General features: G+C 44.3%; 2 protein-coding genes across 2 annotated transcripts; one reads left to right on the top strand and one right to left on the bottom strand.

Annotated features, from left to right (window-relative positions):
* Window positions 1-1,698: 1,698 nt before the first annotated feature.
* AIFM1 (apoptosis inducing factor mitochondria associated 1) lies at window positions 1,699-33,250 on the bottom strand. The gene is made up of 16 exons (XM_045793824.2): window positions 32,996-33,250; window positions 26,459-26,601; window positions 19,893-19,992; window positions 18,677-18,801; window positions 18,419-18,549; window positions 16,869-16,959; window positions 12,368-12,452; window positions 11,650-11,726; window positions 10,631-10,739; window positions 9,252-9,359; window positions 8,818-8,906; window positions 8,224-8,364; window positions 6,096-6,238; window positions 4,001-4,125; window positions 2,300-2,496; window positions 1,699-1,963 (listed from the first exon to the last, which is right to left on the bottom strand). Exons 1-16 carry the CDS (start codon window positions 33,099-33,101, stop codon window positions 1,892-1,894), a joined length of 1,842 nt encoding a protein of 613 aa, XP_045649780.1. The 5' UTR covers window positions 33,102-33,250; the 3' UTR covers window positions 1,699-1,891.
* A 4,153-nt stretch (window positions 33,251-37,403) lies between these two features.
* On the top strand, window positions 37,404-47,186 carry RAB33A (RAB33A, member RAS oncogene family). The gene is made up of 2 exons (XM_045793843.2): window positions 37,404-37,987; window positions 46,600-47,186. Exons 1-2 carry the CDS (start codon window positions 37,730-37,732, stop codon window positions 47,053-47,055), a joined length of 714 nt encoding a protein of 237 aa, XP_045649799.1. The 5' UTR covers window positions 37,404-37,729; the 3' UTR covers window positions 47,056-47,186.
* The last annotated feature ends 4,687 nt before the right edge of the window (window positions 47,187-51,873 follow it).

Below are 51,873 nucleotides of genomic sequence, written 5' to 3'. Positions count from 1 at the left end.
ATGGGGCACATTGTCCTCATTCTGAGAAAAAAAAGTCTCTGTTCTGGGACAGCTTACTATCAATTCAGGGAGTGAATGTTAATAAGGCAGAGAATGACTTAATGAACAATCAAGTTCAAAGGTAGGTGCAATTGGAGTTCAGAGATGAAATCATGCACGGGCACTGATCCAACTGGTACCACCTTACTAAGGTGCAATTTCATTTGGGCCTTGAGAGGTGAGCAGGAGGGGATAGGTAAAAGGGAATAGGGATGACATTCCAGATGTGGAGAACACGAACAAAAGTTTAAAGGTGTTAATTTAAACCAGACGTGTATGTGTGCATGTGCACGTGGGTCTGTTGTGGGAAAGGAGGCTGAATGGGGGCAGATGGGCCTGAGGTCAGGAGCTCTGTGGAAGACTTTGTATCCTGGTATGGTTGATGACAAGGAATCCTGTACATTCTTCAGCTGGGGGTGTGGTTGGGAGGACGTGGACTGAGCGACGCTTTAGGAAGCGATCTAGCAGCAGTGGTCGACTGAGGACGGTCGCTCTGGCTGAGCTCCATTCTTGACGTGTCCACAGTACTTTGTGTCTTTCTATGGACACATCTCACTGAATGATACTCCTGCATTCACGTGTATGCCTTCCTCACCGACGCCAGGATTTCCTGAAGTGGCCATGTTTCTTCCATCTTCCTATTCTGACATCCCCGACTCACAGTGGGCATTCAACGAACACTGACTAGATGAGTATATCATTTCATTTTACTTAACTGAATTACAGTGACACTCTATACAAGGATAACAACTGTCAAAAAAATTAGGCTACCTTGCACATACCACTAAAAAAAGACAAATCACAATTTCATCTTTTAAAACATGATTTGTGAAACGCTTCAGGGTCTTAGAACTACCGCCATCTTTGTAAGCAGCAATGAGTACTGCAGAATCGGTCTTATTTCATTGGATGCTAGGTGAGTTTTCTACGTATGGATTTGGATGTGCCATGCATCAGATCATATTTCACTAAACCTGTATACATATAGTAAGAATCTGTCCTAGTGCAGCTAATTCTTTTTTTTAAGTATTTTATTTTTAAGTAATCTCTACACCCAACACGGGGCTCGAACTCATGACCATGAGATCAAGAGTTGCGCCCCAAGATTTGATTTTTAAAAGTTAATTTGAAATATAAAAAATGAGTTGATTTATGAAACTCTGATTTCTGTTCTCGGGGAAATCATCTGTAAAGTGAGGTGTATCTATAAGCCTATTTTAGGTGAAGGGGGTGAGGGGAGAGCAGATTTCTAGTTTGGGGGACAGTGCATGGAGAAGTGGAGATCGGAGTTGAGCGATCACAATCCCTCAAGGAGTCAGTCTCCAGGTTTAGCCATGAAGCACCAGGTCCCTGAACCCTTGTTTCTTTTGCAGTAAGTTACCTTTCTGGCCCCTTGTGGGTCCAAGCCAGTTCTGAGCAGGACAACAAGAATTGTTCCGAGGAGAGCAGAGTCTGTTCCATGTGTTTCTGTGTTCGCTCACTTAACAGTGGATGGGGCCAGAGAGACATTCAGGGAGCTGAAAGCAGCTGAGAGTGTGGAGCAGGGAATATAAGGCTGAAAAAAATCATGCACTTGGGTAGGAGCTCCAGTGTGCTTGCTTGCTGATATGCACAACTTTCCTCCCTTCGCCCACCCATTCCCTTTCAAAGAGAACAGAATTTAATTTAGAAGAATCAGGTTTTATTTAGTGGTGAACATTAAGAATCTGCCTACATGGCTGAAATATTCACAAAGGACTTTACCATTCACACTCATATGCACAGAGGAAGTCTGCTGAATAAAAAATGCTCCTTTACTCATCCAAGCTGCTGTCAGGGACAGCAAAGTGCTTGCCTGTTCCACTGGTGGGCTTCAGTCTTCATGAATGTTGAATAGTTTGGCTACTTCATTGAGATCTTCATGTTGCTCACCGTCCTTAATGATCTGAGGGAGAGAGTAACAATGGGTCACTGACTCGCTTCGTATGCACCAGGCTGGCCTGCACAATGGGGCGGCCTGGGCCAGTCCCCATATTGCCCTGGGAGGGAGCTATTGGAACAGCCTTCTGTTAACCCCAAATGAGCGTGTGCCAACTCCCCAGCCACCCAGCCAAATCCTAAGTGAAAAAGAAATGCTCCCGAGCCAAGGCTATACCTCTGTTCTGCTCAGGCACAGTTTGACCCAGGTGGACAGCACAGAGCATGGCACCCGATGGCATCCCGGGCACGTTTTCTGGCCCACACGTCCCCTCTTCCTTGAGGAGCTCTGACAGGTACCCACCTTCCTTGCTATTGGCATTCGGTTGAAGATGTTCCACAGCACAATCCCCACGACCACCTTGTCCCTGAGGTAGAAGATGACACCTTTGCCGTAGTCCTCCCCTTGGGCAGGGGCCTGGGGGACTGCAGGATTGCTGGGAGGAACGGCGATTTCTGAGGCCTCAGACTCTGTCTCACTCTCTGAGCGGATACCAGTACCTGTGGCCAACCCCCAGAAAAAACAAAATCAAAACAAAACAGAGTTAGGAAATTCTAGAAGGCAAGTATCTTTTGACACCTGCTTCAAGCTGCTCCTGGAGGATTTGTTTTTTTACCCCCTTAGCAAACACTGGCCTTCTCCAGCTCCTCTCCATTGGCAAAGCCGACAAAAGCTCTTCCTTGCCGGCTCTGGGGCACTGCATCAGTCTGACCCAGAACTTCCCTCCCTAACCAGTTCATTTTAAATGTATGCTATGGATTATTTCCTGGTATCTGGATTTCTTTAAACTGCAGACTTGCTCTTGTCCTCTGAGAAACATTCGAGAGCTGCACGGTCCAGTACAGTAGCCACTAGCCACAAACAGCTATTCTAATTAAAAATTCGTTAAAAGTTAATGAAAATTTAATCTATTTTAACCAAAACTAAATCAAATGTAAAATTCAGTTCCTCATTTGCACTATCCACATTTCAAGTGCTAAACAGCCACATGCCGCTAGGGACTAATGTAGCGGACAGAGTAGAAATAGAACACTGCCATGGGAGCAGAAAGGTCCATTGGACCGTGCTGCTAGACAGGCCCTCTGGCCAAAGCAGGAGAGGGCACTTCCATATGGAAAAACCATAGTGGAGGGGTTTCCTCCTGGGGAGGGGGGATGCTGTCCTCTGAGAACAGTCAGGCTCCGAACAATACTGCCCAGGGTACAGAGTAGTGCTCCGGAGTTTCTAAATCCCCGGGTCCCTCTCCTGGATCCACTTCTCCGGAGGGGGCCAGATGAAGGAGCGGGTGTATGTCATCCACTTGGATTACACAGGAAAAGGACCTACATGTCCATATGACGTCTTGTTCTCTCCTTCTTAAAGAGCAATCTGTTCTTGAAACGCCTCTGACAAGAGGACACGGAGGTTAAATAACTTCAGCTAGGGTCACGGAAGGGAGAGAGAACAGGTCTAAGAGTTAATGAAAGAGCCCTGTGTGGGAGAGAAGTTCATTCTGTGAGAGGTGCCTCCCGTCTAAAGAAAACCTGGCAGTAAGATGTGACAAATGGAATTACAGGCAGCTCAAGAATTACTCGGCCCAGTTCTTCACCGCCCAGGGTCCGTGGAGGATAGCAGGTCCTACACTAAGGTTCTTGGGATTAGTAGGAGGCTAATAATAATAATGATAAAAAAAATAAAAATCTTAAAAGTTCAGGTTTTCTTCAGCGCTCAGGGCTTCCCAGTCCCTAGAGGCAAACTCAACCAGAGTCACGAGCCAGCCACTGCCCAGAGGCTAGGACGAACACCCACAACATCTGAGTCTACGCTCTGACCAGGATACCACATTTTGCCAGCTCTCAGATCACTGAAGAGTGAGGACATCGGGTTGGGTTTATTTTAAAGCACAACATGAAGAAAGGCTTTCACTGACAGTTCCCTCTGGCCAATATAGAAACCCCTTGTTCAGGAGAATTTGGACCACTGCTTCTCAACACTCCTCCAAGAGAAGTAGTTGGGCTTCCTTACCTGACTGCTCTGTGGCAGATTTTGGGTTGTCTTGTGCAGTTGCTTTTGCAAACACACCGACTGTGGGCAAACTACTGTCCACAAGACCAATAGCTTCATAGCCAACATCGGGGCCCAAATCACTCCTAAGGAAGGAGAGAGAAGAGGGTGTTCTGTCAAGGGACTGCAAAGAATGACACGGTGGCATATTTTTTATTTTTTTTTAAGACACCACACTTTAGTTCATGCCAACCAAAGAACCTGGTATGTGCAACAAGGGAAATGCCAAACTGATCAGTCTGCTTGCCAGGGCAACTGGGGACAATCGTGAGAAAGCATTATTATCTCAAAGCAACTTTTATTTTCCTTAAGAAGCCATTATACATATCATATATCCATACAATGATCTACACCTTCTGAAATTAATCCATGCTTTTATCCCTTGGGGAGTGATGGGTTCTTCAACTTTACTACTCACTACCTTCCTTTAACTCAACCTAAAACTGCCTTTCTGATGCTTTAAAGGATACTCCATATTTACAGAATTCAGAATCTGAGATCTTTTACAGCTTCATTAATGGACAGTATTTTCTCTGAGCCTTCATTTTTCAAGGCTGGAATACCCCCATTTACTTGCTCATTTTAATTGTTTTTCTTGGAAACTTTTCTTTTTTTTTTTTTAAAGATTTTATTTATTTATTTGACAGAGATAGAGACAGCCAGCGAGAGAGGGAACACAAGCAGGGGGAGTGGGAGAGGAAGAAGCAGGCTCATAGCGGAGGAGCCTGATGTGGGGCTCGATCCCATAACGCTGGGATCACGCCCTGAGCCGAAGGCAGACGCTTAACCGCTGTGCCACCCAGGCGCCCCTCTTGGAAACTTTTCCTATCACCATCACACTGTTTTTAGTATGGCAGGAACTTCAAAGAGTATTTGTGGCACAGACACATGATGGTTTTGTAATCACGTGAGGCTACTACTCATAGTTTTGTTTCTGGTGCTCTACCTTTTGCCACCGTTTAATTAATCAAGTAAGTAAGTAAAATTTGAGGATAGATCACACATCATGTTACACTCATTTCAAGTGTACAACTTAGTGATTTGATGAGTTTACACGTTGTGCTGTCCTCACCACAAGCATAGCTACCATCTGCCCTCTTATGATGCTATTTGAACATCATGGACTAAATTCTTTCTGCTCTGCTTCTTATTCCTGTGTTGTCATTTCTTGACCACGGAAGCTCACTGGACTGGTGTCTTCAGGGAACGGTCTACAATGACTTCTTGGATCCTGGTCCTGAGACCTAACTGATAATTATCTAGCTATGGACTCTTTTATTCGTAACCACATTATCTTACAGGTGTTGACCCCGAAACCCATCTGTTATGTTTCTGCTGCCCACTCACAAAACTGTGTGATTGTCCAAAAATGTATTCTCACCAGCTGAGCATTTTCCCAACAGCAACTCTTTAGAGGCTTCTGAAACCTTGGAAATTTTGCATGTCTCCCATCTTTCAAAGCAACAAGAGGAGAGTGTGCCAAATAAGGCCAATCTCAGTACTCAGGAATGTCCCTTGCTAACTTTTTGCTATCCAGAGAACTGCCTACAGATGCCTGACTTTGAACTGCTAATCTTAAGGGTTACATATGAGTGGGCTGCCTTTTTTTTCTTAAAGTAATCTCTACACCCAACATGGGGCTAAAACTCATGACCCTGAGATCAAGAGCTGCATGTTCCACTGACTGAGCCAGCCAGGTGCCCCTGGGCTGCCTTTCTGTCAGTACGTTGGGCTCGTTAGGGTTACCACCAAAGAACAAATGAAAATTGACTGCCGTCTATAGGTAAGAGTACACGTTTGTACCACCTACTGTAGCTCAAATTCTGAGCTATTTCACCATAAGTGCTGATGCCATCTCCACTCATTCACCTAGTCCAACTTATGCCAGGTGGGGCCTTTTACCAGAAGGCTGCCTGGGTACAGAATGCATGGAAACAAGATGGAATTTCCCTCCGCACTCTGAAGCTAACTGGCCCACATGGAAACCAAACTGTAACTCTGGTTCCATTAACTCTGTGTTCTAACCATTTGAGCCCGCAAGGTACAAAACTATTACCAGAACATTGACTGATGCCAGTATGGCTTAGCAGCTCCAGTCATATTTTCTCCAGCCAATCTTCCACTCACGACAGCGTGATCATGGTGCTCTACGCGCCTTCTGCCCAACTTTATATCATAGAAGCATGCAGCATCTCCTGCCTTTGGAAACAAACACATCAAATGAGCACATGATAAACAAACAAACAAAGACAGAACATACATTCTGAAGGCTCAAAAATACCCTCGTGCTGTTAACTAGTGTTTTCCATTTATAGGCCAGAATTGCACCTACACGTACCAAAAAAAGTTGAGATTCCATTTTTAAAAAACTATTCTATGCTAACCCCCCGAACAGAAAACTATGCTATGCTTCCACAAAGCGAACCTAAATCTTCTATGGTGCAGCTCACACCTATTTCTTCTCTCATTCTGTCCTTAGCAGAGACCGAATATTTAATAACCATGATTTGTAGAATATTCTTTCCTATGCATGGAAACCAGTTTTTAGGTGTGAGACCGCCTCTCACCTAGAAATCTTTTCCAAGGTAAGATTTTCTTTTGGTCATTCAGTATCTATTCGTTCATTCACCAAATATTTATGGAAAACTTATTTCTGTACAAAGCATTATACTGTCTGGGTGGCTGAGACAAACCTGACCCCCCACTTTGCCCACAAAGAGCATATAACCTAGTTGAGGAAAATGTAGCATTGTTCCTCCCTATAGTACAATGCAAACCAGCAGGGTGCCATGTGACAGGTACAGATTAAGTGAGCTCAGTGTTTCAAGCAGAGAGCAAGCCTCCAGCTGGATGTGAACAAGGCCAGCTTCACTAAGGATGTGGCACATGAGTGCTCTAACCCTTTGTGGCTATTCAGACTCCCCTAAGGCAACCTAAACATCCAACATGTGAACAATGGTGAAATAAACTATGAAATCCACTTGGTGGACTATTATAGAGTCTTTAACGTGGAAAATACATTAGAATGGAAGTAAAAAAGAGAAGAACACAAATGTTTATTGTAGTACACTCACCATGACCATCTACAACAAAGGGAAAAAAACCTATGCAGAAGAAAATGAAGGGAAGGAAATACACCAAAATATCGGTGGTTGCTGTAGGTGATTTCCCCCTTTCTTTTTTTTTTCTTCACCCTTTCTCATTCTTGTCTGTCTTCCATATCGAATGCATAGTTTTTTTAAAAGATTTATTTATTTTAGAGAGGTGGGGAGGGGCAGAGGGAGAGAGAGAATCCCAAGCAGACTCCCCACTGAGCATGAAGCCCCATGTGGGGCTTGATCTCACAACCCTGAGATCATGACCTGAGCCAAAATCAAGAGTTGGACGCCCAGCTGACTGAGCCACCCAGGTGCCTCGACATACTGCTTTTATAACAAGTTTTTAAAAATCCAGTACACTTTAGGTACACCTCTGCACTCAGCAGCAGGGATTCTGCTTGGGGCAGACTCTCTCCCTCTCCTTCTGCCCCTCCCCCTGCTCATGCTCTAAAATAAATAAATAAATCTTTTAAAAAATCCAGTACACTTTATCTTTAAAAAAAAAAAAAAAAGCTTTAAGGGAAAAACACCCTACAAAGTTTCTATGTCCTTAGTTGCAGAGTCCATAATCAAACACAATACACTTGTAATGATCTAACAATGGGGAAATTACCTCATGGTTCCTACATACTATAGTCTTGTTTGTGTCATAATAGATTTTTTAAAACAGCTAAAAATAGTGCTCAAGGATAAGGAAAACAGAGTAATTTTCCCTTCTAGAGAATGTTATAAAAGTGCCTCATCCTCCATTCCCTGGGCTCACTTTCGGGCAAAGGGAACAGCAGATCCATCTGAAAGCTGGGCACATACCCATCAGGGGAATGCCGATGGCAGCTGCCAACCGTAGAACGGGAAGAACTCTATTTCTGTAGGCACGTACACTGTTCATTTCCTTTCCACTAGCTTGTGGCATGAGGCCATACCTGATCTTGTAAATCAAATAGTTAAGCGTCTGTTCTTCACCCTCGGCCTCCAAACATTCTGACTCTATGGGCAAGGTGCTGACAAGCTTTCGCACACTGCAGGCAGGATTGCTCATGGGCTGGGGACAAGGAACCATGCCTGCTCGTGCTGTAGCACACTTACCACCCAGATGTTGGAGCGCGCCTGGAGCTCTGCATTTACCCGGAAACCACCAAAATCAGAGTCTATCTCTAATCCACCCGTCTTGGCCAACTCAACATTGGGCTCCAGGCCCACAGCTGCCACTATGTGGTCAGTTTCTACCTGAGGAAAAAAAAAGAAATAATTCAGCCAATTACCACAGTTTCCATGCATGTCTATGGACATAGCAACTGCACATTATTTTACTAAGAACTGGAGCTTTACAAAAAAAAAAATCACTGATTAACTTACATAACTCCGGTAAACAGATTTAAAGGTCTACTTTGTAAACTTCCTCCAAACACAAGTATACCCCACATTGTCGGAACAGAAATCTGCCACCCTTGTAAGGTCTCAAAAATCTGTGATACAGACAGGAGCAGGTAAGTGGTTCACATGTCTACTCTGGCTCTCATCGTTCTTATTTTAATGGAGGGAACAGTTCATTAAGAAAATTATGACCGTGTTAATGGTGGCTGTTATGAAAACTAGCCACTGTTATCAAATGAAGGAGTAAGAATGAGGAAAGGGGAGGGGAGAGCTGGAAGGTCTGGCAGCCCATCTTCCCCTCCTTACCTTCCGGCCGTCTTTCAACTTGATGAGTAACTTGCCACCGCTGACTCCAACTGATTGCACAATAGCATTGGGAAGCACCTTAACTCCCTCTGTGAAGGCAAACAAGACCTGAGGCAGAGCCTGTGAGCGTGCCACTTTCATGACAGGAAGGGAAGATGACTAAAGGCACCCCCCGTCATAAAACCAGTAATCATCAGCATGCAGGCAGCCTTGGGGAACTGCAAGAACCCACACCCACAGTTCATTTTCAGTACTTCCAGGAATTTGGTGCATCAGATTGAGAACACCTACAGGCACTTGGCTGAGCGGAGAATGGTGGAAATATTTCATCTGCCAGGTGACAGGGCATATGTCAAAGGGGTTCCCAAAGCAGCCAACTTTGCATTACGCCTAATTCAAAGAAAAAAGCGGCAGCATATGGAAAGTCTCTCTACCTCGTCTGACTTTTTCCATGGTCCAGTTGCTGAGGTATTCAGGAAGGATCTTTCCCATATTTCCTTTTTCGGGGAAGAGTTGAATCACTTCTGTGCCCAAAGCTCGAGCTCGAAAGAAGAAACAGAGTAGGTAGAGCAGAAGGCAAAAGACAATCCCGGGAAGACAGGAAAAGAAATAAAGGAGCAGCAGACAGCCATTCGTGACACACAGGGCAATGCTGCGACCTAGGCCAGAGCCTAGGAGCCTGTGGGGCACTGGGTTATGAGGGCACGGACAAGGCAAACACAACAGGCATCAGAAGTGCCGTCCCTGGACCCAACTACGCACCATGACTAAGTGCACTACACCCAGGCATCCGCTCAGGCTCACACGTGTGCCTTGTGGCCTCTGAACAAGAAGCACCCTCCTGAGAAGATGCCCTGATTTCACACAGCCCAAAACTAACATTAAGGAAAACAGATGCCGGGAAACATTCAAACTGGAACACACAGATCTGCTGAACTGGCAACCACCGTGTGTCTGAAGAAAGTCTGATTTTTACAGGGAATGGCAGTTCAAATATACATACAACTCTGTAGTCTACATTGCCCTTATCATCTTAATAACTCATTTTCCTTAATGTTTTATTTATTTTTTTGAAGATTTTTAAAAAAAGATTTATCAGGGGTGCCTGGGTGGCTCAGGTGGTGAAGCGTCTGCCTTTGGCTTGGGTCATGATGCCAGGGTCCTGGGTTTGAGCCCCGTGTCAGACCCTTTGCTCAGCGGGGAATCTGCTTCTCCCTCTCCTCTGTCTGTGTGCACACATGTGCTCTCTCTCTCAAATAAATGAAATTAAAAAAAAAAAACGATTTATCAGATGCTTAACGAACTGAGCCACCCAGGTGCCCCTAAAGGTTTTATTTTTAAGCAATCTCTATACCCAACGTGGGCCTCAAACTCACAACCCTGAGATCAAGAGTCACATGCTCTACCAACTGAGCCAGCCAGGCATCCCCTTAATAGTTTATTTCTGAGGAGTCCTGGCCTAGAAGCTAGAGAAAGGGAAAGAAAGCATTTCTGCTCAGTTGCTCAGATGACAGCTTTTTGGTCACTAAGGGATTCCTCATGAGAACTAAGCTCAGTACTTAGTTTTTCACCATATAAATCTTTTTTTTTAAAGTAAACTCTACCCCCAATGTGGGGCCTGAACTCACATCCCTGAGATCAAGGGTTGCATGCTCTACCGACTAAGGCAGCCAGGCGCCCCTTACCACATAAATCTTAATCAAACTCTTTCTACTGATCTTGGCAAATGCATCCCTTGAATTTGTGAGAGCCCAAAAAAGCATGGGATATAAAACCAGAGAAAGAAAAATCAAGGTCACTGCCCAGTACTCACCCTTTCTGCCAAGAGCGCAGGCCAGTTCACTCCCAAGGAAGCCCCCACCGATTATCGTAATTGATTTGACTTCTCGGGAAATCTTCTCCAAGGTTCTAAAGTCTCCAATCTGCAGGATCACACCAGTTTAGTACACTGATTTCCCAAGGGGCATAGGATAATACCAAGAAATATTTTCTGCTAAACCTTTGACATGTAATTTGCATATAAAATCTTCTCCTTGGATGAAGTGGCTCAATTATAGCCTCTGTTACTGATGTGAATTTCTCTCTGCAGTGCAACATTCCTTCTAGCATCAGTGGTTCTCAACTGGGGGCAGTCTCGCCCCCTCCCCCTCAGGGGACATTTGGCAGTTTCTGGAGACATTTTTGGTTGCCACAACTGGGGTGAGGAAGTGCTCCTTGCAGCTATTGGGTAGAGGCCAGGAGTGCTGCTAAATATCCTATATGCACAGGGCAGCTTCTCACAACAAACAATCGTCCAGCCCAAAATGTCAATGGTGGCAAAGGTTGATAAACCTTATTTGATCAAGAATTTAAAGGATGATACCAATCTTTTCAAATACCCGCAAGACTGGCTGGAAAATTTCAGCAGGTGTCACGAGTAAGGCACAGAGTTACGAAGCAAAGCCCCCGCTTCCCTTTTCACTTAGGTTCTCGAGTTTTCTCCTCAAAATCTCCACAGTATCATTTGCAATGCAAAATGCCAAGAAGCTATAAGGAGTTCTAATGACTCAAATGCATCAGGAAGAAAACAACTATGGAAGGGCAATCGGAAGGAACTATAGCAAGCAATAAAAAACACTACATGTGTTTTTCGCCTAGGAGCTGAAAACCCTCGAGTGGGGTATCTGAGGTGCAGAGAGAGGAAGTGACTTGCTCAAGGCCAGAAAACAAGTCTGTAGAAGAGCCATAAATAGAGCTCCCATCTCCCAGTTCCTGGGTGGTTACTTGGGGACCACATGATTATGCTACCTCTTCAAACACCGAAACAATGAAAGCACTAAAGCAGACAATTACCTTTCTGAAAAGCGTTGTTCTACTCTTCACCTCTGCTCCAGCCCTATCAATGGCAGACAGACTTCTTGGAGTGCCTCCTGGAAATAGGAGGGGGAAAGCCTTTAGCCCAACAAGTGGGGAGCTAGCCCAAACGACCCCCAAAAAGGTGGCTCTGCGGCGAGTGCAGTTCTGCTGCTGCCACCTCAGCTTCCACAGGGCCCAGAGGCTTTGTTTCCCTTCACCTGGCTTCCCAGCGGGCTTCTGTCAATTTCCTTTGAGAAGCCATTTGTGAGTCTCTCTACAAAGGGCCCGCCCTCACCAGAGATGGCCACAAGACCTTGGGGTTTTTGCTTCCCCACCCCCTTCTAAGGGCATCGCCAGAAAGCATGCTATGTTTGTTTAAGCGGCTGCTTCAGTTTCCTCTCTTGATTTCTGATTGGAACTGGCAATGAAGCTGTGAGGCTATATCACTTCCAGGGCGCAGGGCAGAGAGGAGAGGGGAAGGGCTAAATGGGGAGAGAAAAAAAAAAAGGCCATCCTCTTCGATACCCACCCGTGCCCTTACCCAAAGGAGCATCAAGGATACTCCAGAAGGGCTGCTGACCGGATGCCTGTAGTTAGCTGGGCTTTGCACTTCAGAGAGACTGGGCTTTGGTTTTCTCAAGATTAAGTAATGCCCTCTACATTAAAACTCGAATGAGCTGTACCAGGGAAGAAATCTGTCGCGAGAAATACTCACCTGTTGCAATCAAGCACTTTTCATAGGTTATCTGAGAGCCATCGTTAAGTTTCACCATGTTGCCTCTCACGTCGAGCTGCACTACCTGGGACACACAGAAAGACAGAGATGAGTTAGCTTAAAACGCTCTGTTATCGAGACATAATTCACATAACATTACATTTACCATGTTAAAGTGTACAATTCAGTCGTTTTTAGTATATTCACAAGGTTGTGCAACCACCACCACTATATTATAGATCATTTCCGTTACCCCAAAAAGGAACCCCATACCTTTCAGCCATCAGCCTAGTGAGAAGAACTCATTTTTTTTTTTAAGATTTTATTTATTTGACAGAGATAGAGACAGCCAGCGAGAGAGGGAACACAAGCAGGGGGAGTGGGAAAGGAAGAAGCAGGCTCCCAGCGGAGGAGCCTGATGTGGGGCTCGATCCCATAACGCCGGGATCACGCCCTGAGCCGAAGGCAGACGCCCAACCGCTGTGCCACCCAGGCGCCCCGAGAAGAATTCATTCTTGACCTAGGGTGATCCTTAAGAAACCATCTCGAAGTAATCACTGGCACCACAGTTTCTGGTACCCAGCCTCTTCAAGTGCTTGTAGTTTCTTAAGCAGCCAACATTAAAACCAATCCCTGCAGTCCCCAAAGTCCCTGCCCAGTTTGTGGAAATGGAGAATGGAGACAGACTTTTCTGCTTGGCTTTTCTGGAAACCTTACTTCTTTGTTAACAATGCTCCTACACCCTCAACATTTTTACAAGATGTTTTGTCTACCTTCTACCCTTCACTAGAACTCAGCTCTCCTGTCAAGGACAGCTCACATGTAGAGACAGCTCATTCACCCACATTCCTCCCCCATCACACCCAGGGGTGGGGGAGCTGGGTGCTGCTGCTCCCAGATTCATGTGCCCTCCTGCCCCTCCGAGAAGCACCCACCTACATCCCACCAGTCACGGTTATGCAGCCACCTCCCGGTCACTCCTCGTTCACTGAACATGTTAGAAGCCGGCTCATCCTTTCCTTCCGAGCCACATCCAGAATCCTATCTCTTAAAAGCTCTACTCTTACCTTGAATATCCCACTTTTTGGTCACAATTTTCCATTCTTCCAGCTTGTTTTCCAGTCCTGCTGTCACCTATACTTGCTTTTGATTTTCTCTGCTTACCCCGTGGGCTGTTACATTCCAACTAATCTGGGCCCATGCTAGATCACCCAAACTGTTCTGCAACCACCTCTAATATCCTCGCACCCTCCTCTTACGGTGAAGAGCCTGAGATCTGCAGTCAGAGAAACTAGAGATCCAGTCTCTGCTCGCCTCCCTGCTAGCTGCGAGGCCATTCATTCAAGACATACTTATCAAGCACCTATTATGTCAGAGACTGTGCTAAGTGTTGGGGACATGATGGTGAGAAAAACAGATACCTTCTCTGTCTCCAGAGTCTAGGAGCAAGGCAGACAATTTAACAAATACAACGAAGAGTGAGAAATGCTCTGATAAGGGCAGGACAGGTAGCTCTAGGAACATGTAACAGAGGTCCTCCGTCAAGCTTTCTGGAGGCAATGACATAAACTGTGATTGGATGGTGAGTAGCTTCTTTAGCCACCTTTGGTTTGTCCTTGGGTAAGCTCTCTCTTCAATCCAACCACACTAACTCAACCATCACACTGCTCACTCTCAGATAACCAACCACCCGGTATCCTAGTTTATTGCAAGAACGAGTGAAGCCATTAGATGTGATGCTCCTCGGCTTCCTACCTTCCAACCTCCGAAGAAAAGCTTCACTTCCTTCCTTCCAGCTTCTGGAATGAGGTGTCCTTTCTGTGCTGTTTCTGTGCCTGAGCCCCATTCCATTCCTTTCTCACCCAGAACCATCTCCTGATAGTTACCACTCATTCTCCTCTTCTCTGCTGACATCTGAGGCCTTCAGCCCGTTAACACAATTCAGTCTGTCCCGTCCTCAGAGCCCCACCTCTGACTCTACATCCTCCTCAAGCGCCTACCAATTGCGGTCTCCCTTTTCTCATTTAAACTTTTTGAAGGAGTACTTTATCCTTTTCTGACTTCACAATGACATCTGGGCCACTAAGTCTATATGCCTCATTTTACAGTTCTTTTCCTGCCAGACCCCACTCTGCTCCAAGGAGGAGGATGTGACCCTCCTTCTCAAAACGCTCTCCAACCTCACTCGGACCCTGTCCTGTGCTCTCTTCAACTTCTTTCCTAGTTTCCTCTGTGGTCTCTTCTTCAGCCTGCCTCCTAAAAGTTGGGTTCCCCAGGGTTCCATCCTTGCCCCACTGCCCTCTGACTGCAAAGTTCTCCACAGGCAGCCTCATCCACTCTCACGGTTTCAATTCCTACACATACGTGGATGACTCCCGAATCTCTATCTGAGCCTGGACCCCTCCTCTGAGCATATCCAACTGCCCAAAGACCATCTCCACAAATATATTCCATTTCACATGTAATAATCCAAAAAATAAAATTTTCTTTCCCTCTTAAACTAGGTCTTCCTCTTGTAACATCTTGTAATGTCTCTTTCAGCTGGGGCTACACCACCACCTACTACACAAGCTGGAAATCAGAAAGGCATCTTCGCCTCCTCCCTCTCCCTCATGTTCCACCTTCAATCTATCACCAGGCCCCATCGAGGCTGCCTTCTAAGCGTGTCTCCGGTCTGTCTCCCACTCTCTGTCACCTCTCTTAGGAAGCTATACAATGGTGTTATTGAGAGCTTGGGCTCTGGAGTCAGAATTCTGGAGTCAGACAGATCTGGGTTCAAATTCGGTCTCTACCACTTATTAGCTGTATGATCTTAGGCAAGTTAGGTTATCTTTTTTCTTCTTTTCTTTTTTTTAAGTAGGCCCCATGCCCAGCGTGGAGCCCAATGAGGGGCCTGAACTCACGACCCTGAGATCATGACTTGGGCTGAGATAAAGAGTCAGATGCTTAACTCACTGAGCCACCCAGGCACCCCACAGTTGACCTCTTTTTAATCTCAATTTCTTTCTCTGTAAAATGGCAACAGTAATAGTACCTATCTGATAAGATTATTATGAGAAAATGAGATAATACCTGTAAAGCGTTTTGAAACTGTGCTTACTACTACTGCTACTTCTTCATCACCAGTGCCGTCATTGCCACTACTGCCCTAATTTGGGCTCTGTCATCTCTCGCCTAGATTAGTGCAATGTCTTCAAAATGGTCTACCTCTAATCTTGTCTCCCTGAAATCTATCCTCCTCAAAGCCAACAGAGGGATTACTTAAAATTCAATCTGTTTTATATCCTTGTCTAAAATGCAAGAGCCCCTTCAGTGCCTATGGGATAAAGCTCAGGTTCTTCTACACAACAGAGCTCTCCACGGTCAGGCCCCTGTGTAACTTCTTGGTTTCACCGCTTGCCATTCTTTAGCTTATACTTTCTGCTCTGTCAGTAACTCGCTGCTTGTTTCCCTGCACCAAAGGTGCTTTTTCGTACCCCCATATCATTGCTTATGCTGTTTTCTACTTGAATTCTCTTCACTTACCACTAATCTGGTGAATTCCTCTTCATTCCATAAAATTTCCCATTCTGTAAGACCTCCTCCACCAGGCAGCCTTCCCTGAAATCACCTCTATACTGGGCATGTTTTCCAGTAATTCCCATAATACACTGTGCCTATCTTTCTTACTCCACATCTATGTATTCTGATTATCTGTTCATGTTTTTGCTTAAATACTGTTAGGCCCTAGAGGACAGGGCCTGTGTGTTATTCACACACAGAGGAAACTTAATACCTAATGTCTCATTACCAGCTTATCCATAAACCTATATCCACTTCCTCTGCCTATGTCTCCTTATAGAAGAAGTGGGCTCATGCCTAGCGAAGGTCAATTCCTCCACTTGTGCTCTGGAACCCATCTACTCTGGACTTTGCTCCTTCTGAGAACCCTTCCCTCTCCACTAGAACATCACCATTAGTTTACAAATACACTCCAGCAGCTCCCATTAACAAAAATGAAACATAACATAGCAAAACAAATCCCCCCGGACCCCACAAACGCCCTCCAATAACTGCCCCCATTACTCAGGAACTCACCTTTGTAAAGTGTAACGATATTTCCCATGCTGACATAATGCCTACATTATTTTACTATCTTGAATAATATACTGCTGTCAATCTCTTGTCATCAATAATCCCAGAGAAATGTTAATGTGGAAAATAGGAAGACAAAGGAAGGGCAGAGGAGCAAATCTGGAGAGGGAACAGATTCAAGATCACTGTCCCCATTGGTCTGACTTCCCTGGGAAAGTTTGTTGACATGCTACTCTAGGCTTTGAGATTAGTGCTTCCCCCAGGAAGAAACACTGAGCCGTGAAGACTGGCAATAGTAAACCTAAAATGACTCGATCCTTCTTTGATGAACTCAATGGCAGGACAGATGTAAATGGCAGTGGGAATACAAGTCACCATACTTCTGGCCCACATGGAGCTTGACAAGGGAAGCAGCCTACTAGCTCACCTTCTTCCCAGTGAGGACAGCCACACCACCATTTTCAATGTGAGGCAGGTCCTGAGCAGAGACATAGAAAGAAGGTGGCTGGAAATATATGCTGTACAGAGAAGAGGGAGAAAATGTTACAAGCACCTGGAACTGCCATCAACTTCCCCCCACAGCTTTGATAAAATTGTTTCAATCACGAAAAACTCTTAGGAACATTTTCCAGAGTAGGTTTCCAAGTCTACTAAATCTTGGTCGAAACTTATTTACACAGAGGTATTTTAGACTACTGGTTCTCACCTGGGGGCAATTTGGCAATGTCTAGAGGCATTTCTGGCTACAGCTTAGGGGGAGGGAGGCTTCTGGTATCTAGTGGGTAGAGGCCAAAGATGCTATTAAACATCCTACAATGCACACAGCAGCCCCCACAACAAAGAATTATCCAGGACTAAATGCCAATAGTGCCAAGGTTGAGAAACCTGCTCTGGATTTAGGTTCAAAATTAGAACAAGAAAGGGTGCCTGGGTGGCTCAGTTGGTTGAGCGTCTGACTATTGATTTTGGCTCAGGTCATGATCTCAGAGTCATGAGATCAAGCCCCGTGTCCGGCTCTATGCTCAGCGGGGAGTCTTCTTGAGATTCTCTCTCTCCCTCTCCCTCTGTCTCTGCCCCTCCACCCACTGCACACTTTCCTTCTCAAATAAATAAATCTTAAACAACAACAACAACAACAAAAAAAAACCCCAAAATTAGAACAAGAAGACCATCCAGGGAGCTGGTATTCACACATCCACCCAAATGAGTTGTCCAGAACGGTGCTGGTCAATGGACAGCTAGGTCTAGTTCCTGAGAGGATTTTGCCTCAAACAGCAGACATTAGCTATGAGATATTAATTAAGGGATGGCTAATATAATTGACAGTATGCATCCTGCTTGAGAACAGAACATGATAATGGGGGTGAGGGAGGTGGGCAGATCTGTAAAACTTAGTCCAGTATCAAAGGGATCACTAGTGAGAAAAAAACTGGGGCCCAAAAACATGGTACTGGAATCAAGAGATCCATGGAGTCCTGCAGAAGGAGAAGGCTTCTGGACCCGTCCTTCCAAGTCTTTCACGCAAACATTTTAATAACGAGGTTCTTTCTTACAGTGTTCCCACTCTAGTCCCACAATTCTGAATGCCTGCTAGGGTGTCAAGGAAAATACCAGAGAAGAGTGTCTACTCTTTTGCTTTTAAGGGAGATGCCTCGGCAAGTGTAATGTTAAGGAAGTGACGACACAGGCCGAGCTGACCTTCATGGCAGAAGTCTGACAGAACGGAAATAGGCGCATTAGTACTTCACAGGCCAACGTTACAGCTTTACTTGTTGGCAGATCTGGTAACAAAATCCAGGACGCTTGCCACGGGAGCCTGTTGCCTCTAAGCTGTACCAAGTGTGCACCACAGCAGACTCCAGTGTGCAGCCAAGGCACCTCTCCTATGCGCCGTACATGGTCTGTGCAAAACCCTGACCAATGCCCTGTGCTCAGTTCGAGCTGCCAGTCAGGCCCATTTTACGGAAGTGAACACACCTTCTCTCTTTTCCATTCCACTGTCTGAATCGCAGCGTCTTTGTGACATTTGGATCATCTGAAAACCACAGTTCTTTCGAAAGGGGAGGTCGCATGTATGGCAGCTCAGGGTCTTCAGACACAATCAGTACCTTCAGATATAAAATAATGATACTTATCACAGCCAAGTCATTTAAGAGGCAGATAGCAAAGCACTCATATTGGCTAAGTGCTTGCAGACTATACCCTCCGTGCCAAGCCGAAGAGTGTGTGCCTTACCCTGGCCCCAGGATCCCGAGCCCGGATGGATCTGGCTGCAGCAAAAGCAGCGGTGCCTCCACCGATGAGCAGGAACGGAACATGACTTGGTACCCTGACTTGAGGAACTGGTTCTCCTTCTGGAGCTGTAAGCAACACACCAGACAGGGTGAACTTTCTTAAAATCTCAGATGACTCCTTGCCCCTATTTAAAGTTTATTTATTTATTTTCTTTAGTAATCTCTACACCCAACATGAGGCTTGAACTCATGACCCCGAGATCAAGAGTCGCAGGCTCCTCCGACTGAGCCAGCCAGCCAGGCGCCTCTCCTTGCCACTATTAAAAAAAGAATCACCTTGCACTTGTTTCAATCCATTACATAAAGCTAGCGAACACTGTACCTACATTAATCTTGATCAACTTCACAGCAGCCTGATGGGACAAGAAAAGCAAGTATCTTTTTCATTTCACAAGTGAAAAATACCCCCCAAAGAGGCGAATGATTTGGCCAACGTCATTCATTCATTATGTCTGTCAGAACTAGAACCTAGCTTAAATGTGTAGCTATTTCTAAAATATGTCAGAAAGTATACATCAGAAAGCTTCTGCTCTTCCCATTAACTTCCTAATGACCAACAGGAAAATATCAAGTACAGTTTCACCTTTTGTTAGCAGTAAAGGGGGAAAACCCAGCAGGTCAATTGGGGATTATTATATAACGTTCAAGAAAAAGGAGGTGTTCTGAAGAAAGCAACGTAAATGGCCCACCCAGAGTTGTGGGGCTTATTAAGGGATTAAAATATTCCTCTCTGAAAAATCAAGCTAGTCATGGGGATGGAAGTGATGGCTAGGGCTATATGCTTTAGGAAAACAAATATATCTTTAACAACTTGAAAACTCCGAAGACTCTAAAGGGGAATAAAACAGACCAAAAGAATTTCCTCATTGAAAAAAAAGGCCTTCATGTCTTTTCCAACAACTTTCCTCACAAAGCTTGCCTTTTAAGAGCCTAATATAAAAAAAAAATCAACTAATCATAATCATCATTAATGACTATTCTAAAACCCAAATTCCAATCAAATACCTTAACAAATACCCCAGGTCTGGGGTAATTCCACAGTTTCTAGAAGCTTAAAATCTCAGAGCATCATCACGTCTGTAAGACATCTGCAAAGCATAGTACCCAAACTGTTTTTAACTTGCCCTTCATATATTGAGTCTTAAAATAATACTCACCAGGTGACGTGGCCCTTTTCTGTTTCTCTTCTGGTGTCAGCCCTAACCCTGACATTCTTTCATCATATCTTTTTTGATCATCTTTTATAGTCTTGTAGGCCTGCAGATCCAAACATGGAGAAAATTTCATCATAAAGCTAGCTCATACCATAAGTAATGTCATTATCTTTCAATTAAATGAGAAGCTTTTGTCTACATGAAGTAAGTTCTATGTTAAAATCACTATGGCAAAATTATTTTCTCAAGAAAAAAAATATTGGATATGTACACACTTGGTCTAGAAAGACCAGGGCACATAGATGAAAAGGTTTCAGTTTCAAATTTCCTTAGGCTCTATGTAAAGAATTTTCCTTATATTTAAGTCTGAAGGTACAGCTAAAGAAAAAAAGAAAATAATTTTATTAAAATTTTTTTTTCATTTTAAAAAAAAAATTTTTTTGAAGTAATCTCTATGTCCAACGTGGGTCTCAAATTCACAAGAGTCACATGCTCTACTGACTGAGCCAGCCAGGTGCCCTGAATTACACTGATTCTAATTTTTACAAGCTTTTATAAAGAAATAAAACAAATGTATATTCATGAATACCTGAATGACTTTCCTACCCTCTTAAGCTGTCTTTACCATCTTTTTTATCTTTTTTTTTTAAGAAAATTGTCTTATACTAGAAGAATAAAGGGCTAAACTTTATTATTTTTTTAAAGGTTTTATTTATTTATTTGTAAGACAGCAATAGCACGAGTGGGGGGAGTGGCAGAGGGAGAGGGAGAAGCAGACTCCCTGCTGAGCGGGGAGCCCAATGTGTGGCTCAGTCCCAGGACCCTGAGATCATCACCTGCGCCGAAGTCACAGGCTTAACCAACTGAGCCATCCAGGTGCCCCAAGGTTAAATTTTATAAAAGCGGTCTTGGGACAATGCTGGTTACTAGCTGTGAAAACAAACTATACAGTTCTGGGTAGGAAGCTGGGACATTACGTTTTCTTGGTAGATGTCCCAAGTTTTGTTGGGTACTCTACTAATGCCCTGAAACATGACTGCTTGTATCCTCATCTCACAGCGTAATTCATCTTTCCCCTCAATGGTCTATCCTGCTTTTGACATTAAATATTTACCAAGGGTCAAATACCTTGCTTAATCACCTATTTCAAATCTACTATCTTCTTTAGCTGTTAAACTTGAAGAAGGGTCTGTTAGCATTATGACTAGTTTTTTTAACATATAGCATTGGAATTTATTGGAGATTTAAAGAAAAATAGGCAAGAGTGACTTGTTTTAATTACAATACTTTTGCTCTTTTGTACCCCAAAGGCTCAACAAGATGAAAATTTAAGTAACTGATGTCAAATGAAATCCCAGGTCATTAATTAATTGGAGGAGAAAGTAAGGACAATCAGAAGTGTCATAAAACATGTATGAAGAATATTTCTATGAGCCCTTCACAGAGCAGCCCATTAGGCAGTGGGCTGTAATGAGGAATCTGGACCCTGAAACCTGGACTTAACATTTATCAGCCTAGAAATATCTAACATATGGTATGAGTGGGTTAGAAAATTAAGTATGGTATGTTAAAAGTGAATGGCTATTCCCTGAATTCACCAATAAATTCATCACATTAATAAACTGAATTCAACTGACATCAATTTCAGGACGAAAGTTTTTACCTTGCTATTGGATACCATACACGAATCCAGTATTTACCCACACCTAAAAAAAAATTTCTTGGAGCACCTGGGTGGCTCAAATGGTTGGGCATCTGCCTTCAGCTTGGGTCATGATCTCAGGGTCCTGGGATGGAGCCCCACATTGGGTTCCCTGCTCAGTGGGGAGCCTGCTTCTCCCTCCCCCTCTGCCACTCCCTCTGCTTGTGCTCTCTCACTCTCTCTCTGTTAAATAAATAAAATCTTTAAAAATAAATAAATAAAAATTTCCTTTAAGAAAGGGAATTTTACCTAAAAAGATGGCTTAAGCTGGTCAACATGAGTGAACAGAGAAATAAACTGGGGTCATGGTCAGACAGAGAGAGATATCCAAAAATAGCCTAGACCTAATGGCTTCACACGTGAGGGGTAGAGCAGACCAAGAAATATCTTGAGGTTTAGTGGGGAAAGGACAAAAATGAGGGTTGTCATATATTTATATACATATATATTTACGTATCTAGCTGTTAAGTAAATATTCTGATATGAAAATGCTTGCAGACATACTAAATAAAAATTTACTTTTCCCCCAAGTGTTGCTGTATTCCCAGTTTGCACAGATTTCCAATTAGTAACATGAATACATGTCGGGTTAAGAAAAACTACAAATCTGTGAAAAATATCACAGGAGACAACTTTTCTAAACAGATTAATATGGTGGTGTTTATTTGCCTTGAAGAAATTTGAAAGGAAAAAGGTCATTTTATGAGGCAATATGATTTTACCAGTTGAACAACCAGTTGAACAAGTTGGGCAAAGGGCCCCAATACTAAATCTCACTAAATAGTCTAAAGGCTACTTAGGCTCTGCTCACTGACAAATAACAGATCTGTCTACAGTCCTAGAGAAAGTCACTAGCAAGACGAGGAGGAATGCCCATATCCATGCCAATCAGGAGTTCCTATTTGCATTCTAAGCCAAAGAAGTGCTGTTCAGATCAGTGCTTTTCAAATTGAGGTTGCAACCCATTAGTGGGCTGTAAAATCAATTTAGTAAGGTTATAATCAGCATTAAAAAACAAACAGAATAAAACTATCAGCGTTTATCACACCTACTAAGTATTATTTTGAATTTTGAGTTTTATGTATTTGTAGTATATAATGGGTTGCCAGATAAAATGTAATTTTCTGTGAACTGTGGTGAAAAATGTAAACACCACTGGTTTAAAGTACAGACCCCAAGGGTGCCTCGGTGGCTCAGTCGGTTAAATGTCTGCCTTCGGCTCAGGTCATGATCCCAGGGTCCTGGGATCGAGTCCTGTGTCCTGTTCCCTGATCAGTGGGGAGTCTGCTTCTCCCTCTACTCCTCCCCCCTGCTCGTGCTCTCTCTCTCCCTCTCCCTCTCGATCTCTCAAATAAGTAAATAAAAATCTAAGGGGACCCAGGTGGCTCAGTTGGTTAAGCGGCTGCCTTTGGCTTAGGTCATGATCCCAGAGTCCTGGGATCGAGTCCTGTGTCCTGCTCCCTGATCAGTGGGGAGTCTGCATCTCCTTCCTCTACGCCTCCCCCCGCTCATGCTCTCTCTCTTCCTCTCTCTTGATCTCTCAAATAAGTAAATAAAAACCTAAGGGGACCTGGGTGGCTCAGTTGGTTAAGCGGCTGCCTTTGGCTCAGGTCGTGATCCCAGGGTCCTGGTATCAAGCCCTGCTTTGGGCTCCCTCCTCAGTGGGGAGTTTGCTTGCCCCTCTCCCTCTGCTTCTTTCCCCTCTTGTGCTCTCACTCACTCTCTCTCTTTCAAATAAATAAATAAAATCTTTTTTAAAAATCTAAAAAAAAAAAAAAAAGAAGTACAGACCCAGAGCAAACATTTCAGAAAAATTTCCCTTGTCCTTAGTTCTGCTCTCTTAGTTTTGGAGGGTTGGGGGGGTGGTAAAGAGCTCCCAACTCAGGAGTCGCTAAAGAAGTATTTGTACTCAAATTAGGAACACTTCCTCATGTGAGAGAGGAAAGTTATGAAGGAACACCACTGTGGACTGAATGTCTGTGTTCCCTTCCAATTCATATGTTGAAGCCCTAACTCCCAATGCGATGGTATTTGGAGATGGGGCAATTGGGAGGTGATAAAGGTTAAATAAGGGGGGGCTTAATTCGATAGGGCTGGTGCCCTTATAAGAATAAGAGACTCTAGTGCTCATGCTCACTCTCTCTCTCCCCCCCCGCCATGTGAGGACATAGGAGAAGATGGTCAAGCCAGGAAGAGAGTGCACACCAGAACCTGGCAGTGCTGGTACTCCCATCTTGGACTTCTAGTGTCCAGACTGTGAGAAAATACATTTCTGTTGTTTAAGCCATCCAGTCTGTGCTATTTTGTTATGGCAGTCAGAGCAGACTAATAAACATTAAGTAATTTATAGCCACATCTCATCAAATCTGAACTCTGATTTTAATAGTTCTTGTGAGACTAAGACAATATCAGAGGTTAAAAACCTAAGCTACCTCGGATCACATTTTAAATGACTTAAAACCCAATATAAAACTTTACAGAATAGTTCAATAACAGTTGTAGGTAGACAAAAGCTTATCATTTAACCTGAAACCACTATAATCTAGTAGCTTTACTATTACCAGTGTTGGATAAACACAGAGGGCAATGAGGCATTTAAGTGAATGGCTTGAGAGGAACTTGTACTTTGTAGATACTTCCAAGGTGGAAGAAAGCAACAGTGACTTGTGGCCCTGTCTTGTGGCCTGGCATCAAGAGATTTGCCTGGCCAGCTCTGTGAAGGCCATCCAACTCTGGAACAGCAACATAAACCAGAGGTTTAATAGGTTTCAGCTGTTACAAACATCAGATGCAAACACTTTATATCTATTTTTGAATGAATGAGGTAGAACTGATGGCAAAAGTTGAGAGCTAGGAAATGGAAGAGGTAAGGCTCAGAGGGTAGTATCTAAATCATGAATGAGAGGCATTTACAAAAGCAGTCTACACGAATGTGTTAGCTTGTACCACTTCAGCCACTAGCTTGACCAAATTAGAGATTACAAAAGGGACACTGCCAAATGCATTTACTTTGCAATAGAGGCTGGGGGTGGGTGGGGAGAATACTGTAATTCTGTGGCTTTTTGGATCTCCTCAGAAGCATTCAATAAAATGCCTTTTCACAATAAAAGTAGGGTTGATTGTTTCTGACAAAACACAAAAATGACGTTTTACCTAAAATGATCCAAAACAGATGGTAGTCAAGTTACTTTTACTTGTTTATTTGATGTTTACTCTTTGAGACTATCTTGTTAGGTATGCAGCACTAAAGCACAATATAATTTAGCATCTTAAAAAGAATTATGAACTTGGTAAAAGTTTCAAAGGAAGGGTTAATGATGAGGATTTAAAAATAATCATTAAATGTACAGCTTTACATATATCTGGTAGGACTTCAACAGTTTGAAAGATGAGGTTTGAGGGCTCCCTAGTGACTGACAATGTCCCTTTAATAAATACCTAGAAAGCACATGCTATGAATATTTTGTTGTATCTAATGGATCAAGTTTTCATTAGTGCCATGGTCTCACCCACCCTACCCCGAAATATATTTTAGTGTAAGCATCTTACATAATAAACTCCTGCCCCAGTGACTGTTGCTCCTACAATTAAGAAGTATACTAGGCTGCTGCCATCTTTCACAGAAGCACCTGTAGACGCTAGTGATCTAGAAGGGGATCCTAGATGATGACACTGCACAACTGTAGGTAAAGATAAGGCCAAGAAAGAAACAAAAGGAAATAGAAAAAGCACTAAGTATTAATGAAGAAACATTCAACACAAAGGCAGGGAAGCATTTTTAGTTACCCTGTGCTAAAAAAGAAACAAGTGCCGCTCCAGGACTGGAGGATGTGCACTTCCTCAGAGTCTGTTATCGGACGGAGCTCACCTACTTCTTACTCTGGGTTGATTCACAACTGGCAAAAACGGTCTCTTTGTGCATTTGGGAGTCAGGTCAGGGAATGACAATCTAGGTAACTTCAAGTCATTTTCATCTCCCTGTTTTATAACCTAGTGACCAAGGAACAAAGATAATTGCATGGTCTTACCAATGTGGAAAAAACTAAAATTATAATGGCATCCAACCATTTGCTCTTGGGGAGTGAAACAGCTTCAGGGTGTTACTAGGTGTTATCTAAGTTGGTTCACTCAACCTTACGTGATCCAACTTTAGACTGATCTGCTTAGTCACAGCAAACCCTGCCAAGTTAAAAAAAAAAAAAAAGCATCACAGAATAATTCCTCTGTGACCAACCAAGCTGATCAGAGTTCATTTAAGGAGATATAACTGTGTTAATATTACATAGCATTTAAAACCGTATTTCTCCCCTCACACAAATTCCATTCTAAAATTGGAGATACTGGGCCAACTTCTATAATTTAGTCTCTGGGTGAGATTCAGGGATAGCTTTCCTTTTAGGAACACTTAATATTTTGGACTGAAAGCTGTTGTTATTGTTGTTGTTGCTTAATGTCTATCCCAAGCTGAGGAAAAAATAAAATATTTGACAAATGGGGCAAAATCAAATATTGTGCTAAGGAGCTGCAATGAATTCTCACCTATTCACAGGTTAGTGTGTCATATCCAAGAGAAAAGAGTACAATTTTGTGGATTAGTCAAATCTAAGCAAACACAGTGGCTGTCAAGTAATGAGTAAAAAGACAAGTGAAAAGAGCAAAGCTAATCAACAGGAGATTAAATTTCAGTCATTCCCAAATTGGCTCTCACAGGATTATTAGACAGTAGGCACTTTAAAGAAGGCTTTTTGGAAATTCTTCCGAAAGGAGAAAGGGGAATTAGTTGCAAAAGTTTTAAAGCAGAGTAGTACTGAGTCTACTAATGGGAGCTGTTTGGCAGCTTCTTTACACAAGCTGCTTTTCTACTTACATATGCACCAGCTCCTATTGTTGATAAGCCCACAATAAGGACTAACACAGAATTATCGATTTTGCCCCCTGATGCACCAGAGCTAGCCATTTGTCTTGTCATCTGGAGTTCTAGAGGAACATGCCATCGCTGGAACAAGTTGCCTAAGGAACACAATTTATTAAGACACACACACATACAAAAATAAAATAGTTAATACATGTTTATGACTAGAGGTCATTGCATTGTACAAATAAAGACTTACTGCCCATTGGGCTGCATGATGCTCCCTTTTAAATGACCAAGAAAAAAAAATAATCAAAACTGTATGAATACTACAGATATCAGAATCCACACACTTAAACTGTTGGGAGTTTTTAGTAAGAGTATAACTTAATGCTGCCCACGGAGGAAATTTACAGCTTCCCAGAAAAGATAATGAAAAACAAATGGGCAGTTCATCAAAACACTTCTCTCTTCACATCCTCACCATAAATGAAGTAAACACAGAGGGATGGCTGTATAGATACAAAAAGTTAACTACAGGCTACCTGGGGGCATTACAACCACTACTTAAAGAGTAATTTAAATGGCTTGCGCGAACCTTGCACAAAATAATAAAACCGTGCAACACAACCTAACCAGGACACAGTTCAGTCTTTCATGAAAGGCAATGTGTCCTGGAAGATAGAAATGTTAAAGCACAAAATAAGAAAAAAAAAATTTTAAGTGGATTTATCTTTTCCAACGAACTAAAGAATTTCAGATTATAAAATAGTTTTTAGAATAATGAAACTTAAAATATCAACTACTTGGCTCTTAGTCCTCCAAAATAATATAAATACTATGTTGACTTAAAACTGTAGATTCATGTAACTATCTGATTATTAGAACAACTCTCACACACGGAAATGAAGGAAGGTCTCAGTACTACCTTCCCTGCTTATGATACTCCTCATGTTGACTACTGACCTAGAGCAGGGGTTTGCAAACTCTTTCTGTAAAGGACCAGACAGTAAATATTCTTGGCTTTTCAGGCCATACAGTCTCTGCTGATGTTGTGCAACAGCAGCCACAGACAATGTATAAATGAATGGGCACGACCGTTTTCTAATAAAACTTTATGGGCACTAAAATGTGACGCTTAAACAATGTTCATGTGTCACAAAATAGTTATTTTTAATTTTTTTCAGCCATTTCAAAAAATGTAAAACCCAGTCTTAGCTCAAGGGGCATGCATACAAAAGCATGTGGGTTTGGCCTGCAGGCTGCAATTTGCCAATCTGGATCTAGGGCAGTGGTTCTAAACCTTGAGCGTGCATCAGAATCCTCTGGAGTGTTTGTTAAAACAGATGGCCAGACCCACCCCCAGAGTTTCTGAGTCAGGAGATCTAGAATGGGGGCTCAAGAATTTGCATTTTTAACAGGTTCCCAGGTGATGCTTCTGCTGCTTTGAGAACCAACAGTCTAGAGGCACATTCCTGGTCTGACCAGGCTTTAGAAGATAAACAGAATGGGCACTGGTAGTAGCATTTCATTTTAGAAATATGGAGCGTTCCCTTTGCTTTCACAACTTCAGGGCGCAGGAGAGTAAGAACAGGTCCAAATCAGGTCTGCAGTCTCTTACCTGAAATCCTTGGGAACATGGACAGCCCAGATCTCAGAATTGTTTGTTTTTAAGTATATAGTTATATACCATACAGTAAATAACACCCAACACAGTAAGAGGCAACAATCCCCAGTCACACACATTAATGTTTCAATGAAAAATTTCAGAGTGGGATGAACAAAAGATTATAAGCAGTCTTTCACTCCACTTTAGGTCAGGTTTCAGTGGCAAGTGAGTTATAAAAACCTGATTTTTAGTCCTATTTTGATTTCTGAATTACGGATAAGAGACTATAAACCTACACCCTTAGAAGTGAAAATGTGTTTTTCCTTACTATTTTTATTTCTTACCTGCTTTAGAATCCTTCATCACCACATGAAAAAAAATGGTTTATATTTGGAAATAACAAGTCATGAAAATGAAAACGTGCAAGGGTAGAGAAGCTTATCTCGATCTGGGCAAGCTTTTGATTTTCAGAAACCCATAAAATGATTAAGCACCGGAAGTAGAGACTGACAACTCTCAGAGCTAGTAATTGAAACTGGGTAGAAAAAATTCCACGTGGTTTAGTTCAACGAATTTAGTTGTGTCCCCCACCTCCACCCCAAGTTTACTGAAAATAAGTAGTTTAAAAAAAATTCCATTTATTATCCCTTTAGAAGATCCTAAATCCAGATGCAACAACCTTGTTTTAATATAACACTACTGTGTTTATTCTGTTTTTGCTCGCTTTTCACAGATAAAACTAAGGGTAGATTTGGGAAAGTTCAGCGGTTTTTGCCTTGATTTGGCAAAAAGAAAAAAGACACTTAAAAGTAAATTAATTTTTTAAAAAGTAAATTGGTTAACATTTAAACTATTGCTTGAAAAGAAATGTAATATACTATTATTACTAACAAACCAAATTTTTACATACCTACCAAGTGACTTTAATTTTGTAAGAGGTGGTTAAGTGTTGTATGGATATTTATATTCCCCGCCCCCCGCCCTCAGTTTTCTTTTACCCATAAAATTACTCCCACACCTTTCCCCCATAGCTTCAAGAATTTAGGAAACTTCACATCATGGCTAAACATGTCTTTTCACTTGTCTTGCTAAGGTGGGAAGCCAACTTACTCCTTGACTTCTCATTACAGCACCAGTCTGTTTTAGATTCTTCTTTAGGTTTTCTGCAATCAGACCCCACAGAGGTAGCACTTTCTTCCTCACACTTGGGATTCAATTTTTTTTAATTTGATACATTTATATTATGACTGCCATTGTAGCAATAACTAGCACCTCTATCACATAATTATCATTTCTTTTTAGTGGCTGGAATAATTAAGATCTAGTCTCTTAGGAAGTCTGATTAGAATACAGTACTGTTGTCTATATTCACCATATTGTTCAAGGATTTGCTTCTTGAATTGTTGTTACAATTGTTATTTAGTGCCTAACACACAGTACGTGTTTGCTCGATAAATATTTGTTGGACTAATTAATGAAGGAAGGAAACAGAAATTCTTTCCAATTGTATGATAAGGACTGAACATTTGAAGAATTCTTTGCAAAGAACTTTAGCCAGATCTCATTTATTTCAGGTTGCTTATTAATAAGTTAGTAACCTCAAATACTACAAACTTAGCATTAGAATAGTACCTAAGCCAGCAAGTTCATTACTGTAGATTTCATAATCTCCTGTTTTTTCATACTCCCAGAAAGCCTTTTCCAGAAATACATCCACACAATTGAGGCTCCAAGAGTCTCAAATAGTTAAGAGGTCCATATGCTCTTGAGTCTTGTTTTCTGAATATCGCAATGATTTTTCAGACGTGGGTAAAACACAAAACAGGACAAGCCTCCATGATCTGTCCACTGTAACTAGGTAGCTCTTTATAAGGAATGCAATGACTATTTCCCTTTATCAGCTCCCCAACTTTTCTTCAGCATCAACACTTGCTGTTATTTCAGACGAATCATAGTAGTAATAATTAGAGTGCAGTGTGAACTACTCTGAAGAAAGGCACCAGAGAAAAAATGATTTAGATGACAAAAAAACAATCTCACTCTGTTCTACAAAGTTAAGTCCTTCACAGTACTAGGGTTCGGCCACTGAGAATTTACCGTGTGCCAGAGACTATCCAAAGCGCTGAGGACACAAAAATGGGACATAATCCCTGGTCTCAGGTAGTGTGTAGTATAGAAGGGGACAATGGCTGCCACTATTCTGAGTATCAGAAAATGGGCTTAATACAAATCACAAGAGACTCAAGGTTGCTCAGTCTGTTTAAGCCTTAAAACAGTATTTTCCAAACTTGCCTGATGATAAGAATTACATCAAGGGCCTGTTAAAATAAAAATTCCAAGGGCTCTCTCCAGGACATTCTCATTCAGTAGGTTTGGGGTCAGCTCTCCACTTGATTTACTGGACCAGGTAACTTTTGGAAACATGCTCTAGAAAAAAGTTACAATATGCAGCAACTCCCTTAAAATGTTAGGAAATGTCTAGAAAATACAACTTACTAACTGGAGGCAGAAAAGGCTGACTTGCCACAGATTTTCTGGAGGAAAGCTTTGCCTCAGAAGAAAAAGTGGGGAAGGACTCATCTTCTAGGCTTCGGAAAAAAAAAAAAGTGTCATTTGGCAGTTCCCAGGAAGTCTGGATCCTTGCCGACAAGGAATCCAGTTTCCTTTTTAAGGAGGTGAGAAGGATTCTGAATAGAGAAATATGTTCAAACATTTGACCCTCAGGTCAGGGGTCGGTGATCAGTTTCATCACATGGGCAGCGTAATGTTTGGAACCAAATAAAATACTACAGAACAGAAAATATCTATTACCTAACCTATCTGCTCCTCAGTGCCGAATGCAGACATAAAGTAGTCATTATTAATTGCCTTCAACCATTTCTGGAAAGAGGCAGAGCATCCAAATAAAGTAAACAAATAATAGCAATTATGGTTTTAAGGCAAAAGGCAGCATATAATAAAAATGAACCTGACAATGATGACAGATGTGGATGAGATCATTTCAAGGTGGGTGTCAAATCTGCTAACATCCTGACAAAGAATTGGAGGAGGGAGGAGAAAGGAGAAAAAGGAGGGGAAATGGCATATAAACAAAGAGCATCTCTCCCCTACCTATGCAAAAACATACCGCAGATGCTATGATGTGAAAAAGAAATCAGATTATAAGCAATTAGTAATCAAGCTACGAAACAGTGTTAATTCCTAAAATGACAGAATCATTTCTTTTTGAAATTGTAACCCCACCCCGCCCATTTCTAAAGGCATATGATGTTGTACTGTGGTGCTTGGCCAAAGGACAAAGAGTAAGTGTATACAAAGAGATGGATGGGTATGGCAAGAAGTCAGAATATATTCTACAGCAGAGTGCCTTCAAACAAAATCATGCAACGGAAAAAAACATTTTGAGTCTGTATTTTTCAGTAGTTCTAATATGACCAACCACCTTCAAATATCTAATAAATCAATTTAACTTTAAAAATCCATACTTATTTAAATGAGAATTTTTGGTTAGACTTCAGAGTGCTGGTAAAAGTTGTGAGTTGTAAGCAAAATAAGCACACAAAGTTTGAAAGGCTAGTATGGATGAAAATCTTCAGCTTACCTAAGTTTCTGTATAAATTTCTGTAGAGCTTACATAGAGCACTATCATTTTAATGCATAAACCCATACAGATGACACCTAAGATGGGATATTAGTTTAAAAGCTAAGGCAGAGGTTTTTAAGCTCCAAGAGCAATTTGTTTTAGGATATGTACTCAGATACAGAAATTAGGAAACGTTTTCTTGAGGCGTAGCAACTGGACAAACTGTTCAAATGCACATTTGCAAACACTCTAAGGGAAATATTTTCCACATTTTATTTTCAAAGCACCCAGAAGGTGGTTCCACATTAGAAGGGCCTCAAGGATAAACTTCTGACATTGCAAATGTGAATGTCCCTAGGTGGTCATTCAAAAATAGATTTTAAAAAACCCAGCACCTCCTACAGGTGGATAATTCATTATCCCCATTAAGTTGTGCAGTTTGAAAATGAGCAAGCTCAAGACATGCTCAGATAAGTTCATGGATATCTCATGCACAGTGGGCTAAAGGGAAATCGAATGCATTCTTAACCTTTTGAGGTCAAAATTTAGGAGGCAAGTGGATTAGGGGCCTAGAGACTGGCAAACTATCCTTTGCTCTACCTATTAATTAGGTATGTGACCTTGGGCAAATAATTTCACCTCTCTGTGACTCCGTTTATTATCTATAAAGTGAGTGGGTTGAACTTTACCACAAAATCCCTTCCAGCTCTAAAATCTAGTGAAACAACTTCACAGAGAGCAAATACAATGCGCTCTGCAAACTGTTTCTTTGAAGCATTAAAGGCCACCAAGAATTACACGGACCAGACATTTCAAATTAATTCTGGGCCGACTCTCCTGGTGTCTGGCGCACAACTGACTGACTCCTTACTTGAACTGCACTGTTTCTCTTTCACAGGGCACTCAAATCTATGGATCTCATCTGGGGTTTGGCAAGTAGAACAGGTAATCTCATTTACAGAAGGAACTAAGGCGTCTGGCTTAAATGCCTTGTTTCAAGTCTCACAATCGGTAAATGACAAAGTCTACTTGACCTCATTGCTCTAAAAAGGCGGACTGGGGGTGGCCAGGAGGTGGTATTGGACAATACGAGACAGTCAGCTGTTCTGTTATCCCTGAACAGCAAACCCTCCCAGGAAAAGGCCTCATGCGGACTACTGGGTTCAAATCCCCTGAAGGTCAGGTCGGCACGGCTTGCGAAACTCATGGTTTGGATCCCGCCAAATCAGAATTCTCGCGGCTGTGAGTGGGTTAAGTTTTTCCCGGGGAGGAAGCAGGGGGAGGACTACAAGGCACAGGGAGCCTATGGAACCCAGGCCCTTGATCTGCGAGGTCTGGGTGCCTGGGATGGGTCAATCACCTGGGAGCCGGTTCCGCTGCCTCGGGCCTCGGACGCACACTGTCCGCACCAAGGGCGCCAGCTTCTGCTTGAAAGCACCTGCCGCCAGGCTTCCACACCGGAACATTTCAGCAACCGCTACTCCGTATCTCCTCCTTTCCTTCTCACGGACCGACCGACGGGTCAAACACCGTGGGCCCCGGCCCGTTGCCCCCCCAGCTCCCCTCACACGCACTCTACGCAAGCTCCTCCTTCCAGCTCCGGGAGGGCATTGGACAGTTGAGCCGGCCAGCTAAGAGCAGGGGAAGGGGAAGCTCGGCTGGAGGCCTACTGCGCAGGCGTAATGCTCAACGCCGCATTGCGATTGGCTCGTACAGCGAGAGATTTGCGCATGCGCCTAGCTGCCTGCACAGTTGAGAAGACTGCGGAGGGAGGTGTTTGCAAGTTTCAACGGGTTGGTGGCAATGTTTTCCGCTGAGCGAGTTTGGAAAGCTGTCCAAGGAGGGAGCCATGGGGCCGCGTTGCCTGGCAGTTGTGGCCGATGCTGCCGCTATGTCGATGGCGGGAACTGATAACAGCGCCTCTCAAAGCGTGGCCATAAGCACCGCATTTTGTTCTCCTGTTCTTGGCTGCTACTCGGTACTTAGCCTTCCGGATTCTCGCAGTATTCCACTTCCAGTCTTTCCATAAGGTCCGAGCCAGAGCACCTGGCTTCCCAGATTCGGAATGCACTTCCGTCTTTTACAAATTGCTGGCATTTTCCCACCCAGCCCTCTTTTCTAGGAGCAGTAATCATTCCGTGCTCTCTCCCCCCATATCGTTTTTATATTGTGCAATTGTATTCCTAGATGCTGTACCAGGTGCTGCGGATAGTCTACTATTATGGCTTCTGTGCTTAAGAGCAAGGGTGCTGGCAAAAAGAGTTTGTGCTTTGAAGAGAAATACTAAGCAGGACTTTCAAGTTGTGGGAGGAGTAGGGTGAGGGGCTGAATGTAAATAGGTGTTTTGACTCTCCCAAATGTAAGCTAAGTTGGAAATAAATTTTTTGACTGTTTGCAAAACATAAATATATACTTTTCCCTAATTTTGGGTTTACATATTCACTTAACAAGTATTTAATGAGCACTTGCCACTTGGACTATACTATGAATGGGGCTCTAGGGCATGTGGAAAGTACAGGAAGTGGTCACTAGTTGGGGAAATGACACGTACTATCATTTAAATAATACGGAATGTCTCCTTCAGTGCCAGAGCAAGAGAAAAGTGTGTATGGAGTAGCTAAGGAAGGACTTCATGCAAGTGTTACTTGAGCTGTGTCTGGAGGGACGTATAGTAAAATTCAAATAGACAGTGGAGGAGGAGGAATGACATTTCAGATGGTGAATACATTGGGACCAAAGGTAATATTTTTAGTGATTAAGCACCCCTTGACTTTGCATCCATTCTTGCCCAGGTCGAATCCTGGCTCTACCATTGGGCAGGTCACTTAACTGTGCCTCACTTTCCTCATCTACCAATCTCCTAGGGTTGTTATGAACATTAAATGAGCTAATATTTGTCAAGGATCTTAGAGGAAGCACCATGCTGTTTAAAAGTCTTAGAGGTATAAAACAAAGAAACAAACCCCAGCACATTTGGGGGGACAATTAGCAAATACTAGGAAGTAGATAAGGGCAGGTTAATATGGTGGAGCCAGAGCTGACCTGGCAAAAGAGTTTTGGCCCTAATCTTGTAGGTGATGAAATTATTACTATTTTTTTCCTCAGTGGAATAGGGATAGAGAATGAAATTACAAAGGCCTCATTTTAGGAAGTTTAACTCAGGAGGCAGTCTTAATTGGGTGAAAAAGATCCAGGGTTCCCTTAATGTTCAGAAGTGCAGGCAATGGGTGACTTTTTACCTAGGGCTGCTTTGGAGGATAAATATTGAAAATATTGATTTCACAATAAGATAAAATTATTTATATTTATTTAATATATTAAAGGCCTTACAGACATTGGCATTTATTGCTATTACAAAAGCCAATAACAATAATAAACATGGAATACAAAATTAATCATATCTGTTGGTGGAAGAGGCTTTGGAAAACACTGTCAAAATCATGATGATCAGGTGCCTATGAAAATGGCTTGGGTATATTTGAAAGAATCAGTTAGTGATGCACAATTAACACAAAGAAAAGGTGGTGGATAGCACATTTATTTTTGCAATAGGTGCAATGAGGTACTTAAAATCTTTTTAATTAAAAATTATATTTCATCATGTTTTTTGCAAAAGCAATATACACACAACAAGCTAACTCCAAAAATATAAGTGAAAATCTCACCCCACAGAGGTAACAGGCACTTTTTATTAGGGCATGGCACCCATTTTGAGATACCATATTTCCAGAAATCAGTGTTTCTACTTTACAGCTATAATATAAACTCTCAGACTCAGTGACAAGTTTTTGCTGGAAGCGCACATCTAAATTATCTCATGTGGATGTAACATTTTTTGTATCTCTCAGAAAGTTAGCATTGATTCTGGCTATGAGTTGGCCACTCTACTTACTGGGTATTCCTAATTAATAGTTACCCCCTTTTATAACTACTTTTCTGTAGATAATGATCACCAGGAGCATTACAAATACAGAGGAGAATGATGCAGCAAGCTATATTTAGATATCAGCCAATCAAAAAACCAAAATACTGTACAGTGAAGATTGCTATTCACACTGTACAATAATAATTGTATTCATAATGATGACCTTGGATTAGCCACCTAAGGTTAAATCCTTCTCGAGATGGTTTTAATATTGAATAGTATAATCTAGGGTTTTAGAAATGGGTGACTCACATATATTGGAAACGAGTTAGCTGAAAATATATCTGCTAACTCAGCTAAAAAGCTTATTAACTAGAAGACCCCAAGTTTTCCCAGCCATTTTGAGTAACTTGGACTTGGCTGAGTGGTCACATTTCAATTTGCTTACAGATCTATCACCGATGCACTGAATTGTTTTTCTCATAGTGGGAATGGTCTTAGTCACGTTTGTCTCCTCTGCTGCTCAGCCTCACACACAAATAAGATGGCAGTTCATGTGCACCGCTGGGATCCCTGACTTTGATGGCGTTAGCAAATAATTCATATGTCCGTGCTACTGACATATGTCAATATTGCCTTGCCTTAGCTTATGAAGTGTGTGAGAGGAGGGATAAAGTCTTAAAAGGAAACAAAATGGGTGCGTTTTATTGCATATAAATTGTACCTCAGTAAAGTTGATTTCAAACAAGCAAATTCTGAACCTGAATCACCCTCAGGAGAAGGAATACAGGTCTCCACCAAGATGTGTGATGCTTAGTAAGCTTTGGGAAGCTGCCCCCTAATACCGTAAGAAAGTTCTGTTCATTTATCATCTTCCAAGCATAATCTAGGCTTCTGTCAAATTAGACCCAACCACTTTGTTCTACATTCAGTTGCAGAGGGGTGAACTCTCCTAGGGGTTTCCAATTCCTTTTGAAACTCCACCATTCTGGAAGGACTTATGATTATATAGACATTATATCATATGGGAGACACTGTGAGATTTATGCCATGTCCCAAGATCGCTCCACCTGGGTCTGTCATGGTTAGCCCCGGAAACAAGGTTCCCTTTGGCTGGCGCTGCCACCACTAGCTACCCCCCCTCTTCTACCCCCTGTATGGCCCTCTCTGGCGGCGGGCCTTCCCCATTGGCCAGCCAAACACAACCGACTGCCACAGCCAATGGAAGCCGCTCTCCTGAACATTCAGAGGATGGGTGCTCGTGGTGTGATGAGGGGAGGTTGGAGCCTGGCACGCGCCCCCCTACATCTGGCAAGTCGGTGACAGAGACAGTAACTCCCCCTACACACGCACACCCCGTGCCCCCGGCTCCCTCCTGTCAGCTGCGCGGGCCCCCACAACCCACGGCACGTCTTGGCAGCGCCCTCCCCGGCTCCTTGGGGCGCGCGAGTGCACCTGCTTATTTAATAAGACAGAGCATCCCTTTATCCCAAGGCTTGGGAGGGGGCCGAGGAGGCGCGGGAGGTGAAAGAGGTATCTCTGCCCCTCCGCACCCCCCGCCAAGTCGTGTCGCTCCCCGGCCGAAGTGCTCCAGAGATGCCTTAGGGTGCAGCTCCCTTTGTCCTCTCCAGCTGTGCTCCCTGCCCGCTGACCCCGCGCGCTCGGGGAACGTGGGGGCGGGGAGCCCGCAACCTATAAAATAAATGGGGGCAAGGAGAAAGGAAGACCTTCCCGGGGCGGCGTGTGCCGCTCTCCTTACCCCCTCCCTTCCCTCCTTAGGCTTCCTCCTCCGGTGTGTCCCTGGGGTCCAGGCAGGGGAGGGTCTAGGCAAAGGCGGGGCGGCCGCTGCGCAGGAGGCCGGGGCGGCCGCTTGGGGAGCTCGGTAGGACCGCCCGCCCGAGCGTCCCATCCGAGGGCGCAGGCAGAAGGCAAAGGCTCGCGGCCGGCCCACTCTCCTCCATCTCTCTCCCGCTCGCCGGCTTTTGTGTTGGTGCCTCGGAGCTGCAAGGAGGGTGCGCTGGCGGAGGAGGGGGGCCTGGGGAGAGAAGGCACCCCCTTCACGCGCGCGCGCACACGTTGCCGGCGCACGCACACACGCGCGGACATACACTCACAGACACGCACACACACACACGCACAAAGCTCGCTCGCCTCGAGCGCACTAACGTGGCCGTTTTCTTTGTGTGGAGCCCTCGAGGGGGGTTGGGGCCCGGGTCCGGTCCGGGGGAGATGGCGCAGCCCATCCTGGGCCACGGGAGCCTGCAGCCCGCCTCGGCCGCTGGCCTGGCGTCCCTGGAGCTCGACTCGTCGCTGGACCAGTACGTGCAGATTCGCATCTTCAAAATCATCGTGATTGGGGACTCCAACGTGGGCAAGACCTGCCTGACCTTCCGCTTCTGCGGGGGGACCTTCCCGGACAAGACTGAGGCCACCATTGGCGTGGACTTCAGGGAGAAGACCGTGGAAATCGAGGGCGAGAAGATCAAGGTGATCCAGACGGTCAGGTCCGGGAAGGGAGGGATCTGGGAGGGGGCATCTCCTGCGGCATCGCTCTGGTGGTTGTAAACGTCTAGCGCGTGGCCGTGTAGCCGCTTGCCGAGCCCAAGACCCTCGGCCCCTCCTCATTACCTTCCGCCTCTCTCAGTGGCCTGGTTCCCATATCACCCGTTTTGTTTTGTTTTGTTTTGTTTTGTTTTTTAGGGCTGGCGGGAGTGGTTACACTCCTGCCCTTTGCCCCTGCCTGACATCTGCCACAGGAAAAGCCTGTCTGATCCCATCCTTGACCCTGAGCCAGGAGCAGTGGCACCTGTGGGCAGAGAGAGGCATGAGACATCTCCTGGACCTGGTCTGTGGGATAGATCCCAAAGCACTTTACACATCCTGAGGTCTCTTCTACCTCTCGGGTGCAAATGGGCCGCAAGAACCCACCTGGGCTTAGCCCTTAGGCATTAGAGATGGGGAATAGGTGGAAATCCATAGTGAATGAAAACCGCTTCCTTTTAAATTATGGCTTATGGTTAAGATTAGGGCTGAGGTGGAATAGGGGTGAAGTGGGGGTGGTTCTGGCACAAAGCCATGAGCCCTTTTAAAGCAATTGAGACAGGGACACCCACCAGCCCTTCATAACAGACAAACTTGTTTCCTTGGACAAGTCTCTCTCCAATGGTATCGTCTTTATTTGTCTGCGATACCTAATGAATGAACTGCTTCATTACTCATTCTGTTGGTATTGTCTTCAGCAGGCCTTTGTAAAAATGCAGAGCAACTTACCTAGAGGCCAAGGAAAAGTGTCTTGCCCCCCCTCCCATATTAGTTATTTATCAAATAGGCTAAGTACAAATATTCTTGTCTGACCATTTATGCTCACTTTGGTTCAGAAAAGGTGGAAACTCGATAGGACAGAAATAGTTCAATGTGCAGAAATATTTCTATGTGCAGGAGGATGTGGCAAGGGCAGCTTCATGTGTCAGGGGAGCACAGGGGGCAGGATGATGGGCAGGAATGCTCCTCAAAAGGCACTGGGCACTAAAGGCCAACTCCCCTAGGCCCACAGCTGGGCTTTTCTCGAGGTTCGGGTCTGACCCTGTCGGCTGAAGGTCAGCCTCCCTCCTGCTGGTCAAAGAGCCCAAATGACCCCAAGGCCGTTTTCTGGGTGATGTGTAGAGAAGGGCTGAGTAGTAGTAGGGAGAAGGATGAAACACTCTGAACTGTGCACAACTCCGGATTCCTTGATTATTAAAATGAATGTGTTTTATTTTATTTTTATTGTTTCATGAATGAATGTGTTTTAAGATGGCTTCAGAGACTGGGCCAAGGCACTAGACGTCAGGAAGATGGGCAGCTCAGTCCTGGTAAGGGAGAGCTCTGGAGAACAAGTGAGCCCCAGGGTCAGGAAGATAGGGCACTGTTTTGAAATAGTGACCTTTTTGTCCCTTGCATTTTGAGGAGAATTGCTACATTTCCTTTTTAAGTCAAAAGTAACTATCCGTCTCTATCCTTTTCTAGGGCTCATATGTTGAGGTTTACTTGGATTAGACTTTCTCTGGTGTGTAACTTCTTTCACGCAAGGCTGTAAGATTCTGGAATTTCTAAAACATGCCTTTTTAAAATCCAAAGTAGGAATATACTTGCAGATGTGCTCTTAAACCCTTAAAGACCTTAACATTTAATGCTATTGCTTGCTTAAAATCAAGTGTCCCATTGAGCCAAAGAGTTCTCTGGGTTTAAAAGAGGGGAAATAAGTTCACCTGAAATTCATATGGAGAAAAAAGGAAGTGTTTGGGAGTTTGGGGGAGGAGGGAGGAGAGATGATGAGATGACAGGAGGAGAGGAAAAGAGAGGAGGACGCCAGAAAGTGGGAAATGGGAGGGAAAAACAAATGGAAGAGGGCCACTGCCCAATGGCCTTGGGGAAATTTTTAAGACTCTTTCCCTTCTAACACGCCAGTACTTAGTGAAACTAGATTTTACAGTCTTTGCCAAAGATTCCAGACTTTTTTACAGAGGGCAGAGCCTGTGACAGTGTGACTCACCAGAAACAGAGCTCAGCACAACACCATGTGCCGATAAGTGCTTAATACAGGCTTTTTTGGGAAAATGATATTTTCGAGAGGGCAGCGCCTTGTGACACTGCTCATGGAGGAGCCTTCTGAGCACAGATTCTGAAGGAGCTCACGGGGCAGGGTGGGGGCGGGGAGATGGTGACCCTGCCTCTTGTAAAGCTGCAGCGGCAGCTCCGGGGCCAAAGGCAGCAGGTGAGAGCAGCATGTCTGTGGGACGAAGGCAGCGAGCACATGATCTAGATAGGAGGAGATTTTGCCCCACATTCCGGCTGGCTTGGAGTTTTTCAGGGAACACATGCCAAATCCCTCCTAGGAGGCGACTGCCAAAGGCTTCTCCCTTTGGGGGAGGGAGAGAAGTCCAGTGTGACAGGCTGAAGTGGCCCTAGACCACAGCCAGCGATAGGAGGCTGTGAAAGTGCCAGCCCCCACAGGGGAATGGTGGCGAGGTCTCTGCAAGCCCTTCCCTCGGCCCAGGAGTAGGGTGTGGCCTTTCCTGGGCGGCCTCTGAGTGTCCCAGGGTAGCGCAGACATCAACCCCTGCAGGGGGATGACTGAGTTATTGGATTGGGGGCTACTCTCTTAATTACCAGGGCCATCTCTAGGGCTTTGAAGCCCCATTTGGTGTCTCCAATCCATGTATCCCCACCCCCCACCCCCGATCATAGCATTTATAATCCAGTGTTTCCTGGTTAACATGAACAACCAGGAAAGCTTCCAATGAGTAGATAATAATAATAATAATAATAATAATAATAATAATAATAACTGCTATTTATTGACTAAACCAAGAGCCTGGGCTAGGCGCTTTGCATGCACTATCTTATTTGATCTTCACAGCTGCCTTATGCAAATCGGGCTATTATTATCATTCTTATTTTATAGATACGGAGATCAAAGGTAGGTTAAATAACTTGCCTAAAGGCTCCTGGATCTGAGCTCCAGTCTTTGACCCTTGAGCCCAAGCACTTCTCTGTCTCACTACCCTGCCTTCCCTGGGACAGGGTCAGGATTTCAATGTGGATTCAGAGCCCATCCTCTTTACCACTGCTCCCTGCTCTGGGGGCCAATCTCTGGCCCGGGGGTGTACTCAGTGGGGGGTGGCAGGTGGGGCAGCCAGGCTTGTGGGCTCTTCTAAGCCGGGGGCCCAGGGTTATAGCCCCGGAACTCAGGAGCCTTCAAGATGTCTCCTTCAACTGCACCCCAGACACTGAGTTGAGTGCCTGGGTTTTACTTTTTGCACCTTGACTGTCTCCCTTTGGATGTGGAGAATCAGAGAATGTTCAGAGATGGAAGAGACCTTAAAGAATCTCTAATCCAATGTCCTCATTTAACAGATAGGAAACCGAGGCTAGGAGAGGGAAAGTGACTTGCCCAAGATCACACAGGGACAGGCCTACCACTCAGGTCTCCCCATTCCCTGGCCAGTGCTCTTCCCTAGCAATTTGGGCTAGTCCCATGGTGTGCCCAATCCATGCAGTTACCTGTGACAGGGACACGGAGGGGCATCATATAGGAAAGATCACAGCTCTTCCTGACATCAGCCTATAAGTGTGGGAGCATTCCTCGGCCCCAAAGGAAGGGTGGAGCTTCCTTTAATGACATGATGTGTCCATCTCCTACAGGTTTAGCTCAATCATATTGAGCTTGCCTCAGCCCAAAAGCACCGGAAAATGCCGAATAGGAGTGTGTGTGGGGTGGGATGGGGGAGGTAAGAGAGGGGAGGCTCAGAACTAATTTTTTGAGCCATTCTTTGTAAATTCTCATGGAAGCACCCCTGCTGCTGTCTAATTTGATTCCCCCCACCCCGCCCCACAGCTGGGCACCCCCTCTGCCCCAGCCCTCTGGACCAGGCGAACTGCAGGGCAGCCATGGCCGTGGGGAGGTGCTGCCCAGGACTGTGGACTCTCTTCCTCTGCTGAGCACTTGGACCAACACCTTCCCGTGTTACATTACTGAGTGGACGGAGGCTGAGCTTAGTGTTCCCTCAGAAGCTGCCTGCAGTCAGAATGACATCATGTCTTCCTCAGGGCTTCTGAGCTTCCATCTTCTGCCAGTTCTCTTAATGGCTAATTATCTATCAGTGTGTGTTTCTCTGTCTGCCTTGCTGCCTCTCTTTCTGCGTGTGGGTTTCTCTTTGTCTCTGTCCTCCTTTGCCGTTCTCTGTGTCAGCCTTGTGTGTATCTTAGATGCAGATGGGACAGTCCTGCTAGTTGAAAAAAGATTTGTTTTAGACTTTTCCCATCATCCACTCGGGCATCCTCCAAAGGTTACAGATGTATTTGTCTCTCTTTTTCCACTTCTACCCTCCCCCGCCGGCCTCCAACAAAAGGACATTCATGCCTCATCTATAGAAAGATGCCAGATATGTTCCCCAGGGAAAAGAAATACCCATGTCAGCTAAGAGCACGTGCAGGGGTGGGAGACTTGCTGAAACTTGCTCAGGCAACGGTAGCCCCAGGAAAATGGTTTAAAAGACTAGATTTATCTTTGGCAGCAACCCACACTGTGCCCCTCGACCCTCCTCCCACACCCCTGTCATTTTGGGCCTGCCCCCAGCCACCCATGGCATGTTGCTAGCATTACTCTCTTCTCCCCCTCCCCAGTGACTGTCTTTGCTTTGGCTCCAGCCCATCATCAAGAAGCCAAGCTTTCTGTGCTTTCCAGGAGGGCAACCCGTGGATCCAAGGACCAGTGCTACCAGGACGGCCGATGGCCCTTCTGAGACAATGGCAACGACTGGCACTTGCAGAACACTTATATTTTGCAAAAGCTCTTTCTCGTGTGTTATTTAATTTGCGTAGTCATTTACTCCGCTACTAAGCAGAGGACCTGGAACCCAGGTCTCTCAATTCCAAGGCTACTGCTGCTGCATTTCCCACAGTACCTGCTCAATTAGTTGTCGGACCAGACTTGAGGGTGGAGGTTTCCGGCCAGGGAGGAAGGGAGAGTGCGAATTAGGCACTGTGTCATGTACTTATAAGGAACGCTAATCCTTACAGCATCCCCACAAGACTGCTGAGGTTATCCTCAGTTTGCAGGGGAGGACACTGAAGATAGAGTAAGTAACTTGCCTAAGGACACCTGACTAGTAATAGCACATGATTGTTCTGAGGTTTGTACCCAAGTTGGTTTGCCCCCACTATGCCCCCCACTAGCCCTTGGAGAGAATAGAGGATCTGGGAGCATGTATGTGGCTAAGGGGCAATCAGCACCCCTGGCTACTGTGTGGATGCAGTGCCTACAGGAAAGGAAGAATGGATGAGAGAAGTACCAGCTGGAAAGCGAAAGGAGATGCTTTCACTGTCTGGCAGGGATCAGGGGTTTGGGAGGATGCTAAGAACAGGGACACCAAACCCCCAAACAAAATGAGGTCATTTGTGCGCAGTGAATCTTTGTGACGACTCTGAGGCCGCATCATCCATTCTGATTTTCTGTTGTGAGCAGCCTGCTTCCTGGCTCACTGCTGGCCATACACAAGGGTGCAAAAAACTTTAGGGGGGTTATAAGGAGCTGGAACGGGAGCAGTGCTATAGTTTAAATTCTGAGCCCCCAAACAAAAATTTCAGGGCTCCCCATGGCATTGGAAAGGCAAAGGAGGTCTACAGCAGAAAGGGTCTTCCCCGCAGCTCCAGCAGTTTGGATGGTATCTACAATTCCAAAGCCAAAGAAAAGCCAAACAGCCAACCTACTCAGCCCCAAGCACCTCACACACTCCCACCCGTGTTCCTGCTAGTGGCAGGTATTTTTAGAGTTCTGAGCTCATGGTGTTAAAGCATCTGCCACATGCCTGAGGGCTGGTAGGGATGCAGCCTTACTCAGAGGCAGGAGTTAGGACTACTGGAGGGTGGGGGTGGGGATCAGGAGCCAAGTGGTAATGAGATTCTTGTGCTATACCTGATCTCTTCCCACCGACCTCCATTCCTTTCCTGGGCCACTCTCCCTTTCTCCCTGCTCAGAGTACTGGCGAGGTGGAAGAAATGAAATCTTTTCCGTCTCTGCTTTCTGACGCAAATCAGTATTCAAGGGCTTAGTTTTTTCTGTGTAACCAAAGTTGAATGTTCTCTCTGAAATCGCCTTGGCAGATATGTAGGATGCCAGACTGCTTCTAGTTTTGGTGGCTCAGGCCAGTACTGCTTTTTGATGATGACGATGATGATGATGATGATGATGATGATGATAGCGGCAACCATGGTGACAAGTGATCTGATGCAGAAAAAGAACTGCTTACAAGTCTGGCTGGAGAAATGCCAAGAGCACTGATGAAATAACTAGAGAACAAATAATCTATTCTAAGTGGTGTGGTACAGGGGTGCCAGGGTGGCTCAGTTGGTTAAGTGTCTGCCTTCGGCTCAGGTCATGATCCCGGGGTCCTGGGACTGAGCCCTGTGTCAGGCTCCCTGCTCAGCTGGGAATGTACTTCTCCCTTACCCCCTACCCCCCGGCTCATTCTCTCTCCCCCCCAATAAATAAATAAAAATCTTTTTAAAAATTAAAATATAAATGGTGTGGTACAGACTCAAAGTGCAATAGAAAGTTTTAAGAAAAGAGAATTTAGAGAAGTTGGAGAAAAATGGAGTTTTAGGAAGAAGGCAGATGTGAGCTGAGGCTTGAAGGTTGAGTGAGACTCAGATAGGACAATGAGGGGGTGCCCAGTTCTGCTGGGGAAGGACAGACTAGCATGAGGGAATGAACCGGGTGTAGCTGAGCAGTCTGAAACCAGGCTGGGTGGGGCCAAATTACGACAGAAACTTTTCCATTTGATGCCACATGCAGAAGAGAGCTGTCATGGTTTCCTGAAGAAGAGGGTGCCCTGATCATATGAGCAGGGATTTAGGAAGGCTAGTTTGAAAATGGTATGTAGGAAGCACTGGTGTGGAGACTTCTAGAATCCAAAAGACTCTGCTGTAGTCCAGCAGTGAGGAAAGGAGGGTCTGGCCTAGGGACATGAAAATCAAAATAGAAGAAGGGGTGAATCTGACAATTGTGCCAAAGGAACGTGGCAGTCATGTCCCTAGAGGAGATGAAGGGGAGTGTGGACAATGAAAATTGATGTTCAGAATGATGAGGACTCTGGGGCCCTGTAAGATCTTCACTCAGCAAAGAGATTCAATTATATTTACCAGATACTTACTGACTGCCAACTCCAAATAAAGGCTATACTTGGTTTTAAGAGCCATAGTAGTCAATTAGTGACCATAATCCAATTTTCTTTGGTAACTGAGAATTGTATAGGGCCTTGGGACCATCATTCTGAGTATGAATTTCTCTTGTCCAAGACTTTGGATGTATAAAGGGACGTAGATGGGGCTGAATGTGTGTCGACTCCAGGGTATCCCTTGGGAGTTGTGTCTTTGTATATATTACTGATATCAGCATTTTTCCTTCATAATTTGGCCTTTATCCCAAAAGCTGAGATGCAAGAGAAAAATCCAGTGAGCTAAATTGCCTTTTACATACCAAAGAAGTGAACTTAAAATAAGCTAAAAGGTGAGATTTTAACACTAACTTTGTTTTCTTTAAAAAGTCAAGCAAAAAATGCAAGACAAAGTGATATATGTTTATAGTAGAAAATTTGGAAAATACAAAAAAAAAAAAAAAGAAAATAAATACCACCTATAGCCCACAGCCCGTAAATAACCTTTAATCTCCTGGTATGTACACTTCCAGTCTTTCCTAGGCATATGTCTATGTTTAATATTTTTCTGAAAAATTGGGACCATACTATATGAAAATTTTTGTATCCTGCTTTTTTCATTTCCTGATATTTTATGAGAATTTCCTCCACCATTTATTCTTTGAAAACATTATTTTTAATGTCTGTGTAATAGTCCATTGTATAGATATGTACATACACTTTAGCTATTCTTCTTTTACTGAGCTTTTAGGTTATTTCCTGTTTTTAAAAAAGTATAAGTAATACTGCAGTTAAGACCTTTGTACAGAATTTTGATCACATCTCTGCTATTTGGTATAGATTTCTGGAAGGGAGATTATAGGCTTGAAGAATTTTGAACATTTTTAAAGTTCTTGATAATATTGCCAAGTCACCCTCCAGAAAAGTTCACCAATTTACATCCATTTTTCAACTAAAAGGTTTAAGATTTTTTGACTCAAGATTTTCAACTAAAAATTTTAGGAAAAATTTTACAAACTCTGAGAGAAACTTCTCTCTATACTTTGATAAGTCCACTCTGCCAGTCTGTGTCAGGGCTTCTCACCACGTTTGTTTGTTTATTTAAAGGATTAAAAAAATTTAATTTATTTATCTGTCAGAGAGAGAGAGAGAGAACGAGCGAGCATGCAAGCTGGGGGAGCGGCAGGCAGAGGGAGAAGCAGGCTTCCCACTGAGCAAGGAGCCCGGTGTGGGACTTTATCCCAGGACCCTGGAATCATGACCTGAGCCAAAGGCAGACGCTTAACTGACTGAACCACCCAGGCATCCCTCTCACCACGTTTTTATAAGATCACAGAACCATGTTTTCTACTATGCATTCTTGTTTCCTTTTCTGACTCCGGATATGGGTTTTGTATCTTCCAGGTTCAGGTGTGGGACACAGCAGGTCAGGAACGCTTCCGCAAAAGCATGGTCGAGCATTACTACCGCAATGTGCATGCAGTGGTCTTCGTCTATGACGTCACCAAGATGACATCCTTCACCAACCTCAAGATGTGGATCCAAGAATGCAATGGGCATGCCGTGCCCCCACTAGTCCCCAAAGTGCTTGTGGGCAACAAGTGTGACTTGAGGGAACAGATCCAGGTGCCCTCCAACTTAGCCCTGAAATTTGCCGATGCCCACAACATGCTCTTGTTTGAGACTTCGGCCAAGGACCCCAAAGAGAGCCAGAACGTGGAGTCAATTTTCATGTGCCTGGCTTGCCGATTAAAGGCTCAGAAATCCCTGCTCTATCGTGATGCTGAGAGGCAGCAGGGGAAGGTGCAGAAACTGGAGTTCCCACAGGAAGCTAACAGTAAAACTTCCTGTCCCTGTTGAAACCAAATGGTGTAAATACAAGATCCATTATTACTGGAGTTTTTTCTTTCCCTTTTTTTCCGTGCCTGCATAACACTGACACCTGCTTGTTTCCATACAAATTGATATTAAAATAAAATTTGTATAGATTATCACATGCCTTCATGTCTTGCTTTCCTCCAAGAAGACATTTCTGGTTGTGCTGAGTAGAAGAGCAGCCCGCCCTCCTAGAGCAGTACGCTTTGCCAAGGCACACTCCCTACCAGCCTTCTATGCCACCTGAATCATTTGAGTCACTTCTTCAGGACTAATTCGTTCTGTCACTCAGTGTCATCGGTGGGCAGAAACACCCAGATGGGATGGGACACAGGCCAGATATGTTTTTCTAGGGTGCCAATGGAGGTGGAGGATAGAGAAGTCTTGAAAGGAGATGTTGATTCATAAATATTTCCTAGGTTCCCTGGATGTCAAAAGTAGGTGGATCTCTCTTTATTGCCCAAAGTTTAAAAAGCATAGGTTACCCAAGGGGCTCAGTTGCTTCCAAAGTAGTTAAATTCTGATTCCCTTGTTTTACCACGCAGTCTCTGACACCTATAGTGGTATTTTCCCCCTACCCTTTCTTAAAGAGGGCAGGGCTCAAGCCACAATCTATTATGCCCCCAGATCCTTGCTGGGTGCTATGGAGGAAACATAGCAAGAAGAGGTTTTGTCCCCTATGTTCCAAGGCCCTCTGATCTTGTGGGAACAATGTACACACTGAAACTACTCGCAAACAAAAGTTAGACAATGACATCACCAAGTTCGAGTCTGAGCTCTGGGAACTGAGAGTGTTATGTACTCGACACAAGGGAGGAGTTACTGAAAAATAACTGACCTTATTTTGTATGCTGAATAAAGTGTTACATTTGGATTGGTAAAGAGGAGGGGAATGGGCCCAAGTAGGGAGGCAGGAATGACCTTGGTGGTTGAGTGAAAGGACGAGCTGAGCATCCCTAGTGGGGAGCTGAGAATGGGGAGGCCTACACAAGAGGCAGGACAGTTTGTTGCTCTTTGAGTCCGTGGGAGTTTTTGGTGGCTCTCCAGCAGTTCTGTAGCTATTTCTTAGATGTCTGGTCCTATGGATGTGAAAGCCCCCTGTCCAATTGTTCAAATAACTAAGAGTGGCTATAAAGGCATAGCTACAATAGCCCCAGATAGATTTCTTAGTTTCGGGGGTGCTCCTTAAGGCTGCTCTCTTGTCGGAAGCCCACGTAAAGAGGGTCCCAGGCAGACAGCCCCTGAGCACTTTCCTCTGGTAGGTGAATTCAGGTCTGTCCCCTGTCCTCCTCCCTGCCCCCTCAGTGAAAGGTAATACATACCAGATGCCCTTCCCACCCAAACAAGTAGCCTGTCCGGTCCTGCCTAGTTGTCCCTACAACCCTCTTGCTCCAGAACTGGCTAACTCCCCACCCCATCCCCATCCCACCCCTCCACCTGGCCTCAGGCTGAGTCCCAGCTACCGGTCTGGTTTTCATCACTTGGCTTCTGCCTGGATCCATCTTTGGAGCCTGCCTAGTTCCCTGGTTAGGCCTGTGTTTTCTTACTAGTTGTCCCCACCCAATACCCTGCCCCTGAATCTCACCCAAGGGGCCGGGAGCCTGTTGTCTGTTGGTGAACTGCCTGCTGAAACCCCTGTTGCTTTGCTTCTCCCCAACAGAATAACCTGGTGCGTTGTCTCAGACTTCAGATGTTGACTCCTTACCCAGGACACGACCTGCTGTTGTGTTGTCTTTGGCACTTGACCTGGCTGCAGGGCCGGGACCGGCACCCGCGAGAGAACAGACTGAGACCGTGAGCCCAGGGAACACGCGTGACCAGACTGAAAACCGGAGCTCCAGAGTGCGCGCGAACCACACTGAAACAGGGAGCTCCGGAGCGCTCACTTGAACTAGACTGAAACCCAGAGCTCGGGAGCCCTCGCGTGCGTGGCTAGACTGAAAACCGGCACTCTGAAGTGCTCACCGGAACCAGACTGATACCAGGAGCTTGGGAGTGCGCATGGGAACCGGGGCGGCTGGTGGTGTTAGAAGCACTAGGACAGAGACGTGCCGGCCCTGGAAGTGAGGGCTGGGAGGGCGGCTGTGGGGTGCACAACCCAGGACGCTGCGGGGTTTTTAGCAGCACTGACAGAAACAGAGTTAAAGTGGCCAAGAGAGCTCAGTGGAGAGCGGACTGCCATCTCTCTGTTCTGAGACAGGGGCTGGGATATGGCCACTGCTGCTCTGACTCTCAGAAGAGTCACAGAAAACTGCCAGGGAAAGCCGCCAGAGAACAAAAGCCTGGAAATACTGGCTCACAGTGTACCCATCCCCATTCCCCCTCGCAGGGGACAGGGCGACTCTACCCAAACAGGGACCAATGAGAATGAAAACACATCGGTCCAAAACCTGTGGGACACTGCAAAGGCGGTCCTAAGGGGAAAATACATAGCTATCCAAGCCTCACTCAAAAGAATAGAAAAATTTAAAATGCAGTTTTTATATTCTCACCTCAAGAAGCTGGAGCCGGAACAAAAGAACAGGCCTAACCGATGCACGAGAAGGCAGGTGACCAAGATTAGAGCAGAGATCAATGAATTAGAAACCAGGAGCACAGTAGAGCAGATCGACAGAACTAGAAGCTGGTTCTTTGAGAGAATTAATAAAATTGACAGACCACTGGCCAGACTTATTCAAAAGAATAGAGAAAGGACCCAAATTAATAAAATTATGAATGAAAGGGGAGAGGTCACAACCAACACCAATGAAATAGGAAGGATCATTAGAAACTTTTATCAACAGCTTTATGCCAATAGATTAAACAACCTGGAAGAAATGGATGCCTTCCTGGAAACCTATAAACTACCAAGACTGGAACAGGAAGAAATTGATTATTTAAACAGACTGATTAATTATGAAGAGATTGAAGCAGTGATCAAAAACCTCCCCAAAAACAAGAGTCCTGGGCCTGACGGATTCCCTGGGGAATTCTACCAAACATTCAAAGAAGAAACAATACCTATTCTCCTGAAGCTGTTTCAAACAATAGAATCAGAAGGAAAACTACCAAACTCATTCTATGAGGCCAGTATTACCTTGATCCCCAAACCAGGCAAAGACCCCATCAAAAAGGAGAATTACAGACCGATTTCCCTGATGAATATGGACGCCAAAATTCTCAACAAGATCTTAGCTAATAGGATCCAACAGTACATTGAAAGGATTATCCATTGTGACCAAGTGGGATTCATCCCTGGGATGCAAGTGTGGTTCAACATTTGCAAATCGATCAGTGTGATAGATCACATCAACAAGAAAAGAGTCACGAACCGTATGATCCTCTCAACTGATGCAGAAAAAGCATTTGACAAAATACAGCATCGTTTCCTCATTAAAACCCTTCAGAGTGTAGGGATAGAGGGTACGTTCCTCAATTTCATAAAAGCCATCTATGAAAAGCCTACAGTGAATATCATTCTCAATGGGGAAAAGCTGAAAGCCTTTCCCTTAAGATCAGGAACACGACAAGGATGCCCACTCTCGCCATTATTATTCAACATAGTACTAGAAGTCCTTGCAACAGCAATCAGACAACAAAAAGGGATAAAAGGTATCCAAATTGGCAAAGAAGAAGTCAAACTGTCTCTTTTCACAAATGACATGATACTCTATATAGAAAACCCAAAAGAATCCATCCCCAAATTACTAGAACTTATAGAGCAATTCAGTAATGTGGTGGGATACAAAATCAATGCTCAGAAATCAGTTGCATTTCTATACATGAACAATGAGACTGAAGAAAGAGAAATTAGCTAATCCATTCCATTTACAATAGCACCAAAAATCATACGTTATCTCGGAATTAACTTAACCAGAGATGTAAAGGATCTATATTCTAGAAACTACAAATCACTCTTGAAGGACATTGAAGAAGACACAAAAAGATGGAAAAATATTCCATGCTCATGGATCGGAAGAATAAACATAGTTAAAATGTCTATGCTACCCAGAGCAATCTACATTTTCTTTTTTTTAAAAGATTTTATTTATTTGACAGAGAGAGAGACAGCCAGTGAGAGAGGGAACACAAGCAGGGGGAGTGGGAGAGGAAGAAGCAGGCTCACAGCAGAGGAGCCTGATGTGGGGCTCGATCCCATAACGCCGGGATCACGCCCTGAGCTGAAGGCAGACGCTTAACGACTGAGCCACCCAGGCGCCCCATGCAATCTACAGTTTCAATGCCATCCCCATCAAAATACCAATGACATTTTTCAAAGAACTGGAACAAACAGCCCTTAAATTTATGTGGAACCAGAAAAGGACCCAAATCACCAAGGAATTGCTGAAAAGGAAAAACAAAGCTGGGGGCATCACAATGCCGGATTTTGAGCTGTACTACAAAGCTGTGGTCACAAAGACAGCATGGTACTGGCACAAAAACAGACACATAGACCAATGGGACAGAATAGAGACCCCAGAAATGGACCCTCGGCTCTTTGGGCAACTAATCTTTGACAAAGCAGGAAAAAACATCCAGTGGAAAAAAGACAGTCTCTTCAATAAATGGTGCTGGGAAAATTGGACAGCTACATGCAAAAGAATGAAACTTGACCACTCTCTCACACCATACACTAAGATAAACTCCAAATGGATGAAAGACCTCGATGTGAGACAGGAATCCATTAAAATCATAGAGGAGAACATAGGCTGCAACCTCTTTGACATCGGCCACAGCAACTTTTTTCATGACACATCTTCAAAGGCAAGAGAAACAAAAGAAAAAATGAACTTGTGGAACTTCATCAAGATAAAAACTTCTGCA

The sequence above is a fragment of the Ursus americanus genome, chromosome X (assembly GCF_024610735.1).
Source record: "Ursus americanus isolate L20-20 chromosome X, mUrsAme1.1.p, whole genome shotgun sequence".
In the NCBI taxonomy this organism is placed as follows: domain Eukaryota; kingdom Metazoa; phylum Chordata; class Mammalia; order Carnivora; family Ursidae; genus Ursus; species Ursus americanus.
The sequence above is the reverse complement of the archived record's forward strand: the minus strand, read 5'-3'. Positions and strand labels throughout refer to the sequence as shown.

Coding starts and splice junctions, on each gene's coding strand:
- RAB33A (XM_045793843.2), top strand. CDS start 37,730: ATGGCGCAGCCCATCCTGGGCCACGGGAGCCTGCAGCCCGCCTCGGCC. Junction 37,988..46,599: donor TCGAGGGCGAGAAGATCAAG/GTGATCCAGACG, acceptor TGTATCTTCCAG/GTTCAGGTGTGGGACACAGC.
- AIFM1 (XM_045793824.2), bottom strand. CDS start 33,101: ATGTTCCGGTGTGGAAGCCTGGCGGCAGGTGCTTTCAAGCAGAAGCTG. Junction 11,727..12,367: donor AAAGTGCTTGATTGCAACAG/GTGAGTATTTCT, acceptor TCCTATTTCCAG/GAGGCACTCCAAGAAGTCTG. Junction 2,497..4,000: donor ATCTGCCACAGAGCAGTCAG/GTAAGGAAGCCC, acceptor GGTTGGCCACAG/GTACTGGTATCCGCTCAGAG.